Source organism: Macrotis lagotis, chromosome 4, assembly GCF_037893015.1.
Source record: "Macrotis lagotis isolate mMagLag1 chromosome 4, bilby.v1.9.chrom.fasta, whole genome shotgun sequence".
NCBI lineage: Eukaryota > Metazoa > Chordata > Mammalia > Peramelemorphia > Peramelidae > Macrotis > Macrotis lagotis.
In genome coordinates this window covers 77,307,379-77,379,467 of record NC_133661.1, presented here as the reverse complement: position 1 = coordinate 77,379,467, position 72,089 = coordinate 77,307,379, and the positions used below count along the sequence as shown (strand labels likewise).

At 40.3% G+C, this 72,089-nt stretch overlaps 1 protein-coding gene across 1 annotated transcript; it reads left to right on the top strand.

Annotated features, from left to right (window-relative positions):
- Positions 1-24,574: 24,574 nt before the first annotated feature.
- Positions 24,575-64,219, top strand: GOLGA7B (golgin A7 family member B). Its single transcript, XM_074233194.1, has 5 exons — positions 24,575-24,630; positions 60,675-60,839; positions 62,552-62,704; positions 62,868-62,969; positions 64,109-64,219. Exons 1-5 carry the CDS (start codon positions 24,625-24,627, stop codon positions 64,217-64,219), a joined length of 537 nt encoding a protein of 178 aa, XP_074089295.1. The 5' UTR covers positions 24,575-24,624.
- The last annotated feature ends 7,870 nt before the right edge of the window (positions 64,220-72,089 follow it).

Sequence of the window (72,089 nt, the reverse complement as noted above, 5' to 3'; positions counted from 1 at the left end):
TTGTGGCTAACAGTCAGATTAATATTGTACATTCACATTTGTGTTAAGCATATTTACAGATTAGTCATTTTTGTTATGAGGAATTAGGATTAAGGGAAAGAAATACATAAGAAATATTTTTTAAAAAGTGAAAATGGAGTTCATCAGATTCTGAAAGATTTTTAAAATTTTGTTTTGTTTTGTTTTGTTTTCCTCTAGTTGGGGATAGCATTATTCATAGCCATTCTAATAAGGTTGTCCTAGCTTTCTGAACTGCTGCATTCATCAGGGTTGATCATCTCACAATGCTGTTGTTAACAACAGGGTTGATCATCTCACAATGTTGTTCTCTTGGTTCTGCTTCCTTTGTTCACAATTACAGATCCTGTAATTTGTTCCATGCTTCTTTCAAGTTCAACTATTTATGGTTTCTTATAGAATAATTATATATCATAATATACATGTACCAGAACTTGTTTATCCATTCCTCAATTAATGGGCATCCCTTCAATTTTCAATTCTTTGCCATTACATAAAGAGCTGCTATGAATATTTTGGGACTTTTCCCATTTTTTATGATTTCTTCTGGATGAGTCTTTTCTTAAAAATAGGATTTGAGGATGCTGATGAGAGAAATACAGAGAATAAGATCAGGTGCTCTATCTAAGCAGCCAAAGGGGATGATGATCACAGTAGGAATCGGGACACTAGTTCTGTACTTGCCAGTGGCCAGAGTGGCATGCCAAGGATGCTTTGGCTTTTCGGCTGTTCTCATGCACAGGCATCTTCTCTTTAGCCCTACCACCCACTGGCACTTCTGCTGATCTTTGACATCTAGGCTGGAGGTGGAACCCTGGGTCCTGTGGTGCCTACCTTCCTCTCCCTGCATTAGCTGACTTCTCTGAATTAGAGCTCTGACCAGCCTAGGCCACCTGCCAGACTTGTCTGATTAGACTTCCCATTCTTGTAGATTTGGGCCATTCATGTCCTGTTGTAAGTTCTGTTAACTTACAGTAATAAACTGAACTGACTCTGGGACAAGGTGTACAGTACCATGATCAGCTCCCCTGCCCCAACCAATTATCTCTTGAGATTCCCTATTTCCTCCCTTTCTTCCATTTCCTCCATCTCTTAGGCTTAAAATCCTTCTTCCCTCTCCCTTTCCCAGGCCACAGCTAGTCAGTCATCAATCCTTGTCCATTTTTTGGTGAATTCATTTTACGACTTCCAGATGCTTCCCTCCAATCTCCTTCTTTCTACTTTCTATTTACTTATGTCCAGATCACTTTTTCCTGGATTAACTATAAGACAGCCTTCTAACTGGTCTCTCCATGGCCTTCAGGATCCTCTCTCCCCATACCATGTGTTTATAATCCATCTTCTCAGATTACTTTTCCTAAAAATATTTCTTAGCATATATCATTCTCCTCCTCAAAAGCATTCAGTGTCTGCAGGGTAAAATTTAAATCCAATGGCCTCGGTAAACTGGCCATTATCCTGTAAATCTTATCTTCTACCATTCTAGTTCAAGAAATGGTTCTACTAATTTCCCCCAAATATGACAGAGACATTCTAGCGACTGCACTTTTGCTCATGTCACTCTCCCCTACCTAGAATGCCCTTTCCAATCCTTTGTACTTGTTTAAATCTTACCATCCTTTTAGTCTTGACTCAAATACCATCTCTATTATAACAATAATATCTATTATACCTATAGTGTGCTAAAAGTTTAACAAATTGGGGCAGCTAGGTGGTGTAGTGGATAGAACACTAGTCTTGGACTCAGGAGGGCCTGAGTTCCAACCTAGCCTCAGACACTTAATAATTACTTAGCTATGTGACCTTGGGCAAGTCACTTAACCCTATTGCCTTGCAAAAACAAAGCAACAAAAAAGTTTAGCAAATCTTATCTCATTTGATCATCACAAGAATTCTGAGAAGTAGATTCTATTACTATTCTCATTTTACGGATGGGGAAACAGAGGCAAACAGAGGTTATATGATTTGCCCAGGGTCACTCAACTAGTATTTGAGGCAGAATTTGAATTCAGGTATTCTTGTTCTAGCATCAGGACTCTATCCATTTGATCACCTAGCTGTACCTATCAGCTTTCTTCAACTTTCCCAGCCCTCAGGTGCACATCTCTGACTACTGCCCTGGAGCATTATTGCCTTGGGACATCTCTTTACAATTAATTTGTGTTAGTATCTGTTATTTCTGATCTTTTTTAAATGTTTTCTTCAGGAAAACATTCTTCCATAAAAGTGACTCTGCTCTCCAAATCTATGCCAAGGGATCAGAGATTTTGTAAGATTCTTCTCCACTAGGAAGCTTAGTAGACTTGAGACTAAACTAGGGGTTTAGTGAACACAGGAGTTCATCATAAGTACATTGATGTTTGTCCTTCATTATCAAAGAAGACCATGACATCAGAGAGGTGATGTAAGTGAAATGGATTTAAGTAAAGGGGCTGTGTTAAGTCACCAGTCTCACTTTTTTCTCTGGAGCCTTTGGGTCCAGTGGCCAGATATGGATCAGAATGACTGGCGATGGACCTGGATGTGAGACAGTCAGGATTGAGTGACTTGCTCAAGGTCACACAAACTAGTAAGTGTCATATATCTGAGGTCAGATTCGAGCTCAGTTCCTCCTGATTCCAGGGTTGGTGCTCTATCCCCTGGTCCTGTCACCTAAGCATATAAGCTACAAGGTGATGAATTTTCTTTATGACCCTGGCCAAAAGTGAAATGAACAAAATATCAAATGACTCTCAGTCCTGTGTAACCACCTTCTTCTTCCACAAAAAAGATGGCAGAATGAGGGAAAGGAGAGATGGAGACTCTGTTCAGTGCCCAAGGAACTCATACTGCTGGAAGAATGGAGCCATGTATATGTTGATATTCTTGCTATCGAAGACCTAAAGAAGTAGAAAAAAATTGGAAGGATCGAGCACAGATTTTCTTCCATCCATTTAAGTTCCTTCTTCATGTCTGATCTTTACTAAGGACTGGAGATACAAAAAAAGGCAGAAGACAGTCTTGGCTTTCAGGGAGTTCATGGTGTGATGGGGCAGACAACATGCAAATAACTAAAACAAATAAGATATAGACAGGATGAGTTGGAGATGGTCTTGGTGGAAGGTGCTAAGAGTAAAAGAGGACTAAGAAGGGTTTGTGGAAGGTGGGATGTTACCTGAGACCTCAAAGGAGACTGGGAAATAGGAAGAAGAGATGAGGAGGGAAAGAGTTGCAGGAATAGGATCAGTCATTAAAACCATTAGAGGTAGAGCACAGGGTATAAGAAGATTGGAAAGGTAGGAAGGAACCAATGATGAAGGATTTTAAAAGCCAAACAAAAGATTTTATATTTGATTCTTGAGGGGTCAGTTTTTGTTACTGTTGGGGTTTTCTTTGCAGAGATATTGAAGTGGTTTATCATTCCCTTCTCCAGCTCATGTACAGATCAGGAAGTGAAGGCAAACAGAATTTGTGACTCACCCAGGATCACACAGTAAGTGTCTGAGGCTGGATTTTAACTCAGGAAGAAGAGTCTCTTGATTCCAGGCCTGATACTACCCAGTGAGCTATCTAGCTATTTGAGTCAGCCCCAGATCTGTGTTAAGGAAAGATCAGCTTGATGGTTGAGAAAGACTTCAGGCAAGGAGACCTACCAGCAGCTTCTTGCAGGAGTCCAGGTATGAGGTGATAGGGGTCTTTACCAGGCTGGTGGCCATAAGAAAGAGGAAAAGATAGCATATACATGAGATATTATAAAGGTAGAAACAATAGCAGATTGAATTTAAGAAGCCTGTGTAACATCTGGCTCAAGATGAATAAAGAGAAAAGCAAATAAGAACTTTGTGGTTGATTTTATTGTTTGACCAAAGGACCCCCCCCCCCCCATAATTTCACTAGACACTTAGGACATTGAAAGCAATGGATAGATTAAACAGACTATCATGAAGATTATGATTTTATATCAAAAGGCAAAAAAGGAGAATAATTATATGAAGAACTCGATGAGATCCTCCAAAATGAATCAAAACATATCTTGATACATGTCACTTCAGGGTAAAGGTGTGAAGGAGTGAATGGTGTGAACCATGCCAGAGAATATGTTTCAGGATCAAGAAATGATTATAGCTAAAGGTTTCTGGACTTCTAACAACCTTATACATATACTCAGTGGGGTATATGGGGTGTTCAAGGAGGGTTAGCATCTTTGGTGTGTCCGCTGCTTAGTTAGCCTTTTCAGGACTGCTAATCCTCCTGTTACCAAACTCTCATCTGTAGCTTCAAGAGACTGTAGGTGTGTAATGTCTACATCTAGGTAAAACCATCTCAGAAGAAGGTTGAGGGTAACTGACTAGCTTCATACATTTGGGTGAGTTGGTGGGCTGTCTGTCCCAAGCATGAGAAGACCCCCCCCCCAGTGAAATGGGCAGATCAGAACAAGTCCCAAAGGCAACTGAAGGAAGCATTGTAGTACCCTTAGAGTTTGATCAGATGTTGAAGACAGCAAGGCCATCTATTGCATACCAGGTCATTGACAGTTATTTTGATTTTTGTCCTGTCACTGGATTTTGATGACTCTTGTGAGGCAGAGTGAGGCAGATGGATGACTTTCTGCCCCATTTTAATCCTATGCACATGCAATCCAAGACATCAATCCATGATGCTATTGGTCGTCTTCAGAAAGGAAGGACCAACAATGACAATGACGAGAACAACAACAAATATATACCCAGTGAATATACCAATAAAAGTTGAAAAGTGCTGGATATATTGAGAATCTGATGATATCACCAAAAATGTAACAGAATCTTTCTTAACAGAAAGGAAATAACTGCATACAGATATAACCATTATTTTGGAATCAGTCAGATCATTGTATGATTAGAGCAAAAGCTGAAATCAAACCTAGATTAGAAAAGATAAAGATGGGGAATTAGGTGTAATTTTAGAAATTCTAAGAAGACCCATTTGTACATATTTCAACCTGGAAAATGGGAAATGGAAAATTAAAGACATCAATATTGACTATCTACACTTAGAAAAATTAAACAGAAATAAAATAGTGACCATAATGGGAAAGCTGCAAAACCTCCCAGACTTCATCAATCAGGAAACACTTGATTACCATGCTAAGCAAGAAGACATAGTAATCAAAGATAGTTTTAGAATCCATTTGACAAATATTAAGGAGTAGTATGGTAGAAAATCACAAATAGTAACTTTTCAATAAAACAATAAAATACAATTGAGGAAATAGGTTTAGAGATAACTTTGACATGAGATACTGATAAGCCAAATCATCTCAAAAGTTCTTTTAGATGAAATTGGAACAAGGGAAACAAATAGACACAAAATAGGTATCATCTAGTTCAAACTTTTGATACTACAAATAATAAACTGGAGGTTTGGAAAGGTAAAGTCTCTTGTCTTAGTCCTAAACATACAAGGAAGTAGTAGGAAATAGACATAAGGGGACTCTAACATCCTGTATTGATGCTTTCTCAAACACCCTAAGCTCCCAGTTCCTCAGTTTCCTCAGATCCCATATTGTGTGCCCCAAAATGCACTTCAGTCATACACAGAGAGTCTCACGCTCTGAATCTCACCATCATCACTCCACTTCCTTGATCAAACACTCTTAGCAATCCCCTCTGACTCTTATCATTCCATCTCTCCCTATGCCTCACTCTTCCTGAACCTAATCTGTGACCATGTTGTCTTTCAATCATTACCCCATTGTGACTTTGCTTTCCACTCTTTCCATCTATTCAATTCCATAACCTCCATTACTTTTGAATCCCTCTCTCTTTTGTTCCCTTTCTTCTCAACGCTTGGTAAACCCCAACATTGACTGACCCCCAACATCTGCTGCTTGTACATCTATACGCATATTGGTGAATTGAGCTGGAGGATGTCATACAATCATAACTGAATATGTTACAAATTCATATTATGTAACCTCACCTGGGAACTCATTGCAAACCTCTTATTCTTCTCTTGTTGATTCCCTGGGATAGCAGGGTAGCTCAATGGATAGAATGATGGACCCTGAGTAAGGAAGACCTGAGTTCAAATTTGACTTCAAACACTTACTAGCTGTGTGACCCTCCTTAGGTCATTAATCTCTGCTTTAATCAGCCAAAGAAGGAAGTGGCAAATCACTTCAGTATCTTTGCCAAGAAAACCCCATAGACAATACTGGTATGATATGATCCACAGGGTCATGAAGCTGTTGCATCTGAACAAATTGATCCCCCTTCTTGCTCTCCACAGAAACCGCTCCAAACTGTCTCTCCTCAAGTTTCCTGAGCCTTCTTCCCACATACTTCAACTGATGAACTCAACTCTGAGAAAAATGAGGTCATTTACAGTGGGCTCTCTATTTTCCCTTTCTTTTTTGTGTAAAACTCCCTTGATATCATCCATTTCTTCATTCTCTCCAGTTTTGGCTAATAAAGTGCACCTTCTTCTGAAGATCAACCCCTCTATGTATATCCTTAATCTCTTTCATTCCCATCTTCCCTGCAGATTGTTCCATCAGTCTTTGCCAATATTGCCGAGCTCCCTTTTTTACCCTGAAGTTCACACTGGAACATCCTTCTAGCAAGTTGTGCCTTTCTCCCATTGTTCAATTCCTTCTGGAGGAGTTTCCATTTTGGGGATAGACTCAGATCAGTTATACTTCATGTCATTGCCAGCTGTGCTTCTGTTTCTATCAGCTTTGCCATCATGCCTCTACATGACTACTTTCTCCCCACCCATTAGAATATAAGCTCCTTAATATGTTTAACATAATTATACCTGTATAACCTATATTAGATTACTTTCTGTTAGGGGGATGGGGGAGGGAAGAGAAGCAGGGAGAAAAATATGAAACTCAAAACCTTACAAAAATGATTGTTGAAAATTATCTTTGCATGGGGTTGAAAAAATAAGTTAATTTAAAAAAGTGTATACTAGATTACTACATATTCAATTATTCACAATACGTTATTTTGAATAAAATGAACTTAAGTGATGAGCAAAATAAAAAGAATATAAGCTTCTTAAGTCTAGAGACTGTTTTTCTTTTTGCTTATGGTGTCTTCAGCTTCAGCCAAGCATAGAACTTGGCACATAATAAGTACCAAATAAATTCTTGTTGCCTTGCCTTCCCTTGCTTTAGTCATCCTCCTTTCTCTAATCTTCAGTTTCTTTCTATTCCCTTCTGTTTTCAAATATGCTCGTCTTCCCATACTTAACCCCCCCCCCCAACACTTTACTAGACTTTACCATATATTCAAGTGATGTTTCCAAGGCCTGTTAAAGACCTTAGCTTATAAAGGTCAAGGTCTCTCATTGCATCCAATTATGGGCATCCATATCTGGCCACTGCTTGCAGATGATTCTAGAGGAGAAAGTCAGGCTGGTGACTTTGTACAGCCCTTCTTGACTTAAATTTAATTCACTTGTATGTCACGGCGTTACCTCCCTGAAATCAAGACCTTCTTCAAGAATGAAGTATCACCACCACCACCACCACTACCACTATTATCACAGCCACCACTACCACCAAACAACAACAAATTCTCTTCTATTTCTCAGCCAAACTCCTAGGGCAAAACCAAACAAGCTGTCACTCTACTTGTCTCTACCTCCCTCCCTTTCCCTCCTCAGCTCTTTGTGTTCCAGCTGCTGACCTCACCACCGCACTGAAACTGTTCTTTCCAAAGTTACTAGGGATCTTTTACTTGCCAATTATGAAGATCTTTTCTTAGGCTTCATCTTCTAGAACTTTTGCTACATTTGCTACTATTGACCACACTATCCTCCCAGATACTCTCTCCATATTTTTTTCTCTATCATCTGATTGCCCTTTCTTAGATTCTTTCTCAGTTCACCATTCATATGCTATCATCTAACTGTGAGTATACCTCAAGGCTCTGTCTTGGGCCTCTTTTCTTCTTTTTCTTCACTCTCTCTCTCTTACTCAACTACCACCCTGGATTTTTCATCTCAATGTAGATGACTCATAAATCTATATATCCAACCTTAGTCTGTCCTTAGACCTTCAATTTAGCCTCATCCACTGCCTATTGAACATTTTAAACTGGATGTCCTAGACACATCTCAAACTCAACATGTTCAAAGCTGAACTCATTATCTCTCTCCTCAAACCCTTCCCACTTCCATATTTCCCTATTTTTATTAAAGGAACCACCATCATTCTTCTAGTTTTCCAGGCTTGCAATTTGGGCTTTATCCTATACTCTTCAGTTCTCTCCTGCCACATAATCCAATATGTTTTTATCTTCATAATAGGTCTTGCATCCAACCCACTCTCTGCTTCCATTGTTGTTTAGTTGTATCAGTTGTGACTGACCATCCATGACCCTATGTGGGGTTATCTTGGCAAAGATACTGGAGTAGTTTGTCGTCTCCTTCTCCAGATCATTTTACAAATGAGGAACTGAGGTAAACAGGATGAAGTGACTTGTCCTGAGTGGCATAGTAAGTGTCTAAGGCAAGATTTGAACCGGGAAAGATGAATCGTCCTGACTCCAGGCTTGGTGATCTGTGCACTATGGCACCACCCAGATGCCCCATAGCCACCCTCTTAGTTTAGCCTCTCATCACCTCTGGCTTAGGTTATTGATTTTTTAATTAACTAATTTAAATAATTTTAATTAATCTCTCTCCTTTAAATCTTTTCCTCCTCTAATCCATCCTCCACACAGTTGCCAAAGTGATTTTTCTAAAGACAGATTTGACTATACTATTCCCCTACTCAATAAATGCCTTTAGCTCTCTATTATCTCCAAAATATAATATAAGCTCCTTGATTTGACTTTTAAAGTCCAGTAGTACTGGGCTCCATCCTATCTTTCTAGTTTCATTATGCTTTCTTCCTTTCCCTGTATTGTCAGACAGACTGTTCTTTCTGTTCCTTGAACACCATACTCCATCTCCCACTTCCTTGCCTTTGTCTTGACTGTGCTCTATACTTAGAGTGCTTTACCTCCTCATCTCTGCTTCATAAATCCTTTCTCTTCTTCAAGGTAAAGAAATAACCACATTTCTACACAATGACTTTCCATATCCCTCTGACTGCTGATGTCCTTCCTCCCAAACTACCTTGTATTTATTCTATTTTATATTAAAATGGGAATATATATGTAAAGTCTTATGCAAAATTTAAAAGACTAGAGAGATGTTATTTTATTATTACTACTGCTATTATTGCATGTTGTCTTCCCCATTGGGATGTAGGTTCCTCGAGAAGAGGGTTTGTTTCATTTTTTAAATATGATTTGTTTCCCTGTGCCTACTGAAGTTTCTGTAATCTAGTTGGCATTTAATAAAGGCTTGTTAATTGACAGCATTTCATCATGGGGTAGTAGAATAAACACTGAGCTGGAAGTCAGAAGACCAAATTTGAAATTTTAGCTCTGCTATCATTTGTGATCATCAGGATGTGACCTTGGACAAATCAATCAACTTTTCTGGGTTAAAGTTTCTGAATCTGTTTTTTAAAAAAGGAAATAATGGGGATTAGATTGGATGATCTTTAAGGTCTTATATCCCTTTTTACAAATGGGGAAACTGAGGTAAAGAGGTGACTTGTTCAAAGAGCTGAGAATAAATCATGTTTTTTGAGTCAAGTCTGGTGCTCTTTCTATAATACCATTTTGCGTCAGAGGAGGAAATAGAAAGCCCATTTTGGGCCCTGGGCCAAGACCTCAGATAGTGATGGGAATGGAGCTCAGGTGATAAGGGCCAGGGCTACAGTTTCGAGGTCGTAGTCTGGGAAGGAAGCCCAGTCTCCAGGGTGGTGACAACAGAAGTGGCAGCTGGGGAAGCAGGCAGCTTGGCATTTCCCTTCACTATTTATAGGCTAGTCCTGGCTGAAGTTCCTATCACTCATTTCAGCCATTTAGAATACAGAACTTTTCCCCTGTAGAATGAGCTGATCTCAGGATGAAAACTATTCACGAGTCTTAAATACAAGTACCTGGTGACTCATTTTAACACAACTTCCAAAGGCTGTTGGAAAGGCTAGATCCTGCCTGAAATTAATGGCCTCCTTTCACTCTGACCACTATTTACTACTGAGGTATTTACTTCTGATGTGGGCCAGGTCCAAGTCAAGTCAGTCTGGTACTTTTAGTTTAGAGTTGAAATAAAGTGAGACACTTGACCCATCTATCAATTAACAAAAGGAATGTTTTTCAACCATGGCACCTTGGGAAGAGATTGATTCAGTGGAGTAAAGCTTCCCTGCCCTAGTGTAGGCTAGGCTAGTGCATATGTCAAGTTTCCTTCTGGGATGGCTTTTTGACACAGTTCTGGCTGGCACCTACCCTGTCTTCTCACTGAAAAACTAAGAGAAATACAGAATTTTAGTATCAGAAGAGATTTCAATGAGCATCTAGTCTAACTCCTACTCTAAAACTTCATAATAGTGATAGGTATATTTGCACAGTTCTTTGAGCTTCTCAAAGTGCTTAAATAAAGTTATCTCATTTGGTCCTTACCACAAACTAGACAAACTGGACTACCTGCTAGCTCTTCTTGAAACTCAACCTTCTATTTCCCACTTCCTGTGCATTCTCACACAATCTCCTGTTTCCTTTGGTCTGCCCGGCTCCACCATGCCAATGTTCTTCTCTTTAATCTTGCTTTAGATCCTTATCCTCTTTATGTCTCACTTTAGTGCTGCCTCAAGTAAAGATTTCCATTTTTTGGTACATACTATATTTCCCCACATTGTTTTTTGAAAAATTTGGGGTCTAAAAACTGGGAGGATCTTATACAGTGACTGTAGATTTTTTTACTTGCATTTCTCATGTTTTTCATGCTTGTTGTCATTGTGCTCATTGTTTTGCATTTGTTACCAGTATATTAGGTTATGTTTTGCCACATTCTGCCCAGAAATGACTCAGAAAAGATTTTTAGACAGGGCTGAATTCAAGTTCAAAGTGATCCAGTTTGCAAAAGTGAATGAAAATCATGCTACTGAATGTCAGTTTGGTCCTCCTCTAACAATCCCAAACTGGTTACAGAAAGAAGAAATGCCACCGAAGAAGGTTATGAAAGCAGTTGGCCAAATGGCCTGATATGGAGAGGGAATTGAAGGGATGGATTAAAGATCAAGTGGAATTCCTGTGTCCACAAAGATGGTTCAGCAGGAGGCAAGAAGAATTGCTGACGAAAAAGAAGTGACTGATTTCAAAGGATACACAATTGGTGCTTCAGATTCATGAAACGGAATGGGCCAAGCATGCGTCCATGCACCAGACTTGCCCAGGGAGGGCTTGTGGTCAACCCCAGACCAGAGCCCTGGCAGAAGAACAGTCAGAGCCTCTTCTAAGACAGGGATTCATCATCAAACACAGATGAGGATGAGCTCCTGGATGGGAGTTTTGACAGTGATGGGGAGTTATATGAAATTTATGATGAAAAAAATTTGAGTTCAATAACTTCATGTAATACAATATTTCTTTCAAATTTCAGGCCCCAAAATTAAGGTACATCTTATACATGGGGAAATATGATACTTGTCTCAGAACATGTTAGATCTTCTCCTCTCAGTTCCAGTAGAATCTACAGGATTTAACATAGTTCATTGAATATAGAAAACATTTCATAGATGTTTGCTCAATCAAATGGGATACTCTCATTTTAACAGAATACTCTTTATAATATAATATATAACACATATATAATATATATATATATATATAATACATTTTAATGGAATATGCCATTTTAATGGAATACTCCTTTTTAATGGAATACTCTTCATTTTAAAGATGAAGAAACTATATGGCTAAGTGATGACTAAGTGATTTGCTTGAGTATCTAAGAAGAGGAAAAACTGTGATTCAAATCCAGATCTTTGGACTTCAGGTCTTCTACCCTATCCTTGCCACTAAGACAACAGCAGAAGAAGCAGCAGGTACATATTTAAACTTAACATTTCTATTCCATAACTTTGTGGGGGAACAAACAAAGGTTGCAAAATGACTCTCGGTATACATTTGGAGATTAAAGGCTTTCTCTCTTTGGAAAACTTGCTTCTGGCTGAAAGCAAGCCTGCAGTTTCATGAGCTCAGTTCCAATTCGCAGTAGACTTATTCAGTCACGCTCTGGTTTCTCTCTTCTCACTTTGTTCCTAGGTTTTAGCCAGCTCTCCCCCCATAGATTAGCTCTGTGTTCCTGTGGCATCTCACCCTGTCACCCTGCCTGCATTTCTGACCTTTCCAAGCTTGTTGAAACACTTCTCTTCTTCCCAGGTGTCTGCCACACCTCCTGATTTAGGATCAGAATTTCATTAACACCTGCTTTTTTTCTCCCTCCCCAGGAACTGGCAAGTACCAGGAGCTGTTCCCTAGAGCCGCCCTCCTTGGCTCAGGACCATCTGAGCCCTGTGGTTTGGCTGTGACTGGACCTAAGGTACCAGAGCCTGAGAAGGAAGCCACTTGTGAGACACACCAGTGATGATTTGATGTTAGGAACCTCCCTCTATCTCCCCATGGTGCTATATGTGTATTTATGGATAGTTATCCACAGTTGCCTTTAACCCTTAGGGAGATAAGAGTATTCAGTAGGGTCTTTGTCCTCACAGAACAATATAGGATCGCAATTGGGGTGTAATGGAAGAAGCACCATAATAAATGTTGGAAGGTCTGAATTCTAGGTTCTTGCTTGTCATTGTATGACTACAAGCAAGTCATTTCACTTTTCTACTCTTGAGCTAACAATCCTGATGTCTTCCCATTTGGGAAGAGAGGATCAGGTATGTAGAAGCACTTTCTTCAGGTTGAAAATGGATTAGACTTTTTCTATTTGGGCTGAATGACGGAAAATGCTTAGAAGTTACTTCTACTAAGATGGGAAGACAGACACTGCTCTATCCACTTTGCCACCCACCCTTTCTTTCCTAGAAGTTACATAGAAGCAAATTTTAGTGTGATAAGAGGAAAAACTTCTCAACAATGTCTCCTCTTCCCCAATCACTTGTTGGTTTTCAGGTAAGAAATGGATGATCCCTTCTTGGGGATGCTCAAGCATGGGCTGGATTGAATGGTTTTTGATGCTTCTTCCAACTCTGAGATGCTGAAAAGTGTTAGAAAATAATATGGTATTATTGCTATTAGGAGAAGAGAAAGGAATAAGTATTTATATAGTGCCTACTATAAGCCAGGTCCTTTGCTAAGCACTCTACAAATATTATCTCTCTTTGATCCTTATTGATTCTACTGATGAGTACGTACAAAAATTATCAGAGAAAATAAATATTGTAAGAGGCAGGAAAGATCAGTACGAGCTGGAGCAGCTTTCATGGTGCAGGTAGGAATTGCACTTGACTTTGAAGAAGAGACACCAGGAATAAGGGAAAGATTACTGGAGTGGGATTATAATTTTTTTTTTTTTTTAGGTTTTTTGCAAGGCAAATGGGGTTAAGCGGCTTGCCCAAGGCCACACAGCTAGGTAATTATTGTCTGAGACCAGATTTGAATCCGGGTACTCCTGACTCCCAGGCCGGTGCTTTATCCACTATGCCACCTAGATGCCCCTGTGGGATTATAATTTAAAGACATTTGGATTCTACCCCCACCTCTGCTAAATAGCCATGTGATGTCTGGTAAATAATTTCCTCTTTCTGGTTCTACTTCCTCATTTGCAAAGTGAGGTGGTTCATCTAGATAAATCCTAAGGTTTCTTTTGGTCCGAAATCCCATAGTCTTAAGAACTAGGTGATGAGTTGTGCCCTTGAATTATAAAGAACAACGAACCCTCTAGCTCTCAAGCATACTCACTGTCCATCAGGATTAGAACTCTATCTTAGAGATTCACACTTGGATGGAGCTGTTTCATTTCGAGGCAGGTTTCTCAGAAGCATACTTTACTATCAGGAACTCACCTGCAGTCAGTCAATACCATCTTTTAACCTGCCTTTAGTAAGCAGCAGCCACACACAGAGATGGGCTCCAATCTATTTGCCCAGAGACCACCTCTATCAGTTAACCTGGGACCATCTCAGGAAGTTGGAGACCTATTCTTAGCTCAGCTTTTCTCAACCCTGCCATGGTCTTTAATTGAACTTAACTTTCAGCTTTGACCTCACTGACCTCAGACTCTCTTTTTGAATTCAGGAAACATATCATTATATTCTCTAATTTAGAGATCAAGATATAACCTCAACCTGTATATGCAATTACTTTATAATGAGGGATTACCTGTAGGAGGAGAAGGCGTCTTCTCTGTCTTCAATGAATTCTTGCCTGTAATTTTTTTCTTTGAACAATTATTCATTATGAATTTGCAGTTGAACTTGGTAACTTGGCTGATTGCCACTGGGCTTAAAGATAATAACAACAGCTTATATTTGTATAATAAATCCTTATAGCTCTTTAAGTTTTATTCATAGGATTTATTTACTTCACAATAGAGTTTTGTGGGGGGAATCTTAAGTATCATCCTCTCCATTTTACATGTGATAAAATTGAGACTCAGATTAATAATTAATCAAATTAATAAACATTTATTATTCCCTCACTATGTGCCAGTTATTATGCCAGTCGTAGGAGGCTAGAAAGAAAGAAAAAGAACTAATTTGTATCCTCAAAGAACTTATATTCCATTGGGTGATGGGACTTGAACATGGGGGTCTTCTGACTCCAAGCTCAAAGCTCTTTTCTTTACTTAAAACTCTATGGTTTCAAAGTACTTCATATACGCTGTTTCTCTAACAGAGACATCACCACACTTGTGAATTCTGGGCTAGCATCTGGTTGAATCTTCCTTAGTGATACTGTAGCTGCCAGTCAGGGGTGTGCTGGAGCCAGCTCTAACCAGCTTTCAAAGCTGAGCATCAAATTTTCAGTAGGAATATCTACACCTCGGAAGTCGCAAATACTGGACTTGATTTATTGTTCTGTTGATTATCTAGACTTAAGAAAGTGATGAAGAAATTATTAATAATGCATATAAAACTTAAGATTGTGTCTTGTCTACTTTTCTGTTTTGGAGAGCCTGTTACTAAATATTATCAGCACACCACCTTTCACAGCTCAGGTGCTACATCTCATTTGATCTTCACAACAATTCTATTCAGGAGATAGTGTTTTATTATGCCCACCTTACAAGGAAGAATATGGAGGATCAGTGAGGTTGTGATTTGCCCAGAGTTATATTGTTGGGAACTGTGAAGAAGAGGGTTATACATTCCTAGACTTGTTTTTCTGAAAACTGGATCCAGATAGTCACTGGGATAAAATGAAAAGGGAGTTGGATATGGATACTCAGAAGTCCCATATCCCCAAACTGGCTCTGCTAGGCTCTTTAATTTCTGTGTGAATTTGGACAAGTCGCTTCCCTTTTTTGGGCCTCAGTTTCCCCATGAGTCAAAAGAATGGCTTTCTTTTTTGTCTTTTTTGCATAGGACCTGCCATATAGTAGGCATTTTTTTTAGGATTTTGCAAGGCAAATGGAGTTAAGTGGCTTGCCCAAGGCCACACAGCTAGGTAATTATTAAGTGTCTGAGACCGGATTTGAACCCAGGTACTCCTGACTCCAGGGTTGGTGCTTTATCCACTGCACCACCTAGCCACCCCTATAGTAGGCATTTAATGTAAGGTGAAGATGAACAACAAAATGCTTATTAAGTGCTCATGTTCTGGGGCAGTTAGGAGGACCTGAGTTCAGATTCGGCTTCAGACACATAATAATTGCTTAACTGTGTAACCTTGGGCAAGTCACTTAACCCCACTGCCCTAAATAAATAAAAATTTAAAGAAAAGTACTCATGTTCCAAGGATAGTCCAGATGGTCCAGCTCTAAATCTTGCCCAAGATGCTGAGGGCTTTGACTACTTTTCCCAGCTGCCACATTATAGTCGTTATTGCTTCCTGGGTACCTTTTTTCCTCACCAAAGCTCACTTTCAACACTTGCATTCCAGCTGCCTTTGTGGCCTTGGTGATCTCATCCTCTTCTCAAGTAATTAATCTGCAACATTCTCCTTTATCCTTGAGATGTTCAATAGGCCCCCACCTGGCCCTGGCCCTTCTCTAGCAGCTGACCTCCTATGACATTTTGGCTGTTCTTATCTCAGCCTAAACAGGCTCTGCAGGGACTTTCTCCTCTTCCAAGGACTCTCTTCAGCCTGGCCAGTCTTGGGGCTCCTGTGTCCTTTGTGTTAAAGAGTCTGGAGGGGAGCTGGGAATGTGACTGAGATCAGGAGGGCAGGAAATAAGTTGCAAGGGAGAACAAAATCTGAATCAGTCTATCATCAAACATTTATTTAGCTCTTTCCATAGACCAGCACTGTGCTAAGAGATGGAAATACAAGGAAAGGTGAAATAAATCTCTCCCTGAGGAGATTACTTAATTGGGGGAATAACATGTAAATAACTAGGTATATACAAGATATATAGAGAGTAATCTCAAGAGGTAGTCATTTCAGAGTGGAAGGTATTAGCAGCTGGGAGAAGGCACCAGGATTCTCTTAGAGAATCATAGAGGAACAGGCTGAGGGCTCATGCAGGTCTCCCAGATATAAGTGAGTATTCTCTCTTAGCTCTTATAGCTAACATTTTTATAGTGCTTTAAAGTTGACAAAAATCTTACATATTATCTCATTTCATCTTCAAAACAATCCTGGTGATAAGACGTGTAGGTGAAATTATTTCCCCCCATTTTATAGATGAAGGAAATGAGGCAGGTAGAAGTGAAGTGATAGAGAGACAGAGACAGACGGAGAGTCAGACAGACACACACACACACACACACACACACACACACACACACACAACACGCACACAGAAGGAGAGAGATAGAGAGTGATTGACATAGACTTGCAAGTGAATTGTATTTAAGTGAGGCAGAACTGTGCAAATTCATCATTATACTCCTCTTTGGACTTAAGTTTTATAGGAATTTGTTAAGCATTGTCCTGAGTTGCAACAAGGGTGAGGTAATATCAGCCCCAAGGTGCTGATACTTGTGGGGTATTGAGCTTCTGTAGAAACTTCTTACAGGTTCCTTTGATGTCTTATGCTGTATGACAAACCCTAATCCTGGACTCAGGCATTAGGTCCAGAGTTCCATCACCATGGTACCCTCCTCCAGGACACAAATGTACTTATTATTGGCCTTTCCACTGCAGCAAAGTCTCCCTCCCCTTCCCCTTCCCCCAAACTGTTTTTATCTTAAGTGTAAGAATTTCTAGTTGTGTATCTACAGTTTCCTTTTGTTACCTGTGTAAACACAAGAAACATGAGTGTTAATGCAGGTGACTTCTCCCTGACAGACTGTGAGCTTCATGAGAGTGGGAATAGAGTATTTTAGTTGTCTGTTTGCCCAATGTGTTGAACAGTGCATGTGTTCCAAGAATGAATCAAAGTCCTCCCCACCATGCCCACTTCTTTATAAAGGTATTTGTAGGTCCTTTCTTGATGATCAAGTTTTGTTCAAGGAAGAGAGAAATGAAGAGTGAGGCAGCTAAGAGGATAAAAAGCAAAAAAAAAAAAGAAAAGGGAATTTAGGAAGTGTTCAAGACGAACATTTCTCTTTCATAGCTTTATTGAATGGCCCTAATTCCAGGGCTTCTGCCTCCTGCAAGTAGGAGGTCCTCATTCCTGCTCATTGTCAGAGAGGCTCCTGCCAGAAGCATCATGGGGATCAGGGCGGAGGGGACAGATCATTAGCCCTGGAGAAGGTAGTGAAGAGAAATCTTGGTTGCCTCTGGAGCTGTTCCCAGGGCTCTGCTGTCTCACCCTTGTGGGGCTGGGATAAACTCGTTCAGGGATGGTAGGGGTTCTGGTGGGCTCAACAAGTGGCAGGGCTTTAAGATGTGGAATGAGATAACAGTAGCTCCTATGACTTAAATTGTTCCACTCACTGGAATAGCAGGGCCATCTAATGGTTAACTGAATTATTGATTAGCTCATCCCAGGAATGCCTAGAAGCAAAGAATCAAAGGATTCTAGAACCTCACACTGGAAAGACTAAACAACAAAAACAACAGGGAGACAGAGACCAAAAAAAATAGTCCCTACCCTCAAGGTCCTTATTTTTTTTGGGGAGGGACAGAATCTTAAGTTGTAATTTTAATATGGGGGATTCTTTTGAGGGGAGAGGTTCTGTATCCTAGGGAGAGACTTTACATTTCAATCTCAGGAGAGGCAGAGACCCTAGGACTATCCTTATGGGGGAGATCCCCAACATGAATGATGTTAGCAAAGTTCTTGGTTCATAGTAAGGGCTTAATAAATACTTAATGGCATTAGGCAAACCAATAGGGGAAGGAGAAGGGCAGGGTGGATATGGAAAGGCTGATCTGAGGTGAGGAAAAGACTTTGGAATCCCACTTCAGTCAGTATGGCTTTATACTATGACTGATCTGAGGCCATTATATTGAGAAATGGTGAGCCCTGTAGTCCAGAGTCCAGTCTGCACCCCCTCTCCCTTGCTGGAGGTAGCAGTTGGGAAGGAAGCCTCTGGCTGAGATGGCAGCCCGGAACCAGGAGAGTTACAGGGGAGACTGGATTTGTTGTTTGTTGCTGTTTGTTCTTCATTCTTGAAGAGGACCATAGGCCTCAGGAGGGTGACTGATGAAGGCTTGCAAGTGAATTGAATTTAAGTGATACAGAATTGTGCAAATTCATCAGCCTCACTCTCTCTTCCAGAGTGTGTGGAGTCCCATTGAAAGATATAGGTCAGGACCACTGGAGATGGTTGCAGTGGGGAGTCCTTGGTCTTTTTAAGCTAAGATTTTTCTCTGATCTCAATTTGTCGGAGGCAACACCCATTCAGTGATTTAAGGCTAGGTAAGAATTGAAGCAAAAGTTGGCCTAGTTGGCCTTCTCAATAGATCTGGGAGAGGAAGACTAGGGTTGAAATCAGAGGGCCAGAGAAGGAAGTGCCCCACTTCCTAGGACCTGGGAGGAAAGAGCTTGTTGCTTTTCCCTAAAAAAAGCTCTGATGACTGTTGGAGGGTTAAGGAGGATTTAGCAAGTACCAGATTAGTGTGAGAGAGAGAGAGAGAGAGAGAGAGAGAGACAGACAGACAGACAGAGACAGACAGAGACAGAGAGACGTTGCAAGCATGTGTTGGTGAAGGCAAGTGGTCTAGATAAGAATTAGTGGTCCACTTTGCCCAGATAGCAGATCTTAGGAAGACAAGTAAGAGCATCCAAGTCAGAGTCAGTCTGTGTAGGGCTTTAAATACCAGACTATCCTAGAGGCTGGATAGGGAACCCAGACTATTTTTGAGCAAGAGAGGAATATGTGCTTGTGACTGAGAATAGAGAGGCTTTCGTTCACCTTCTCCTTGGCTCATTATGGGGGTTACATATGCTCCTGCCAAGTTCATTAGCCTACACCCCCAGGTCCTATGTAAAAGGAGAAGAAAACTCTTTTTTATTTAAAATAAGGGATGGACTTTCTTTTCCCATTCCTGTCTAACTTCTTTTTCTTCCTTCTGTCCCAGAGCTAGGGTAGCTAGGGTGGGTCCTCTGGTTCTCCTTCTTCCTCCTGTAAACAGAGAAGAGAATCCTATCTCTGCCCTCCTCCCACATTGATCTGTTGGGCTGGGGTTGATTAATGAGCTGAAGCTGGAGGTCAGGGCTGAGAAGAGGTCAGGGTGGTGGGTGGCCAGGGGATGGCTGACTAAATCTAATCATTCATCATGACTTAATCATTTTGAATTTAAATACCAGTTCTGCACCTATGTACCTGTAGCTATGGAGAGCCAGGAGAGATGAGTTTCAGTTTCTGTGTTTGCCTTCTATTCTAGGTTTTCCAAAAACCCGTAGTTTTCATACCAAATGAATTGCTCCAGGTCCTCTTTCCCTTCTGCTCCTCCTCCCCCATTTCAGCTTCTTTCCCTTCTTCCTTCTCCCTCCTCCTTGCACCTGGAGAAAAGGTCAGCGTTGATCAATGCTATTGCTGGCATTTCCCTGAATCTTTGAAATGTCACCCAAGCAGCCTGCCCACAGTGGTCAGGACAAGGAGGGGGCCTTGACTGCCCAGCAGCTAGAAAGTTCCTTCCCTCTTCTTTGGCTTAATTATTCTTCTTTCTCCCTGGCCAGGTGGCCTCAGAGTTGATGAATGAAAGCCAAGCAGCAGGCCAACTACATCATGACGATTCCTGAAGGAAGGATTGGAGTGTCTCCCCGAGGCAAGACCCTCAGTGGCATCTAAACTTTTTTCTCTTTGTGACCTAGTAAAAGGAGGTGGGCAAAACAATATGAGGGGCTGTTACTAGCAAAGAAGAGGACAGAGAGATGGTGCTATAATTGGAGGCAGCAGAGTACAAATGGTTTCTGTGTCATGATGGCAGTGGGGGCAGATGGTTTGAGACAGATGTTTTCTCTGATTTCTTTTAAGCAACCAAGCTGTACCATCAATAAACTGTTCTCAAAGACCTGGTCTTCAAAGAATTTAGTGTAGTAATCAAATACAACTTACAACAAAGTCAATTTGGCATATGTCTAATGAGATACTTAATTGATATGGTGTCGCATGACAATTTGGTATAACTGGAAAGCAGAAGTGAATGCAATTAGTAATTTTTTTTCAACCATCAAATCAAGCCCTTCTGAGGTTAACTAGGGAAAACTCAAGGGGGAAGATTTCCCAGGCTCCTTCTCTGCTGGAGGTGGATATAATCCCAAGACATTGATGTAACTTTCAATTTTCATTTTGCAATTTATATTCAAATTTTATTTTGAAATTTATATAACTTTAAGGTTAATAAGAGACAATGTGGTGTATTGGCTGGAGAAGACCTGGGTTCAAGTCCTTGCTATGACACATATTGACTGTGTGACTTTGAACAAGTCTCTTACCTTCTCATGTGTCACACAGCTAGAAAGTATCAAAGATAGGATTTGAACCCAAATCTTTATGTCTAGAAGTACAGTATTTATCCACTACCACATACCACCTTACTTTCCCCTCTCCCACTGGTTTCTCTTCTGGAGGAAGCCATGGAGTTAAAATCTGACCTTAGACATCTCTTAGCTGTGTGACCCTGGGTAAGTCATTTTACCTCTGCCTGCCTCAGTTTCCTCATCAGGAAAATAACATCACTTACCTCTTAGGGGTGTAGTGAGGGCAAAGGAGATATTTGTAGAGTGCTTATCACTGAGTCTAGTAGCTGTTCCCTCTCTTCCTCTGAGGTCTGGAATGCCCCTATACAATCAGAATATCTTAGGGGACCTGTTTCACATTTAAATCAAGCCAGTCAAAATTCTGCACATTCATTCTTTTCTAACTTCTCTGAAAGTTAACATCCAAAACCATGGAGGAATTTGAGTTCCCAGAATACCAGAGCTATAGGTGCTCCTGCCTTGTAAATGGGAGGTGTGATGATCTGGATTTCCTAGGGGTTGTTCACTGATTCCTTAGAACAATCTGCTTCCTTGTATTCTTTCCTTCTCCCTGGACCCATCTTGGGCTGGGTGTGTGTGGGGGAACTGTCACACACAATTCTGTCTGAGAGAAGGTAGGTTGTTCACACAGATTAGGCTGAGTAGTATGATTTAAGAGGTTCCTTTGCCCTCAGATCTCTCCTTTGCTGTTCACTAAAATTTCATCAATTAGAGAACCATTTGGATTTATAAGCAACACAATGCTCCTAGGAGTAGTTAGGAGGAGAGGAGGGAACACAGGCCATTTATAGGGCCTCTTGAGTTGACCCTGAAGCTAACCTGGCCTTCAGGTTTATCCTTTGAGTAAAAAATGGGAGCCTAGGATAATAACAGTGGCTTGCATTTATTTATTTAAATTTATTTATTATTTTTTCCAAATACATGAAAAGATAGCTTTCAACAATTTTTTTGTAAGGTTTTTGAGTTTTACATTTTTTTCTTTTCCTCCTTTTCCTCCCCCTCCCCTTGAGAGAGAGAGAGAGAGAGAGTAATCTAATAGAGGTTATACATATATATCCATGTTAAACATGTTTCTAAATTGATCATGTTGTGAAAGAAGAATCAGAACAAAAAAGAAAAAGAATGAGAGGGGAAAATGTGAAATAAAAATTTTTTTAAAGTTGAAAATAGTAAGCTTTGGTTTGCATTCAGACTCCAAAATTCATTCTCTGAATGTGGTTGGCATTTTCCATGCCAACTCCTTTAGAATTTGATTATTGTACTGCTGAGGAGAGCAAGTCTATCATGGTAGATCATCACACAATGTTGCTGTTAATGTGTACAATGTTCTTTTGGTTCTGCTTACTTCACTCTGCAGAAGTTCATTCAAGTCTTTCTAGACTTTTCTGAAGTCTGTCTGCTCATGATTTCTTACAGAAAAAGAGTACTCCATCACATAGTAAATTTCTTCAGTCATCCCCAATTAATTTCCTATTCTTTGTCACTACAAAAAGAGCCAACTTGCATTTATTTAAAAAAAAAGTTAAAACAATTGCTGTGTGTAAGGCACTATGTTAGGAGTTGGGAAGACAAAGATTTTTAAAAACAGACCCTGTCCTTAAAGATCTTCTATTTTATCAATGGTGGTGGTGGGGATTCAACATATTTTTAACTCAGTATAGTTTGGGGTCAGGAATCCAGAAAGGCATCATGGAAGATATTGCACTTGAGCTGAGGAAAACAAAAACTCTGCAAGGTAGAGATGAGAAAGGTGAATCTTCCTAGGTTGTGCTGGTAGCCTCAGGCAAATACACAGAGATGATGGAGCTGAAGCATCAAATCCAGACCATGCCTAGTCCTCTGACTTGGAACAAAGGGTTTGTGAAAGAGAACGATATGAATTGCATCTATACAAGTGTGTGGGAGCCAGAATGTGAAGGAATTTATATTTTAACCTATAGACAAAGAGCAACCACTGATGATTTTTGAGCAAGAGAGTGAAGCAGTTTCTCCTGTATGTGCCTTAGAAAGATAATTTTGAAGATGCTTTGAGGTCTACAAAGCATTTTCCTCATGACAAATCCACAAGGGATGCAGTGGAAATATTGTTGTTCCCATTTTCTGAATGAGGAGACTTGACTGTAGTCACATAGTCAGTAGCAGAGAGTTTAACTGTTGTCATGTCCTTTTCCCTCTAGATGGAGTGCAGTTAGAGAGGACTCTCTGGTCTCTAAAGGAGCTGAAGGGTGAGGAGAAACTTTCTCAATCAATGTGATTAGGTACCTTCTCCACAGTTTAAGAGTGTCAGAGCTGCCTAGAGTACTGAGAGGGACTTGAAGGTGTCAGTAAGGAAGAATTTAGTGATACAATTTATTGTTGTTTGGTTGTGTCCAATTTTTCTTGGTCCCATTTGGATTCTTTGGGATTTTCTTGGCAAAGATACTAGAATGATTTGCCATTTCCTTCTCTAGTTCATTTTGCAGATGAGGAAATCAAAGGCAGAGTTAAGTGTCCTGCCCAAAGTCCCATAGCTATTAAGTGACTGAAACCACATTTGAACTCAGGTCTTCCTAATCCCAGGTCCAGTACTCTAATCATTGTACTGCCTAGCTACCCCTAGATAGATCCTCAGATGTTATCTCCTTCAAAAAGCCTTCCCTGATCCTGTTTCTAATCCAAATCCATTTTGTAGTTTTCTTATGTAATAAAAGAAATTTTCCCAGTTCTAAAATAAGTAGCAACTGAGTTAACTGAAGTTCCCTAAATCTGGCCTGGCCTGACCCAGTACTTGAACTCTCCTGTTAACCTCCCTGTACCCTGAACTCTCCTCTTGATCCCCAACAAAAATGAGCCTAGCTCATCTCTTCGGAACCAGCCTTTCTTGCCAGATAACTCTTTGATTCATCTGGGGAGAAACCCCTGGGCCAAACTCATTGGGTCCATTCTTCATAGCTCTTAATTTACAGAGTTGGATGAGGATCAAATGAGATAATATTTATATTATCAAAGTTCCTGGCTTATAGTAGTTCTTAAAAATATGCCCTTTGCCATTTCCTTCTTTCTTTCTTTTAGTCTGTCTCATACTCAGCCAATCCTGGCTGGAGACTTTTATTAGTTTGTAATCACTTATTTGGATAGATAGATAGTCTTCTTCCTCCTTTCCAAGGGAAAACTGAGGAAATATAAACAGCTACAGGTTTTTTTTTTAATCACATCACATGAGTTTAATCACATGAGTTAGGTTTATGGCTTGTCGGAAGGCTGTTATATCTCCAAATATCCATAAGAACAATCTTTCTTTACTGGCATTTAACAAATATTTGAGTTGAATGTGATGAGAGGATCCTGGTAAAGGAGAGAAAGGGATCTTTACATTGCCTCAAAGACAAGTCCTTTCTGATCACCAGATCCTGGCTCTAAAGGAACCAATAATAAAAACTCAGTCTATCTCTGTTAAGTTCACAGGACAAAGTGGGGTCATCCCTTCCCAAGACCAAGCAGTCAGGCAAAGCTGCTCAGGGAGGCAGACAAGTGGGATCTAGAACAAACTTGGTCCCTGGCCAGGAGGACAGGTGCATCTATTTATTATCTGTCTTTCTGGGTTTAAAGCCAGTTGTCCCCTCGTGCAAGGCAGGCCCCTATCTGAGAAAGTAATTGCATCTCCTGAAAGGGTGGGGAAGAGGGGAGAGGCTGCAAGGTTCTGGGCACCCTTTCCAGAGGAATAAAAATAGCTCTCAATTTTTGCTGGAGGTGGAGAACAACACCAACGGAATGGAGGTGGGAGCAGCCCCTCGGGGGTTCTTTGTGTTGGTCCAGGGGCTGTGCTTGGGTGGCTCTGTTTCTTCATTCATTTGCTATGGGAACATGCATGACTTTTGCCCAGACTGAGAACTCAAAGGCTGGCTGAGGGAAGGAAAGGGGGATCTGTGACTTGTTGGCTTGTGGCTGCCTGCCTTGTTTTCAGCCAGGGATTGTTTGTGAGTGGGTGGTCCTGGCTATGCCTCCCGTCTTTGCTTTGTTTGCCCAGAACTCATCTGCCTGCCTTTCTGAAGACTGCTGGGGTGGGCTCCCCCCCTTTTTAGGGGCAGGGAGCAGAGTACAGTCCATCTAGGGGGTGTGGGTGGAGCAAAGGTGGGGTGGGCTGAATACTTTGAGCCCCAAGACTGAGTCAACTTCACTCTTCACCCATTTCCCAAAGAAACTTGGGGGCTCTATTTATGGGCTCAGTGGGGGTGGGATTGCAGAGCCCAGGAAGCATTTTTAGCATCGAAGCCCAGAAACTGTCTTTGGGAATACTGGGCAGCTCAGTGGCTGAGTCATCACTGGCTCACTTTATAAATAAACTAGCAAAAGCTTGCGGGAGCTGTCCACCCTCTTCTCTCCCCCTCCGGCTCTTCGGGGACTTTGGCTCCCCCTGATGGCACTGTCCGGAGTCCTAGCCTTGACCCACTGGAGTCTAATGACTAGAACCTGCTCTAAGGGATACTTGCCAAGGAATGTTATCAATCTGACCACTCCCCACTGAAAAGTTGAGGCCTGGACTTCAGGGTTTGGGAAGGAATTCCTAGCATTCTAGGGACATTATTATGTTGACTCTCTGGCTATCTCTGGGGCGAGAGGAAAGATGAGGAGGAAAAGGTGGACTCAATGCAGCTTGGCTGTTCAGACTTCTATCCCTGCTTATTCAATTGGATGTACTAATTAGTCCAGGATCTTGAAAAGTTGAATTCTCTGAGGTTCATAAGGACATGAGATCATCTCATCCAACCTTTTCATTTTACAGATGAGGAAATATTATCATACCAAGGACAAGAATTGACCTTGTGATTTCACTGACGTAGGGAACTTGTGGATGAGAAATTCTTCAGGCACCTCAGCAAGGAGAGGATTAGGAATTTAGAACTGGAAGGAAATTTATAAAGTCTCTTATCTAATTCCTTCATTCTACAGATGAGGAAACTGAGGTACAGAGGAGAGGTGATTTTCTTAAAGTCACATAGATAGAAAGCAGAAGATTTTGCATTCAAACTTAAGTCTTAAATTGTAATTTATTGATCTTTGGCCCAACCATAGAATCAGTCTGATTTGGTTACAGAATGAATGTACCCCCACCCCATCTAACAAGAAAGACAAGGTGCTATTCATAGTGGTAGGTAAAATTCCTGAGCACTCGTTTTCTTTCCCCTAAACTCTTGTCAAACCCATCATGATCATACTGTTTAATTCAGTAAACATTTACTGACATCTGGGCTAGAATTGATGGATAAAAAGGTGAATGAGACAGGGACCTTGTCTTTAGGTGCTCACAGACTCCAAGGAAAGATAAGAATGTGTACACAAATACCTGTGATACCAAGCAGAAAGGAGTAAATGCTATGAGAGCTCCTTCTACTTATCTTTGGAACAAAAAGAGGAGATTCACATACCTTCCTGCTGCACCTAACTGGGAGAAGAGGGGCAACATTTCATTGATTCATTTCAATATTTACTGAGCTAGGAGGCAGAATGGTATGGGGTCATACCTTGGCTTGGTACCTGCCTCACACATTTATGTATGTGATTTTGAACAAGTCACTTAACCACTCCCAGTCTCAGTTTCTTTATCTGTAAACTGAGGAATTTGGGTTAAATGATCTCTAAGTTTCCTTCCAGCTCTGAGTCATAATCCTATATGAGACTTGGAACTTTAGTACTCATATCTATAAAATGGGAACAATAAGACTACACTATCTACCTCATAGGGCAACTTGTAATGAATCAAAATATTATAAGATGTGAGTTATTATTACTTATAGTATTAAAAAGTACAGTGGGCCATATAAAGCCTAAGACAATCTTCCTGGAGATTTCTATTTAATAGCATTTGGGCTGGGTTATGAAGGATGGATAGGATTTTGGCTGGTAGTCTTGCTGGAGAATGGTATTCTAGGCAGATCCAACAGCATGAATGAATACTTAGAGGTAGGAGAGACTGGGGGAGTTCTGGGAGAATAGTGAGTAGTCATCTTTGGCGGGAGCAGCAATTCAGGGAAATGCTTCTAGTGGGAGATGAGATCATTATTCCTATTTTCTTTGTCAGGGTAAGAGCAGAATGATAGCAAGAATCAGTTACTAATGTGGGAAAAGAAGTTGTGTCCTTTTGGGAGGCTGTAGAGATGTTGGGATTACTAGATTGGGAAACCAGAGGCATCTGCATGTTTTCCAGCTGGCTTTCCCATTCACTTTTCAAGGCTCAGTTCAAATGCTGTTCCCTCCCAGGTAGCCTTCCCTAATCCTCTCAGCTTAGAGTTTTATATGACCCCTTTGGCAGTCTGGTGAAGCTTATGAACATTTTCTTAGAACACTGTTTTGAAATATGTAAAATAAAATACATAGGATTACAAAGGAAATCAAATATATTGAAATAGCAATACCAAGTTTTGAGCTGGGAAAGCAATTTAGAGATCATCTCATCCAACCTTTTCATTTTATAAATGAGGAAATATTATCATAACAAAGTTATTGAAACAGCAACAAATCCAAGCCCAAGTTCATAGATTTAGGTGAAGAAATACTCAACTAGGTTTTTAAGGTCCCTTCCAGCTCTAACATTCTGTAGCTCTAACCAGTGATTCTGTCAATTGGTCCTAAGCCCTAATCCTGGGTTTGTTCAGTATTGTTGCCATTTTTCAACAGGACCCTCCTTATACCAACATCTTCTCTAGGTCTCAGTCCAAACCTCAGCAAACCAAAAAGAAGGAAGACCACTGTTCTTTATTGGGTTTCCCATACCCCATAGGAAATAAGTCAAAGAATAAAGAACAATGTTCTTATTTTCTTGGAAAGTAGGGGGTTCAGATAAGAAATAATGCTTGATTCACCTTCTTCCCTACTCCATCCATATTCAGGCACCCTTTCTTTAGAATATGTAGTCTTTTAGGAGAAATACTCTGTTCGTTCTCTCTCTCTCTCTCTCTCTCTCTCTCTCTCTCTCTCTCTCGTTTTTGCAAAGCAAATGGGGTTAAGTAACTTGCCCAAAGCCACATAGCTAGGTAATTATTAAGTGTCTGAGGTCGGATTTGAACTCAGGTACTCCTGACTCCAGGGCCAGTGGTCTATCCACTGCACCACCTAGCCACGCTGAAATACTCTGTTCTTTCAGGGACTGCAAATTGTCACAAAGCCTATCCATCCATCCATCCATCCATCCAAAAGATAGTTTCCAAGGTACCTCAGCACAGAGAGATATTGCTGAAGTGTTCAGTGAGGGATGAAGTGTTTTTTTTTAAGTTTTCAGTATTCATCTTTTTGTAAGCTTTTGAATTCCAAATTTTCTACCTTCCCTTTCTCCCTTCATCCTCCACCCCACCCCTTAGCAGCAAGTAATATGATATAGGTTGCACATGTACAATTCTGTTTAACATATTTCCATATTAGTCATGTTGTGAAAAAAGAATTAGAACTAAAGGGGAAAACTATGAGAAAGGAAGAAAAAATATAAAAAACAAGTTTTAAAAAGTGAAAACAGTATGCTTTACTCTGCATTCAAACTCCATAGTTTTTTCTGGATGTGAAATGACATTTTCTATCACAAGTCTTTTAGAATGGTCTTTGATCACTGTATTGCTGATAGGAACTGAGTTCATCATTGCTGAGTTTTCTTATTATTGTATACAATATTCTCCTGGTTCTGCTTGTTTCACTCAGCATCAGTTCATGCAAATCTTTCCAGGCTTGGGGTGAAGTAGATTTCCTCAATTCCTGCTGAAGGGAATTAGAACTCATGAGCCCATGTAGTCTCATAATTTATATTTCTCATTAGGGTCCCATTTTTACTATAAATATGATCCCCAAACCCTTGATGTGATATATCCCCCAAACCTCTTTCTCTAGGGATGGGGAAGCAGATATATATTTCAGCTGAGATATTTCAGAGGCAATGTTAAGCTAAGTCCAATCATAGGTCTCTTCAACATTAATTTCCTTAATCTTGATGCATTCTGGTGGGAGAAGGGTTAGGGTTGTATTAAGTCTCAACTTTGGACCCCATAGTGAGGACATAAGAAAAACCACACAGTCTCCTAGCCTCAACAAAGTGTCTCTCTTGTGCCTCATCTCACTGTGTCTCGTCATGGTGTCTACTGACTCTTGCCACATCCTCTTTCTCACAGCTATGCTTTCTTATACCTGGACAGATCCTGGTCTCCAAAGGCCAATTGCTTAACAAAGTTCTGAATCAGCTAGTTGATACACATTTATTAAGCTTTTACAATGTGTCAGAAACTATGCTAAGTTAATACCATAGACCTTGCCTTCAAAAAGTTCACAGTTTAATGGAGAGGCTATGTGCAAATAACTATGTACATATAAGATACACACACATATATGTATATAATGCAATGTGTATGTATACAACTATATGTATATGACGATGATGTTCTTCATTCTTTTTTCCTTGTATTTTTTATTTTGAATTTTTTTACAATTTTCCCCCTAATCTTGCTTTTCCCTCCTTCACCTCCCACAGAAGGCAGTCTGTTAATCTTTATATTGTTTCCATGGTATACACTGATCTAAGTTGAATGTGATGAGAGAGAAATCATATCCTTAAGGAAGAAAAATAAAGTATTGTGCCTGATTGTTGCACTAATGGAATGAGCAAGTCCATCAAGGTTGGTCATCACCCTCGTGTTGCTGCTAGGGTGCATAATGTTCCTCTGGTTCTGTTCATTTCACTCAGCGTTGGTCTGTGCAAATCTTTCCGGGCTTCCCTGAATTACCATCCCTCCTGGTTTCTAATAGAACAATAGTGTTTCATCACATACCTGTACCACATTTTGTTAAGCCATTCCCCAGTTGAAGGACATTTACATTAATTTTCAATTTTTTGCCACCACAAACAGAGCTGCTATGAATATTTTTGTATGAGGGATTTTTTAAATACATTACTAAAATATTCTTGTTTAAGAGTAAAACATAATACCCCCAACACCCCAAAATATAGACCCTCATGAGAAATAAAGGAAAGAGAAAAAAATGTGTTTCATTCTGTGTTCTGATACCATCAGCTCTGTCTTGGGTGGATCACATTCTTTATGATAAGTCCATCATAAAAGTTACTTCCATATTTTTTGTACTGTTGTTGTTGCTGATTGTAATTCCCTCCATCCATTTTTCCTCACTAACATATATTATATTTTCTCTCTCCTTTTACTCTATACCTCTTCTAAAATGTGCTGTAGGGTAGCTGAGCAGTGCAGAAGACTGATCACTGGCCCCAGGGCCAAGAGGCCCTGAGCCCACATACTACCCCTGGAGACTCAGCAACCACCTGGCCTTGTGGTTCTGGATAGGCCACCCAATCCCAACCCCTTGCAAAAAGTAAAAAATAAAATATGTTATGTCTGACTATTCTCTCCTATGATCTACCCTATCCTCTAACACCCACATTCCCTCCCTTCCCCCTTCCCCCTTCCCCCCTCTCCTTTTTACTTTAGATGTCTATACCCTATTGAGTGTGTATGGTGTTTCCTTTCTGAGCCATTTCTGATGAGAGTGAAGGTTCCCTCATTCTTCCTTGCCTTCCCCTCTTCCCTCTTCCATATCACTGCAAAAACTCATTGTAAAAAAATATCTTTTATATGAAATATCTTAGCCTATTCCACCTCTCCTTTCCCTTACTCCCAGTACATTTCCCTTTTAGCCATTGACTCCATTTTACAATATCTTATATCTTCAGATTCAGCTCTCTCCTGTGCTTTATCCATAAAAGCTCCTTCTACCTGCTCTATAAAATGAGAAGTTTCATATGAGTATCATCAGCATCATTTTTCTATGCAGAAATACATGCAGTTCATTATCATTAAGTCCCTCATATTTTACCCTTCTCCTCCGCTCTCTATGCTTCACCTGAGTCTTGTATTTGACAGTCAAACTTTCTGTTCAGCTCTGGTCATTTCAACAGTATTTGTTGAAATTGAAAGTTCATCTTTTCCCCTGGAAAAGGATGTTCAGTTTTGCTGGGTAGTTGATTCTTGGTTGCATTCCAAGCTCTTTTGCCTTCTGGAATATTATATTCCAAACCCTACGAGCCCTTAATGTCATTGCTGCTAAGTCCTATATGATCCTGAATGCAGCTCCATGATATTTGAATTGTGTCCTTCTGATTGCTTGTAATATTTTCTCTTTGACTTAGGAGTTCTGGAACTTGGCTATAATATTCCTGGGGGTTGGTTTTTTTTTTTGGATCTCTTTCTGGAGGAGATTGGTGGATTCTCTTAATTTCTATTTTGCCCGCTGCTTCTAGGATGTCCGGACAATTTTCCTTTAGGAATTCTTTAAAAATTAGGTCAAGGCTCTTTGCCTGTTAATGACTTTCAGGTATCCCAATAATTTTTAAATTATCTTTCCTGAATCTGTTTCCAGATCAGTTGTTTTTTCACATTTTCTTCTAATTTTCATTGTTTTGGTGTTGAAGTATTTTGTTTTGACTTCTTGTAAAGTCATCAACTTCCTTTAGCTACATTCTACATCTGAAGGATTTGTTTTCCTCAGAGAGCTTTCTTATCTCCTTTTCCATCTGGCCACTTTTGCCTTTTAAAGCATACTTCATCTCAATAACTTTTTGAACTGTTTTATCCATTTGACCTATGCTGGTTTTTAGCATGTTATTTTCTTCAGCATTCTTTGGATCTCATTGATTAAGTTGCTTATCTCTTTTTCATGTTTTTCCTGCATCTCTCTCATTTCTTTTCCTGATTTTTCTTCTATCTCCCTCACTTGATTTTCAAAATATTTTTGATCTCTGTCATGGCCTGATCCCAACTTCTGTTTTACATGGAGTCTTTAGATGCAGGAGCTTGTACTTCCTCATCTTCAAATTGAGGAGGATTCGTGGGATCATAGACAAAGATTTTCTCATTTTTTTAGGTTTTTGCAAGGCAAATGGGGTTAAGTGGCTTGCCCAAGGCCACACAGCTAGGTAATTATTAAGTGTCTGAGGCCGGATTTGAACCCAGGTACTCCTGACTCCAAGGCTGGTGCTCTATCCACTATGCAACCTAGCTGCCCCGAGTAGAGTGATTTCTGCAGTCTCCCCTGACCCCCTTACCATCTGTGGGCTGTGCTCTGGAGGTGCAGGCTGGTTTCTCCTGATTCTCACTGTAGGTTCTGCTACTCCTCACTCCACACTCATTCTGGTGTAGTAGAGTTCTTTCACAGCCCCTTCAAGCTGTTACCGGACTGGGCTAGGCTGTGCTGCATTGTGGCTGCAGCTTTTTTTCAACCCCTGGTCATGGTGAAACATACCTTTCTCATGGAACTTCTAAGTTATCTTGGACTGGGAAAATTTATTGGCTTTTGGAGACTTGGGGGGAAGGAGTTTCTGGGAAATGCTGCCTTCATGCCACCATCTTGGCTCCACCTCAATGTTCTTCATTCTTGAAGAAGATCATGAGAACAGGGAGTTGATACTATGACATGCCTGTGAATTGGATTTGGGTGAGGGGGTGCTAAGTCACCAGTCCCACTTTCTCCTCCAGAGCTATTTGGGTTTAGTGGCCAGATTTGAAGCAGGATGACTGGAGATGCCCTGGATGTGAGATAATCAGAGTTAAGAAACTTGCTCAAGGTCACACAACTAGTATGTGTCAGGTGTCTAAGGCTAGATTTGAACTCAGGTCCTCCAGGGCTGTTGGTCTATCCACTGTCATTTAACCTTGTCTGTCCCAGTTTCCTCATATATGTGAATGCACACACACACATCTATTCTATGATGGTAGTCTGGGACCTCCTTCTGCTCTGTTATACAACCTTTCCCTTGCAATAGAGTCTCTGATCTGTTCCTGGCCAGACCTTTTCCCCAGTGTCTACTAACTTCTATATTTGTCTCCCTATACTGAATTGGGCTAGAAAAATGACCCACTGAGACTTTTTCTTGACTTTCTTCATCAGGATTTTATTTGATGAGTTTTCTATGCATGTCTGGAAGAGTTTTGAGGCATGAATGAGAATGACTTCCTGTACTTCTTGTTACTCTGTCATCTTGGATTCATTTCTCATCCCCTTAGGCATCTCCAATTCAATGTTGTCAAACTGAATTGGGTCTTTTCCTTTCCCAAATCCCCAGTAATCAACAGTTCTCCTGATAGTGCACCATGAAGCTCTTCATAGAATAGAATTCATAAGACATTTGTCTAATAGATAAACCGTATAGCACCTTCTTTAATTTTATGGGGTTACAAATCTGGAAAATTGGAATAATAGGTTTCCCCCCCCCCCCAGAGACATAGTGAACATAGCAGCTCTGTTTGTGGTGGCAAAGAATTGGAAATTGAGTAAATGTCCATCATTTGGGAAATGGCTGAATAAATCGTGGTATATGTACATTATGGAACACTATTGTTCTATTAGAAACCAGGAGGGATGGGAATTCAGAGAAGCCTGGAGGGATTTGCATGAACTGATGCTGAGTGAGATGAGCAGAACCTGAAGAACATTGTACACCATAACAGCAACATGGGGTTGATGATCAGTCTTAATGGGCTTGCTCATTTCATAAGTACAACAATCAGGAACAATTTGGGGCTGTCTGCAATGGAGAATACCATCTGCATCCAGAGAAAGAAGAGTTTGAAAAAAGACCAAAGACTATTACCTTTAATTAAAAAAAAAACACGTTGCCTCATTATATAATTTTTGCTATCTCTTATATTTTTTTCTCCCTTAAGGATATGACTTTTCTCTCAAAACATTCAATTTAGATCAATGTATAGCATGGAAACAATGTAAAGATTAACAAACTGCCTTCTGTGGGGGTGGGGGAGGGAAGTGAGATTAAGGGAAAAATTGTAAAATTCAAAAATAAATAAATAAATTTAAAAAAAGAGACATAGTGAAGTTTGAAAGAGAAGTGTATTTGAGGAAAGTTCTTCCTTGAGAATGATGACTTTGGGTGAAGTTAGTTGATACAGAGGGTAGAGTACTGGTCCTGGAGTCAGTAGGATCTGAATTCAAATCTAAACCCAGACTCTTTATAGCTGTGTACCCTGGGCAAGTCACTTAACCCCAATTGCTTATAGGAAAAGAAAATGGAAGCTTAGAAGAGAGGCTGGGGCTGTATAGAATTTTGAACCATCTATATAGGGATAATCAAACCTATGAGAATTGTTGAGGTCAGCAGAAGAGCCCTGAGGCACACCACAGTGAGAGGTAAATTGTGGTCAAAGAGTCAGCAAAAGTGCTCTTTGAAAGAGTAGTCAGATCATTGGGAGAAGAACCAGGAGAAAGCAGTGCCCAGAGAAGAGAGAGTATCTGGAGGATAGGATAATCAACAATGTCAAAAGCATCAGGGGCTCAGGAGTATGAGAACAAAAAGAAAAAACCATCACATCTAGCAATGAATGTACATGCACACACACACATATATGTATGTATATATCACTGTTCACTTTAAAAAATAGTATCTTGTTTTTCCCCAATTACATGTTAAAACAATTTTAAACATTTTAAAAAAATTTTTTGAGCTCCAAATTACCCTTCCTTTTCTTCCCCAAGCTTTACAGATATAGGTAATTAATACATGTTCAATCATGTAGAATAGTAACTTTTTATTCATTTTGTATAAGAAAATTAGAATAGAAAAGAAAGTAAAAATAGTATGCTTCAATTTGTATTCAGACAACATAAGATCTTTCTCTGGAGGCGGATAGCATATTTCATCATGAATCCTTTGAGATTGTCTTGAATCATTGTATGGCTGAGAAAAGCTAAGTCATTCATAGTTCTTCATTGTATAAAATTGCTGTTATATCCTCCTGGTTCTGTTTACTTCACTTTGTATCCAGTTCATGTAAGTCTTTCCAGGATTTTTGGAAATCATCTGCTTGTCATTTCTTTTTTTTTTTTTTTTAGGTTTTTTTTTTTTTTTTTTTTTGGCAAGGCAATGGGGTTAAGTGGCTTGCCCAAGACCACACAGCTAGGTAATTATAAAGTGTCTGAGGCTGGATTTGAACTTAGGTGCTCCTGACTCCAGGGCTGGTGCTCTACCCACTTCGCTACCTAGCCACCCCTTGCTTGTCATTTCTTATAGCACAATAGTACACTGTTACAATCATATACCACAATTTGTTCAGTCATTCTCCAATTGATTTCCAGTTCTTAACCACCACAAAAAAGAGTTGCTATGAACAATTTTTATAAGTAGGTTCTTCCCCTGACCCTTTTTTTTGATCTCTTTGTGATATAGACCTAGTAGTGGTATTGTTGGATCAAAGAGTATGCACAGTTTTATAGCCCTTTGGGTTTACTTCCAAATTGCACCCCAACATTGGTCACTTTAGAGATAGCAGTTTCAGAATTCAGAAACCAGAATTCAAAGGATTTAGGAGTGAATGAGAGGAGGGGAAATGGAGGTAAGCAATATGGACCATTTCTTTAGGAATTTGATTGAGAAACAAAAGAAAGATAAAGGACAATAGCTTGAAGGAATAACAAAGGTTTTGGTTTTTTGTTTTAGGCTAGGGGAGACTTGGCACATGAGTTGGCAGTAGGAAAGACAGCAGTAGTTAAGGGAAATTGAAGTTTAGAAAGAAAAGATGAAGCAATCATTTGAAGGGTTTGGACCAAGGATACTTGTAGAGAGAGGGGTTGATCTTAGGAGGAAGGGACCTTTATTATCAGAGACTAGAAGAAAGGAAGAGAATGGGGGATGATCTCAAGGGATTTTGAGATAAAGAGAAAGGGAGAAGTAGGAGCTTAGTACAAAAGTCTTAATTTTCTCAGTAAAAAGTTGATACCCTCAGCTGAGAGGGCTGGGAGAGAAGGATAGAAAATTTTAGAATGCTTGAGGAGAAAAGGTTTGGAATAGCTTCTGTCAGAAACGATAAACAGAAACAATTAAGGGAGAATAAAAAGATTGCCTTGCTGCAGAGAGGTCCCATTTGAGGTTAGACCCAATCAATGAAGTCATGTGCCTGCCTCAAGTTTTCTTCATTGGCATTTCAGTAGGAGGGGAGAAGAAAGATCAAGGAGAAGGAAAATAATAGGAGCAATCAAGGTTAAATTTAGCAATCAATGAGCAGTAATAGGATTATGGGGTAAAGGATTTGAGGGTAGAAAATATTTTGGAGTTGAAAAGGTTTATTCTATGGTCAAGATTGGGAAGGGAAGATGTAGGCACTGAAGGTCAAGATGAGAGAGGTGAAACAGCAGGTTTCCAAGGGGTGATGCATCCTCATAGAATTCTGTTGTCTTTTCATTATTGCTTATAAGATGAAGATCATAATACCCAGAGTGCTTTGACATTCAAATGAGACAATGGAGGCAGAGCATTTTCCAAATCATAAAGTACTTCATGAATGCCAACTGTTATTATTGAGGTGTAGTCAATATCTATGCAGTTCTCTTTTGTAAATGGTACCCACTAACCCTCTTAGTCACCCAGGTTTAGTATGTCATTTTGGAGGGAACACTTGACTTGAAACTAGGAGGGCCTGGGTTCAAATCCTTTACTTTATACTTATTATGTACCTGGGGCAAGTCACTTAACCACTCTAGGCTATAATTGCCTCATCTGCAAAGATGGATTCCATGGTAGATAGAGCACGACATCTGGAGTCAGGAAGACTTGAGTTTGAATCCAGTTCAGATACTAAGTGCCTTGGAGGCGTGTAGGTAGAGAGAGCACCAGGTTGGAGTCAGGAAGATCTGAGATCAAACCCAACCTTAGATATTGACTAGATGTGTGACCTTGGGCAAATCACTTAATTTCTGTTTGTCTCAGTTTCCTTATCTGTAAAATGAAGATAATAATAGGGTTGTCATGAGGATCAAATGAAATCACAAGTGCTAAGTCGCTAGCATAGTATCTGAAACATAGTAAGGACTATATATATATATATGTATATATTATATATCTTTATATATATATTAACTATTATTATTATTATTACCACAGGGTTTTGTGAGGCTTAAATGAGATAAAATGCTTTGTAAACCTCAAAAATTCTATACAAATGACAGTTGTTTTATTATTCAAGACTTTAAAACTCATCTGGGATACCCCCAGAAACCCAATTTCTTTCCAAATTCAATCAGTCAATAGACCATCAGGATTTTCTTGCCCAAATCTTCCACATCATTGATTAATACATTCCTTTTCATTTCCACTATAGTTCAGACCCCAATTCTCCTGAACCTGAATTATTACAGTAGCCTTCTCACTCTTCAACTGCTCTCTTCCCTGACCCCAACCCTTAATCCATCCAATTTATAATTACTAGGTTAATCTTCCCAAGGCACCACATTGATCAGGAAGGTCTCTACAGCAGGTTTATCATGATGGATTAACTCTTGAATAGCTCACATTTCTGTCCTGAGGTAAAGATTTATAAGGAGCTTTTCTTGTAAGAACTTTAAAAGAGTGATAGGGTATTATTATTTCCATTTTACAAATGAGGAATCTGAGATGCAGAGAAGTTAATGACTCTCCCATGATCACATGTCTAGTCAGTAGCCGAGATGGAATTTTAATCTAGATTTTCTGACTTTTAGCTCAGTGCCTTCTTCACCAGTCAGTATTCTTTCCACTGGGGCTGTCATCACTTCATATCTGGACTACAGTGAAAACAGCCTGCCACAAGTCTCTGCTGGCTCCGGTCCATCTCCATTTAACTGTCAAAGTGATCCTTCCAAAGAGAAGACCTGATTATATTCTGCCTCCTCCCCACTCAGGAAACTCCAGTGGCTCCCTCTCACCCTCAGGATCAACTACAACATCCTCTGGTTGTAGTTCAGAACCCTTTATAAGCTGCCTCACCCCTCCTCCCATTTCCAATCTTGTCACACCCTCTGCCACTATGTATTCTGAGATTCAATGACTGACTTCCTTGCTGTTCCTCAATTAAGATACTTCACCTTTCAACTTTGAGCATTTTTACTTTCTGTCCCCTATGCTTTGAACTCTCTCCCTCCTCATCTCTGCTTCCTGGCTTCCTTCAGGTCTCAGCTAAAACTATGTCTTTACTCCTTAATCCTAGTGTCTTCTCTCTGTTGATTATCTTCAATTTATCCTGTATTTGTCTTATTTGCACATAGTTGTTTGCATGTTGTTTCCTCCATTAAGTCCTTGAGAGTGGGGACTGATTTTTGCCTTTATTTTTTAAAAATTAATTTATTTTTCCAACTACATGCAAAGATAGTTTTCAACAATAATTTTGTAATGTTTTGAGTTTTATATTTTTCTCCCTCCCTCCTCCCCCTGACAGGTTATATGTGAGTTACTATGTTAAACATATTTCCATTTTAATCATATTGTGGAAGAAGAATCAGAATAAAAAGAAAAAATCCTGAGAAGAAAAATAAACAAAACATAAAAAAATTTTAAAAATGGAAAACAGAATTAGACTCCATAGTTCCTTTTCTGGATGTAGATGGTATTTTCCATCATAATTTTTTTTTAGTTTTTGCAAGGCAACGAGGTTAAGAGGCTTACCCAAGGCCACACAGCTAGGTAATTATTAAGTGTCTGAGGCCAGAATTTGAACTCAGGTACTCCTGACTCCAAGGCCAGTGCTCTATCCACTGTGCCACCTAGTCACCCCCATCATAAATTCTTTAGAATTGTCTTTGATTATCATACAACTGAGATGAGCAAGTCCATCACAGTTGATCATCACATGATGTTGCTATTAATGTGTACAACATTGTTCAGGTTCTGCTCACTTCACTCAGCATCAGTTCATGCATGTCTTTCACCTTTTCTTATTGCTTATCATGGGTGCCTAAAAGCTAACTGACTAACCTTTTTGATGGGTAGCTAGTCCTTGGTGAAGAAGAGCTGTTTTATTAAATTTGAAAAAAATATTAAGAAACTGAGATTTTAAGTCATTTTCAATCCTATTTAGTTAAGGGAACAACTAAACCAAAGGAAATTCCCCCTCTCTTTTCACTTTTCAGGGTTCCTCTTTGGCACTTCTCATTGGCCATCAGAGCATTTCTGTTGCCCTAAATCCTCTGGGCTCTTCAGTGCTGTTCTCTCAGACATGAAATGTCTGGACAGAACATCCACTCTGGTCATCTTTTTAATCCTCCCTCTCACACATCCCCCCTGCCATGTGTCTGATTCTTCAGGGAGCTACTCTTTTTAACTGTCACTGAAAAGTCCCTAAATTCATTTGTGCGAAAATGCTAATAGCTGAGAATCTTAGTGTTATTGTCTCCCGGAGGTAACTGGCAGCTGTCTGTCCCAGAGGCATTGAAAAAGGCTTTTTATCATAAACAGCAACCACCTCAACAAAAATGAACAGTCAAACAAAAGAAGGATTAAAATCAGACAAAGAGTCCTAAGTCCAAACTATTTATATTTTGGAGAAGGAAAAAAAAGTGCAATTTGGCATAGTGGCTAACCTTAAGGTCAGGAGACCTGGGTTCAAGTTGTAGTTTGGGCATTTAATTAGCCTTGGAGATTTTGGAAAAGTCATCTAACTTTGTGGAATTTGAACAAAGACCAAAGACTATTACCTTTAATTAAAAAAAATCCATTATCTTATTATATAACTTTGTTATCTCTTATACTTTATTTTTCTTCCTTAAGGATATGATTTATTTCTCAACACATTCAACTTAGATCAATGTATACCATGGAAATAATGTAAAGACTAACAGACTACCTTCTGTAGGGGGTGGGGGAAGGGAAGCGAGATTAGGGGCAAAATTGTAAAACTCAAAATAAACAAACAAACAAACATAAATAAATAAATGAATAAAAGTCATCTAACCTCTCAGCAATTCTGTAAGAGGGGTTGCCCATTTGCATTCATGGAGAGAGTTTTGTCCCATCAATTAAAACATAGTTCACTTTAAAAATGTATTTAATTAAGAATATGTTATTATTAAATAGTATTTATGACATTAAATAAAATTAATTAACAAAATAAATTTAGTACTATAAATTAAATTTATTTTTAGAAGGAGGAAACATCATGAATTTAAACAAAATAACAAAAACGTCTTTTCTCTATATTTCTTCCCAATCTTTTTTTAATCTTAAAGAGACCTTAGAAAATTTTATGGTTATTTTTAATATGTAGCAGGTGATGTGTATTTGCTGTTTTGATTCTGCTTTTTTGGAATGGCATCATATTTTGAAGGTGAAATTTGCATGTTAAAAGGAGAAAATGTCAAAAGCTTAAAGAGAGAAGCTATGACGGTACATTTCAGACTTGCTGTGTAGGCTGGTGGAAGAAAGATTTCTGGGAGAGGGGATAGTGTGATCACTAAAGTGGAATGTACTCCCAGTCCACCTTGCCTCTTGCTTCCCTAGGAGCAGCCAGTCCTTCAGGAGCATGAAAAATTTGAAGTATCCTAATGCCCATTTCCCCCTAGTCTAGGGTTCCAGCCTCTCCAACTCTCTTTACCCCAGGAGTAACCACCCCCACTCAGTTTCAGTTCCAAATTATGCCAAAGACTGGATTAGGCTTTATATTAAGGTTATGGTCTGAAGAACTACAAAACTGAATGATCATTGTTCAAAGCTCCTACTTATTCCAGATTTGGGGCCCCTTTTGAGTTACAAGGGGCTGATTGCCAAACCATGGTGGAGGTTTGATTTTTTTAAACCATTAAAAACAAAACAAAAAAGAGAAACTAAATGCTGTGGATCTTGAAAGTTTCATTATTGAAGCTGAAAGTAAAGACCGTGAAGTCTAACCTGGTAAAGTCATCACTTCACCCTCTTCTCCCTCTCCCCTTGGAATTTGTAGGAGTATTCAACCAAAATGAGGCTAGCAATGGTGACAGTCATCTTGGAAGAACTTGAAATCAAAAATGGCAAATGAAACAGCAGCTAGAGAATTGGAACTAAGAGTTTTGGTATTTGAGACAAATTTACATTCAGCTGGGAAGAAAGGAGGAGGGGATATATAAGGTATGATTATGCCTGAAGAGAAGTTATGGGAATTTCAGAGTCTGAAGAATTGAGAAGCCCAGGTGTTGTAAAAAAAAATGGGCTGGAGTTGGATAGGAGGAAGCTATGAGCAAGGTACTAAACTTATTTTGGAGGGGAATAATTTGGAAGTCCTTTGATGATCACAACAAACAAGACTCTGGGAAGAATGGATTGAACCTTAAAGAAAGATTACTGAGTGATGGTGGCAGAAGAGTCTGAAAGTGGCAATAGAGAACATGAACTATGTCAACATCTTCTGGCTTGGGTGTCAAGGTGCGGGGGGAAGAAACAATAGCCTTGGAGAGTGTGTCAAGAGATATGTTATCTTCAGGAAAAAGCAGGGCATCTAGTTTGAAGAGGATTTTAACAATAGAGGAAAAGATCTAACAGCTGAGAGTGTAGTAGAAAGGAAGGGGAGGATAGGATAAGGATTGGGGAAGGGTGGTGGGGGATTCTGGTTTCATTGATCTTGTTCTGATGGCTGGAGTTGGATAGGAGGAAGCTATGAGCGAGGTACTAAACTTATTTTGGACAGGAATAATTTGGAAGTCCATTGATGATCACAACAAACAAGACTCTGGGAAGAATGGATTGGACCCGAATTATCAGTCCAAGTGATAGTTATGAACTAAACTTTCTTGAGGGAAGGTGACTGTGGGACTCTTAGGGAAGTAACTAGAATTTTGGGCAAAAAAGTAGGCCGATTGGCTAGATGGTGGTCATGGTAGCAAGGAAGAACACCTCCTGCTCTAGTTCAGGAAGGGAATTATCCTGGTCCCCCTCATCTTATAGATGAGAAAACTCAAGCCCAGGACAGTGGAAGGACTTTGACATAGGTCAAACAGCAAAATATTGGCAAAGCTGGGTTTGAGTCATTCAAGCTTTAGTCTAGCTTCTTCCTTCATACCTAGCTATGTACCCTAACACTCACAAAATAGAAAGGTTCCATTGGACTTGTAAAGTCACTTGGACTTGGTCTAATCCAGGCTTAAATGGCATCATCAGTGGGGGCACACATCCTGTGCCCTCTAGGAAGCCTCCCCCCAGCCTTAGAGCTTTCTCTGGTAGGAAAGGTTTCCTGCCACTAAGCCGAAAATTCCCAACCATTCATTTCATTCCATTTCACTTAATTATACCCTCTCCTGTCACCCTCAACACTTCCCCTCCTTCTCTGGGCTTCCCAACCTTTGGAGACTTGCACACAATTATCACATTCTCTTTAACTCCCCTAAGCTCTGAATGTGTACAGTTCTTTTCATCTTTTATAATTGTCCCATTTCCCTGGCTCCTGTATTGTTTCAGTTTTTCATCACTGAATTTCCTCCAATTTAAGGGTATGTTGCTGGCACTGTGGTTGCCAAGAACTTAATTCAGCAGTTAGGTAAGATCCCATTAGAGAAGGCTAGCTGGGATGGGCTACTTGCTGCTTGGTCACAGCAAAAGAACCAGCTACAATAACAGTGCCATCTGGAATGTTTCAACTCTCTTAATCCCAGGATCTCAAATGTGCCTCACAAACATTGGACTGGATCTCTCCCTCTTGAAGGCCAGAAAGGTCCTCACATAAATGCTTCAGAGCAAGTTTGCATAGGAAGCAGTGTGTTTGTATATATTTGTGTATGTATATCCCAGTGACTCTGATCCTGTCTTTTTTACCTTCTCCAGCTCTAGAAACAAGGTCCTTTACCCCCACTCTTCCTTCCAACTCACTATTTATCTCATTTCAGTTACCTTTACTCATCATTTTCAGCAAAGATATATTCTAATACATGTATAAATCTTCCTCTAACTGTTTTTACACTTTCATAACTACCAGGCCCCTGTTTCTAATTTTATAAAAGTTCTCCACTAGAATTTCCTTTTGGTCAGCCTCCATGAGATACTTTTCTTTTTGGTTTGTTTGCGTTTTTTTTTTTTGTTTGTTTCTTCACCTTAACAAATTCTGATTTCTCCACAGAAAATCATTAGCTCTTCAACTATCCTCCTCAAAGATCTTAGCTTCTACCTCTCTTCTTCATTTTCCCCTACCTAGGATCTACTCTTTGCCTGGACCTTTGATGCCTTCTCCAGATTATTGAAGCATCACCATTACTCTTTCCTCTTCTTTGCTGTGAAATCCATAACTTGTCTCTATGCCTTCCTCTCCAAATGATGATTGATATCCTCCCTTCCCCACAAAGACCCTATTTCACCTTTATGGATGACATCTGTACTTGAGTCAATTTTCCCCCTCTTTACCCATAATGATGATGATAATAGTAATAATTGAGCTGTGTATTATACTGCCCATTATCTCAATGGTTCCTCACAACAAACATTTGAAATAGGTACTATAGAATTTCATTCCCATTTTACAAATGAGAAAACTAAGATTTAGAACAGTTAACTGATTCATTTATAAACACAAAATAAATGTTGGAGATGGGCTTTGATCATCCTCAGCAGCTTTCAGTGTCTATTTGGGTGACCTATATGACACCCTTATTCCAGTTTAACCAAGAAACATTTATTAGGCCAGGTGTGTTGAATTGGGAATGGGGAACTTTTTTCCTGCCAAGGACTATTGGGATATTTATAGCATTATTTTAATGCTATATTTGGTCAAACATTTAATTGAGTCACACCTAAAATTCTCTGAAATTTATTGAATTTCAAGACCCAGCTATGGGTGCTGGGCACCAGTCTGCTGGCTTTATACAGCCTGGATTTTCCCTTACCTCTGTGCTAATGATAGAAATAAAAAGACAAAAGTGAATCACTTTCTTCCTGGATGAACCTATGTGTGAATGGGGGAGTAATAATATATATCTCTATGTCGGGCAAGATATTTAACTGTTTGCTTCAGTTTCCTCATCTGTAAAAATGAGCTGAAGCAAGAATGGCAAATTACTCCAGTATCTTGGCCAAGAAAACTCCAAATGGAGTCACAAAGAGTTGAACACAACTGAAAAATGAGTAAACTATATATCTATATATCTATATCTATATCATCTATATATCTATATCTATATCTATCTATCTATCTATCTATCTATCTATCTATCTATCTATCTATCTATCTATCTGCATGCAATGAATACATTCAGGGACCTGGAACCTGACCTACTCCTCCTACACAAGGGTCATTCAAAAAGGAAAAAGAGGTGTATGCCCTTTGATCTAGCAATAGACTACTAGACCTAAACCCCAAAGAAATCATAGAAAGAGGAAAAGGTCCAAACTGAGAAAAATAAGTCTGGCAATACAACTACTTAAAGAGTTAAAAACTAAGAAAGTGCCCATCAAGTAGGGAATGGACAAGCAAATTATGGCACATGAACATAAGAGAACATTATTATACCATAAGAAAGGAGCAGTTTGAGGAGGTTTATTAAAGACATCCTAGACATGTCTCTTGTAGCTGTTGGCAATAGCATCCTACATGAAACAGCCAGAGTCTATCCCTGACTTGGTGTAGTATTTTCTACATTTCTTTATTCTGGTAAAATGGAGAAAGGAGTGAAAAGAGATCGAAAATGATTGGAAATGTAATCAAACTATTGATGACAAGGGGAGAGCAAGCATTTGCAGTTCAGAGTATTAGGAAAAGCTTCATTTAGAGAAACGTGATTAAGCTTTCTCTTGAAGAATGTTTTTTGCAAACTTTAAAGTACCATAAAATACTAGTTATTATTATTACTATCATCATATAGCTGATATATACATTTCATATGTACTTGTCTCTCCCATTAGAATGTAAATTGCTCATTGCAAGTGGGGATTTAATCTTTGTACCTGTTTTCTCAGCCCTAGCCTCTTGCCCAGCATATAGTCAATGCTCAAGAAATCTTTGTTGATTGATTGATTGATAGAGCTCTGGGTTTGGAGCCAGGAAGTTCTGACTCCAAATCTGGCCTCAGACACTTACTAGCTCTATGATCCTGGGCAAGTCACTTAACTTCTGCCTGCCTCTTTCCTCAACTATAAAATGGGGATAATAATAGAACCCACTTTCTAGTGTCTTTGTAAGGATCAAATAAGATAAAAGTGTTTGATATATATTGGATGCTTAAAAAAATTTCTCCCCTTCTCCCCTCCTCTCCTTTACTTCCTTCCTTTCAAATCCAATATATTTCTATTATCTCATTAGAAGTTATATAGTCTTAATACTTCTGAGCCTCTATTTCTTGGTATGTAAAAAAGAATATTCGACTATGTGATTGCCAGCTCTAAATCTTAGGATACTAGGTTCTGCTTGGGGAGCTCAATGGGAGAATTTCCCAGATGGTTCTCCATATCCTGTTGGCAGCTCAATCTCCTTCCAAAGTGATAGAAGTTGAAGAGTCTTGGGCTCATTATCTCACTAATTCTTATAGCCCTCAGGGGAATTGCTAGCAGATATATGTTATTGTATTTTGTAAGATAAGGTAGGATTAGTAATGTTGGGGATTGGGAATGCCTCCAATAAACAGAAACCTTAGTTAACCTTGGTAGACATGTGACTCATGACCCACACAGGTAAAGGGCTTAAATAGAAGGAAGGAAAATAAGAAAAAAGGCTACTTAGTGGTTGTAATCTGGTCCCCTTTCCCGTACTGCCTCATGTTTGCATAGAGGGGAAAATATTGGAAGCTTATGGGAAGGGAGGGTAGGAAAAAGTTCTTTTATATTTAAATCTTTTAAAATTTTGTTTTATCAAATAACATACTTCCTCATGTTTCTCCCAATTGAAAAGAAAAAAGAAATAAAATCAAAAGACCATGTAGCAAATATGCTTAGTCAAGCAAAACAAATTTCCATATTGTCTTGACCAAAAATATTTATCTCATACAGCATCCTGAATGCATTGCCCCTTTGTCACAAGGTCATGGCTGTTAATGCACTGATCAGAGTTCTTAAGTCTTTCAAAGTTGTCTGTTTTTACACTATTGCTACCATTGTATAAATTATTTTCTTGGTTCTGTTCACTTCATACTGCACTGTTCTTTCAAACTTGCCTGCTTTCTCTGGAGTGCTCCTTTCTTACGATATAATAACATTCTCTTATGTTCATGTGCCATAATTTGCTTGTCCATTCCCTGCTTGATGGGCATTTTCTTAGTTTTTAATTCTTTAAGTAGTTGTATTGCTAGACTTATTTTTCTCAGTTTGGACCTTTTCCTCTTTCTATGATTTCTTTGGGGTTTAGGTCTAGTAGTCTATTGCTAGATCAAAGGGCATACACCTCTTTTTCCTTTCTGAATGACCTTATATTTTGCTCTTGTGTAGGAGAAGTAGGTCAGGTTTCAGGTCCCTGACATTTGTTAGCAGTTCCATCTTCTCTTTCTTATCTCTATTTCTGCCTTGGCCCAACAGGTAGGATCTGCCCTGTTTTTTTTTTCCTTAAAGGTCTGAAAAGAGTAGGAAGGAACCTTAAAATCATCTTGTTCAGCTTCCATCTTTACACAGATGAGATGACTCAGTATTGCCTCAACAAAGAGGACTTTGGATCCAAATCATCTGAGCATTATTGAGACAGAGCATAATTTCTAGTGGTCTAGAATTATGGGATATTTTTTGTGTGTGGTACTCATGGGTGCTAAGGCACTGATGATGATTTCTAGGAGTCTCCACTGCATTTACTCATTATAAATAGGTCTTTCTTTTGATTTTGGTTTTCCAGACTGATTTCTATTGTGTGGTCTCCTGTTTGAAAGGAATCATGACAGTGAGGATAAAGTGCTAGACTTAACTTCAGAAAGACATGGGGCGGGGGCCGTAACTCCCATCTCAAACTAACCAGCTGCTTGACTGTGTGGTAGTATCTGAACTACCATGAACCTCAGTCAACTTTTCAAGACTGCAACATAGTCTGGGTGGAGAAAGTTCCTATGGTGATGAAATCATGGATCCTTGTCACCAACTGCTTTGCTTACATTTCCAATCGTTTTTGATCTCTTTGTACTCCTTTCTCCATTTTACCAGAATAAAGAAATGTAGAAAATACTGCACCAAGTTAAGGATAGACTCTGGTTGTTTCATGCAGGATGCCATTGCCAACAGCTACAAGAGACATGTCTAGGATGTCCTTAATAAACATAGTCCAGCTTCAAGAGAAGACATGTATTTTACCTCTGTTTAGCTTTTAGAGTTCTTGCTATACAGCCGGGCCTCAATCTATGCTTCCAACCTCATTGGACACTACTTTGCCTTTGCGATCCAGCCAAACTGACCATCTCTTTGTTCTTCATACATAACACTCCATCTCCTGTCTCCATTTCTTTGCAGAGAACCACCTCCTGCACTGAACATTCCCTTATACCTAGAGCACATTTCATTCTTGCCTCAAATTACAGATAGAATCCTCTTCTTTAAGCTACAGCTCAGACAACAACCTGCTTATAGGGAAGCAGGTTTCAAATAGGGGTAATAATATTTGAATAATCTGTTTTTAAAGGGTTCCACAAGAATCAAAAGAGGTAGAACAAAGCATATGATCTGTAAACGGAGAGGTACTATCCAAATGGGAGTTATTATTATTGTTGTTGTTTTTATATGTAAGCTACCGGTCTTCCCGCACAGTGACTGGTCACAACAACAGGTTACACGTTGAATCTAAGTTTCCTAATTTCTTCCTGGTGTCTTCTGTGCTTTCCACTCACATAGTCCCCAGCACCACCATTATGAATGAAAGCACATATCCTGGAAACCGCCCGCCCTCAGCCAGCTCCTCCCTGCTCAGCTTCCAGCATTTATTCTTCCCCATTGTTTATAGTCCTCCATGCAGGATTCATTTCACTGGACAGTTCAGATTCATTCATTTGTTTTACCTACATCACAGCCTCTTTCTAGGTGTTTCTTTCTTGTGTTTAAGGCTCCAGAGAGTTAATCCTAGTTTACATATTCCTAAGTGATATATTTATATCATACCACCTTGGTAGCTTAGGGAAACTCTGGCAGAAGCTTGTTTTTAAAAACGAGAATATCCAGATGTGCATCCCTCCCCTCTGCCGCTGCACCCCACCCCTTCTCTCCCCCAAATTCTTTTCTGCATTCACCTTGAAAATGATCTCAGGTCAGTGTCCAATCGAATCATTTCAGGCTTGCACACTACATTTTCCCTTTTAAACACCCACACACTTGTTTATGTTCTTCTGGACCTATTCACAGACAATCTCCTGGTCACCTTTGTAGTCAGCTCATTCCCTGGAGGTTTTTTCAGCTGTTTCCATCTTCTCTTTTGACTAGGGGAGTTAATTTTCTCTTATCTCTTTCCAGAGATCATGATTTCCAATCTTTCACTGTGTGTGTTTTTCCCTGGATGCAGTCTTTTCTTTGGAGAATTTCCAATTCAGCTGCAGATTGGAGGATGATAACAGCGAATTAGTTAGTAGATCTTCTTTGATGTCATTTTGTGAGTTAACTCATTAATTTATGACAAAAACATCAAAGAGGCAGGCCTTTGCACAGGTCTGGATTTTCCCAAAGCAGTTGGGTAATATTCTTTGGTCAGATTAAATCTCAAAGTTTTTTCTGCTTCAAGCACTAAATTCTGAATTATCAAGAGTCTGAGAATATTTTATGCCAACCTGTCCCATATAGAAGATAGCACAATGTAAAATTCTCTACTGTTTTATTTTTACTCTGTCCTAAATGTTGCTTACTCTTAACAGATCCCACTTGGACAACTCTGAGTGCTGATGTCCATCAAGAATTTTCTTTGGAAGTAGAGTTTGTTAAAGACTTCAGTTTATTAAACACCTTGACCCAGCTTGAGGATGAGCTATAGTACAAGGATCATTGTACCTTCTCTGAGAATGGGAATAGATGAGTCTAATAATTTGCCCACCAGACTGTTTTGTTTCCAGCTCAAATTCATGGCACAGTTTATATGATCAAAATTAAGCAGGAAAAGGTTGGGTAAGGTTTATATACTTTACCTTCAGACACCAAGAAGTTGTTTATTTCTACCACCTTCAACTTCCTATTCACAGAATCACATCATTTTCTATTTGTTCCTAGTTACCAAGTCATTGCTCTTCTTCATAAATGGGAATATATATGTATATATATGTATAAATATGTATATATACATATATATGTATATATATATATCAATGGGAGTAAAATGAGAATTAAATGGGAGTAAAAACCTGGACTCTCCTGCCTATTCTTATGTTCCCCAAATTGCTTCCTGGGGAATTTAAGGATAAGAGACATTTGCTGTCAACTAGTTGTATGATGGTGGGGCTAGTCAATTCCTTCTTTATAGTTTAGACATGGTAATACCTTGGTCCCTTAAAGATCTAATATTCCATGATTCTTTGATGTTAGAAGTTTCTCTGAAAGACTATTGCTAGGGGTGGCTAGGTGGCACAGTGGATAAAGCACCGGCCCTGGAGTCAGGAGTACCTGGGTTCAAATCCTGTCTTAAACACTTAACTCCATTTGCCTTGCAAAAACCTTAAAAAAAAGGACTATTGCTGTCCAGTGATGGTTTCTCTATAATTTGTTAGTGTTGCTCCTATAACTAATAGGAAGTATGCAACAGGGTGGGATGAAAGACAGATTCCACTGCTGAGAGTCCAAGTGCCATTATTTGTTTACCACAAGTTTTTGAGGGTTGGCATTACCTATCTACATCTGTGTCAATAGAAGTTGGCCATCCTTGGGAAAATGTGTTATCCAAAATAGGAAATGTCTATTAGTAATGGTAGCTGGTGTTCTCAGATCAACATAAAAATTACAGTTAATCTACTTTATCCTAGGAGGCCCAGAAGGCAAGTAAAACTGGTTTGGCAACCCATCCCAGTCCTGACAAGAGATGGACTGGAGGGAGAGGCCCTCTCATTTTACAGGTGAAGAAACAATCCCAGAAAAAAAAAAACTATTCTATAGGCAGCAAATTGCAGTGTTAGTGGTCTGAATCCATAACCCATTCAGATTATGACTGAATCCAGTGCTCAGTTTATTACATAAATTTAGATATCGAGGAGAGGATTTCTAGGTATAGGTGGGATGCTTTCTGAGTTTTCTATCTTGATTCATTTCCATCAACTTTGAGATTCTGTCAGGTGAAGACTCCTAGGGAAAAGAAGCTCCACTTCTAGACTGGGAGATGGATTGAACCTGTGATTTTATCAGTGTTAGGGAACTTCCGGATGAGGGAAATCCTCTGTCTATGGAGGCCAGTATCTGCTTTGCAATCAATGGTCTTAGAAGGTTGCCTAAAGTGTTGAGAGGTTAAATAATTTGCCCAGGGACACAGAGGTAGAATTTTCCTGATTCCACAATTCCCTGCTTCCCACCATTTCCAAAGCTCCAATGGAAAACTGTTGGTAAGGGAAGAATTTCTGTTTCTAGTGCTCAAGTCACAGAAAGGAAGGAGGAAAGAAGAACAAATACTAAAGTGGAAAAGCTGAGGGGAACGCTGGGAAAGAAGATAACATGGAATAACATGGAATTGTTAACACCAGGAATCTGGTCACATTTATGAGCTGTGAGACTTCAGTTACTTTACACTCTTTTGGATCAGTAGCCCCTTCTATAGAATGGGAGCAATATTACTTACTTCATGGGATTGTTGTGAAGCTTAGAAGGTATTTTATGTGAAAACCAAACCCTACATCAGGTTATTTATAGTTAGAACATGATAATATATTCGAACGCAAGCTATTATTAAAAAGAGGGAAAAGATAGTGAAAAGGATGAAAGACAAACCCAGGCTGGGGGAGGAGAAATGTCAAGAAGCTTGAAAGGTAAAGGAAGTGGGCTGAGCCAAAGCTCCCAAGCCTCGGGCTGGGAGGTTCCAAGCTCGGCATCCTCAGCTTCTTTGCTTACAGAGCCCTCGGGGACTCCCTTCCAGGACTTCTTAGAGCCGGGGAGCCCCGAGGGGAAGCCGTAGCTAGTGGAGTGTTCCACGCTCCCGTTCTGGCTGGGGGAAGGGCCGGAGAGGCGGGGACTCCGGGCCTGGGCGGGACTGAGCCCTCTCCCCTAGGGCGGGGCTCCTTGGCAGGCTCCGGAGCCCGGGGGGCACGGCTCCCCTCCCCTGACTCCTCCGCCAGGCCCCTCCTCCTGCCTGGCAGCCTCCGCCGACGCCGGGAGCCCCCGGACTGCAGAGGCAGCCGCGCCGAGCCTGCAGCCGGGCCCGGCCTCCAGAGTCTCGTTGGGCCAGCACCGAGGACAGCGCCGCTCCTCCTCGGCCCGGAGCCCCGGGAACCACGTCGCAGCGCGCGGCGCCCCCGGCCCGCTTAGGGCCCTGGCCCCGCCGCTCCTCGCTCAGCACCGAGGACAGCGCCTGCCGCCCGACCCCTCTGCTGCCGCCGCCGCCTCCGAGCAGCCCGCCCGCGCTCTGCCTGAACATGGCCACCGAGGTGAGAGGGAGAGCCTGCGGGCCCGCCGCTGCCCGCGGCTTGGGCCGGGGACGTGGGGGCACAGGAGGGCCTCGGTGCCCGGCTCAGCCTTCCGGCCCCGCGGCGGCCCCCGAGCCCTGGGAGAGCCCCGAAGACGCCGCCGCCACTTGTTGGCAAAGGGGCAGCTGTTTTCCTGCTCTAGCAACCCGGGTTCGGCTTTCTTTCTCAGCATAGCCACACTCTCTAAACTGCCTTCCTAGTCAGGATAAATCCCTAGGAGTGTGTGTGTGTGTGTGTGTGTGTGTGTAGGGATTCCGAAGAAGGGATGAGATATACGTGTTGGGGGGTGGGGTGGGAGGCACTAGTTCCTTGGTATTGCTGTGCAGTGCCATGGGCCCAAGGCTTAGAACTGAACCCAAAGCATGCCACACCAAGGAACTCCAATCTCTGTCCCCCAGTGCTTCTGTTTCTCTCTAAGGATGTGAGAGATATCCTTAGATGAACTAAATTATTTCATTTCTTCCAATGAAGAAAGCTTTTGGTCCCAGCTACTTATCCTCCCTTCTCACCCTTACATGTGATTCTAGCAACAAACTTTTGAACCTTTTATCCAGGTAGCCTCTCTCTGAGGCTAGTCTTGGTGTCACCCCCTCCCTCCTCCCCCTTCTTAGTTTTACTGCTTGCAATGAATACTTCTGACTTTATGGGTGTCAGCCAATACCCACCCTTCTGTGAGAGAGGGAACATCTCTGAGTCAGTCCCCCTTACATATGGGAATACTTATGTGTATCTTGTACAGGTGGTCACACAGCAGGTCAATGGCATTGCCAAAAGTCACTAAAATATCCTTGTGACCTCTCTGGGAGCCAGGACTCCTGGGTTTTCTTGGCTCTGTGAATAGACTCCTTGCTTTCTTTCCCTCCTCACATTAGTTTGCCCTTCCAGAAGGGGGAAGCTTTTGAATTAATCAGTATGAAAAGCTGCTATGCATCTCTGAGGACAGCACTGAGTATTACTGTTATTATTATTCCTCTGTAGTCATCACTGCAGAACAAGGTTCAGGGGTTTGAAAGCTGTTGGCTGCAAAAGCAGAGGGCCAGCCAGGGCAAAGAGTTCAGCCTATCAGAGATAAAACCACCAGGTGCTTTTGCTAGGGGAATCCTCAGCACCAGAGAGGAGTACCTGAGCAGGAGGGCTTGAATTTCTTATTCTAAACTCTACTGAATGATATAGAGTCAAGGAGAAAGCCCAAAGACAAAATGTTTCAGGGAATAGAAAGACCTAGAGGTTTAGTAGGAAGAGGTAACTTCTGATGAGTGAGGAATCAGAGCAGGTGACTGTCATTGGGGTCTTAACACTAGACTGACCAAAGGTCCACCTACCTCAAAAATGTCTTCTCCATTTTATTTTAAGGGTTAGACTTCTACAATTCAATTCAGCAAATATTTATTGAGTTCCTTCTAAGTGGGAAATTCTGTGCTGAGGATACAGAAGCAAAAAGAAAATTTCTACCCTCAAGAAGCTTATTTTCTAGGAGAAAGGGGAAATACACATTTGAGTAATTTATTGTTTTAAATCCATATCTCCTCCATTAGAATATAAACTCATTGAGAGTAGATGTTGTTTCATTCTTTATATTTGTATCCCTGATGTATGGCACTTAGTAAACCCTTGTTGATTGATTGATTGATTGATCTCCTGGAGGCCTGGGGCTAAAACCTATGTTACTTGGAGCTTAAATAGACTAATGCTTAACCAGAGAGAATTTAATAGCACGTCCTCACACCTCCTTACAACTTGTGAGACTCTTTAACTTCCTTTTATTTTGATTTCCCCTAGAGAAAAGATTCACAAACTTTAAGAACAAAGGCCATCCAATCCCACTGTGCTTTAATTCATTTCCCCATTTTAGTTCTCCAGAACTGAATTCTTGGAGGAGAGGGTTTTTGGAGGTGAGCATACTCCTTGCTTCCACTCCCTATTTTATCCCACATTATATCCCAGGGAGCCTTGGGAGGGGGGTCTCATCTATTCAATGCCTAGAATACTTCTTTTTTGTTTAAAAATTCTATTCAGTTGGTCATTTCCTGAAGTTAATTCCTTGGGACAAGGCAAGTCTTTTAGAAATTCAGTGCTCTTATTCCTATCCCCACTCTCTGGCCAGCTGTCTTCCTTTGCAGGACCTGAGAGTCCTGGGATATGACCTGCAGCATCTATTCTCAGGCTGCCTCCCTCCTCCCAGGCACTGCAGTTCAAAAATTGGTGCCAGTAGCTCTTGTCACTGATTTTCCAGTTCTTCCTAGTAAAAAAATGTGATATTCTCCTTACTTAGCAGCCACTTGAACCAGGAGAAAGCCCTGACAGAAGGGAGAGAAAGTGGGCTTTTGAAGGACAATAGCACAAGGAAACTCTGAAGTGAATTAAATTTCATTTTAGAAAGGATCCCAGAAATATCCTTGAATAAACAATTGGAAATTGGTACCCAAGTCTCCTGCTTGGCTATTCAGTACTCTTTACTAAATCATGCTGTCGCTATAACTTAAACAATTCCAGAGTTCACTTTTATGGAAAGGGGGAGACCACATAGCTTCAGAATGAAGGTCAAATCTATCTACCTATGTCAGGATGACATGCCCTTCAGGTGATAGTTGGGGAAAGTACTTGTGGGTGTGGCCCACCACTTACTTGTGGGTGTGGTCCCCACTCTTATACCTATGTGCTGGAGTCTAACACTTTAGCTTGCACATTACCCACTCTCACAATGAAATCAGCTCTCCTTTGATCTTTCTCTCCCTATGGTGCAATGCCTTGTACTCTACAGGGCCCAGCATGCTCTATGGGGTTATCAGATAGATGACTGGTTGCCAGCACTATTAAGGTTCTCATCCTGTGACAGTAATTTGGGGTAATCATTTCCCACTTCGGTGCCTCAGTATCTCAAATTTACAAAATGGAGTTATTAATAACCTTGTGCTATTAATATCTTTTATATCATAACACTGTTTATTATAGAGTACAATTTAGTATCAAGCAGGTCTTTCTTGAACCTATTCAAAGTGGCATAATTATTGAAGTTCCAAAGAGGACCTTGACTGTAAAGTGATTCATAAATCATAGAATTAGAGCTGGAAGGAAGAGTTGATTTTTGGAAATCAGTTAGTCTACCTCCTTAATTTTTTTTGATAAAAAGTAATATGTTGTGGCAGAAGAGACTTGGGCTTTGACCCAGGAGACCTGGATTCAAATCCCATTCCTGACACTTATTAACTCTGTGACTATTGGCAAGTAAATCAACTCACTTCCCTGAGCCGCAGTTTTCTCAGCTATATAATGGTATGTCTCATATAGTGGTGGTTGGACATTGTGTGTGAAAAGGTTATATAAATGTAAGCTGAACCTTATGAGGGTCCTGAAAAGGAGCTTCTATTTTTTTTTCTTTGAGTTCAGTTGAGTGTGAGCCCATGGAGGAGCTAGTCTGCTCCTTAGCATGTGAGTTCATAAATGAATCCACATGGATGAGTCTTTAAAATAGAGAACACAGAGCACATGTAGAGTTTGTGCACACATAGTGACTTGACAGTGGACATGTCATTTACCAGGTGACTCCATTCCAATGACTCCTGACTGGTTTGAGCTTGAGTTTGGGATGGAGTAGTTTAACATTGAGGCATATCCTTTTTTAAAAAATTTCAAAATACCACCCTCCCTTATTAAAATTTGTGAGGCAGACAAATTTAGAGGTGATTATTTATACCACAATTTTTTTTATCAAGTTGCTATGATTCCTTAAATAGAAAGCTCCCCTAATGAAATTAAAATACAATTTACTTGGCAACAACAACAGAAAAATTTCACACATTTTTGGGAAAAAAATTTCATTTAAAGCAAGATACTTAGGAAAGGCTTATATCAGCAATTCATTTACCCCTCCTGAGTCAGTAGTTCTACTTAGGTTTATAGTGGTGGATCATACTTTTATTTGGATTTCACTCAATGAACTGCCTGCTGTCTTTTTCATAGTGTTGTTTAGTAGCCTTAGACATAGAAGATTTGGGTTCTAATTCTGTCTTTGCTACTTACAGGCTATGTATCCCTAGCAAGTCACTTAACTTCTCTGAGTTATACTTTCCCTATTTAAAAATAAATATATTGAGTAGAATTGTCTCTTTTAAAAAGCAAAATGATATCAATGATACAGGTGAAATGTGCAAAACATATTTCCATATTAAACATATAACAATTAAAGAAAAAATAAAGCAAAAAATATAATTCAATTTGTTCTCAGCGTTCATCAGTTCTCCCTCTGGAAGTGATAGCATTTTGTCATGAATCCTTGGAATTGTCTTGGATCATTGTATTGATCAGAGTGGCCAAGTCATTCACAATTGATCATCATTTCAACATTGCTGGAACTGTGCACAATGATCTGGCTCTTTTCACTTTATTTTGAATCAGTTCCTAAAGAACTTACCATTTCTCCCTCTTGCCTAAACCACTCCCTCATCATTTTTTATAACAACAGTACTCCATCACAATCATATACTACAACTTGCTTAGCCTTTTCCCACTTGGTAAGTATCCCCTCAATTTCTTTGCCTCCAGAAAAGGAATGATATAAAAATTTTTGTACATACAGGTTCTTTTCTTTTCCTTTAAACTTTTTGTGGTATAAACCTAGTTGTAGGGGTCAAAGGATATGCACAATTTTATTTTTTATTTTTTTGCAAGGCAATGGGGTTAAGTGACTTGCCCAAGGCCACACAGCTAGGTAATTATTGTGTCTGAGGTTGGATTTGAACCCAGGTACTCTTGACTCCGTGCCGGTGCTCTATCCACTGCGCCACCTAGCCGCCCCATATGCACAATTTTATAACCCTTTGGGTATAGTCCCAAATTGTTCTTCTGAATAATTGTACTAATTCACAGCTCTGCCAACAGTTTATTAATGTGCCTATTTTCTCTCTTCCCCTCCAGCATTTATCATTTTTGATTGATATGAGCTGGAATCTCAGTGTGTTTTACTTTGTATTTCCTAATTAATGGTAATTTAGAGCATTTTTTTTCTATGCCCATAGAGAGCTTTTCTTTTGAAAACTGCCTATTCATATACTTTGATCATCTATCAATTGGGGAATGGCTCTCATTTTTACAAATTTGTCTCAGTTTCTCATATATTGAATGAAACCTTTATTGGAGAAATGTGCCCTTAATTTTTTTTTTGATATTACTTCATTGTATATGGTATATGTTTCCCTGATTATTTCTTTTAATTAAACTATTTTTGTTGTTGCTTAGTCTCAGGCTTTGATTGCTACCCACGCTTTTTTTTTTAAATTTCAAATGAAGCACAATAAATTCTGCTCCAGTCCTTTATTTTATCATTTTGGGCATGTTTCAGTTTTAAGAATGTTTCTTGTAAATAACATACTATTGGATTCTAGTTTCTAATCCATTCTGCTATCTGCTTCTGTTTTATGGGTGAGCTCAACTCATTCACATTCTCAGTTATGATAACTAACTATATATTTTTTTCTATCTCATTTTCTTCTGTTTTTCCTTTCCTCCCTCTCTTTTGCTTCTGCCTCCCTTATTCTACCTTCATTTTTTATTATCTTTCCTCCCCCAATCTTCATTTCCTTCTCCTCCTGTTTTCCTAATGGATAGATTTCTATATACAACTGTGTAAATATATTCTTCCCTCTGAACCAATTCTGATGTGAGATTCAAACATTGCCCGCCACACACCCAAAAGTAAGCATGAAAGAGTAATCATAATAGACTCAATAAAGTTAAACTGTTTACGTTCCTATATGGGAAGATAATCCATTTAATCCCTAAGAACTTTATCATTATTATGGCAATCAAAAAGAGTCTATATGAACAAGGCATAGGTGTGAGCCAATTATAATAATGTGAGTCAATTATTAGATAATCTCAAAAAAATGAAGGGGTGAAAAAAGGGATGATCTGAGAAGAAAGGGGAGAGAGCTCTGTGTGTGAGAAAAACTTCCTCTTTCATGTTTACTTTTTTATGTTTCTCTTGAATCTTGTGCTTAAATGTCAGATGTTTCTATTCAGCTTTGGTCTTTTCATCAAGAATGCTTGAAAGCTTTCTATTTCATTAAATATCCATTTTTTTTCTCTCTGAAGGATTTCTATTCCATTAAATATCCATTTTTGTCTTTCAGTTTTGTTGGGTAGGTTATTCTTGGTTATAATTCTAATTCCTTTGTCTTCTGGAATATCATATTCCAAATCCACTGCTCCTTTAATGTGGAAACTACCAAATCTTATGTGAAGACTATGACTCAACAAAATTTAAATTGTTTGTTTCTGACAGCTTGAAGTACTTTCTCCTTGACTTGGGAGCTGTAGAATTTGACTGTAATCCCCCTGGGAGTTTTCATTTGTGGATCTTTTTCAGGAGGCAATCAGTGTATTACTTAAATTTCTATTTTATTCTCTGTCTCTAATATGTTAAGGGCATTTTCCTTGATAATTTTTTGAAATATAATGTTCCATGTTCTTCTTGTGATTATTTCAGGTAGTCTAATAATTCTTAAATTATCTCTCCTTAACAATGTAAAGACTACCAGACTGCCTTCTGTCAGGGGTGGGGGGAGGGAAGTGAGGTTGGGGGGAAAATTGTAAAATTTAAAAAATTTTAAAAATTCTCTCTCTTCAATCTAATTTTTTAGCTCAGTTGTTTTTCCAATAAGATATTTCCCATTTTCTTCTATCTCTTTATTCTTTTCACTTTGAGTGTTTTTTGATGTTTCAGGAAGTCATTAGCTTCCAGTTGCTCAATTCTGCTTTTTAAGGAAAAAAGCTACATTGAGCTTTTGTACCTCTTTTTTAAATTTGATCAATTCTGCTTTTAAAGGGTTATTTCTTTTAGTAAATTTTTGTTCTTTTTTATCATTAGGTCAATTTGTTTTTTAAGGTGTTATTTTCTTCAGTATTTTTGGTGCCTCTTTTATTAAACTGTTAATTTTTTTCATAATTCTCTTATATTATCACTTTCACTTCTTTCCCCCAGTTTTTCCTTTACCACTCATTTTTTCTTTAACTCTTCTAGGAATTCTTGTTGGGCTTGAGTCAAATTACCATTGATCTTTGAGGCTATTTTTGGGTAGCTGTTTTCACAGTTGTCTTCTTCTGAGTTTTTGTCTTAGTCTTCCTTATACTGAAATAGGTTATTATGCTCTTTTTTTAGCCATTTCCTCATTCTTCTAGCCTATTTCTTGACTTTGAACTTTGTGTTAAAGTTAAATTCTCCCCACCTAGGGGTAGAGGCATTGTCCCTAGTTTCAGGCTTTTTTGTGCTGCTGGTTTTAGAGCTAATTCTGGGAGTCTGCAAGGTTTTGGTTCTTCCACCTCTGGAGAGAAGTGTGGTCACTGTTGCTCTCATCTTTGATCTGGTCTTTATCATGTAGGGGTCCCATCTCCCTGTAGCTTCAAGTATTAAAGTTCCTCTTCACCCTGGAACTGCAACCAAGGCCATAAATACTAATGCTCCTCTCCATACTGAAATAGTAATCTAGAACTAGGAATGGATAATACAGTTCCCAAGTTGTACCAACTGTTCCCACTGGCAGCAAAATGCTTTTCTGTAATTTCTTTCTGACCAGTTATCCTGCCCTCTTACCATCTCTGGGTTGAGAACTGCTGAAGCTGCCACTGCTACCACCATAGCTACCTCCAAAGCCTGTTACAACTTCTACCTTCTAAATTGTCTCAGACTGGAAAATGTCTTAATTTGACATTTTGTTGACTTTTCTCCTCCAAAATTTGATTTGAAGAGTTATGATAGAATTGTTTGTAGGAGAATGATGGGAGAATTCAGCTAGGTTGTTGCCTGTACTCCACCAACTTGGCTCCATCCTCAAATTTAATTATTTTTCAAGGCTTTTCCAATTCAAAGTCTATGTTCTATCAAGTGAGCAGCCAGTAGTAAAAGAAGTGATGAAGGCTCTTTTTCTTTATAAAATTGAAGTTCTGAGAATTCTGGAATCCATCCATTTAAAATCCTCTGTCACAGACAAGTTGCAAATCACCTCTGCACCCCTACTTCCACCTTATACATAGTCTTCTTCAATACCAAAGGACTTTACTCTCACCCATGAAGAGCAAGAAGACATCTTAGAGACTACCTAATCCTCTTTTTAGAAGTACTTGGTTAAGGTTATATAAAACAGTTGCAGAACTGAATATTGATCCTGGGGACCTGAAATAGATCCTGTATGGTTCCCAGATTAATTGATAAAGTTATAATATTAGATCTGGGAAAGAAAATCTAACTCAACTCTTTCATTGTATAGGTAAGGAAATGAGACCTGGAGAAATTTTGTGACTTTCCCCAGAATATAGAATGACAGAGTCAATAAGCGGTCCCAGGTTTCTTGATATACAGTCCAATGTTCTTCTGGGTTTTACTGCACTAAGACTTGGTATGAACATTTGTCATATGTTTGCCTGACAACAGCATACCTTTACTGGTCTTTGTTGCCCATTCCTGTCCAGAGCTGACAGCTCTGGCAAGTCCAATCACTACTACCATGCTTGTCTTCAGTGGCATCTTTCTCTTGGCTCAGAGTGACTGGGAAAGACAGAGGGCCATCATGACACCTTTGGACTATGAAAGAAAATGCTAGCTCCTTAATTGCTAAGGTCGTACAGGGTAGGCAACTATCCTAAGAAAAATGAGGAATGCATGCTGATTGCCGACTTATTCCTGTAATCAGAGTCTAGGCCTACAGCTGGTTCTAGGACTTTTCTATTTGGTTCCGTTTTGGTCTGTGTTTTTCATTTTCCAAAGAAATTTCTAATTTTTCCCTACTGAATGTTAAAATGTTTCTCATTCTTTGATACTACTTCCTCTGAGAAGCCTTCCAAAATTCCTCTCCTCACCAAGCTATACTGGTTTCTCTCAACACTTTGGCATTCTTTTATGCACTTAGTGTGGGAGCCATTTAAAACACTAAAATCAAGCTTTGATTCCTCTTTGGGGTGTTATTATTATGCTCCATTGCAAAAGCATTCAAGACCTAGGAGGTCTTGAATGCTTTTGCAATGGAGCATAATCTTGCTAAAGTTATAGGAATTCTAGTATGGAGCTACATAGTCTGTACGCATCTGATGGCTGAAGACAAGCTTAGGAGTTTTAGTGCCAGAAGCCTGGTTAAGAGATGAAGAAGATTACAACGTTTACAAATTTAATTTACATAATTCTTTTATTAAGGGGGTGGTCAATGGATCAATCAACAAGCATTTATTAAATATCCAATAGTATGCACAGACCAAAGTGAAAACAGTCCCTACCCTCAAGGAGCTTACATTCTAATGGAGGAGAAAACCTGTACTAAAGAAATAAGTATATATGCAAGATACATACAAGGCCATAGAGGGAAGGCAGCTATAGTTTCTAGTATCGATTAGCATCCATTTTGCTCTTGAAGAGGAGTATTATGTCCTGGATACTTATGTACATGTCTCATCCCCTCTTTTAGATTGTAAACTCCTTGTGGGTAGGGACTGTGTCTTATTCCTCTTTTTCTCCCCACTCCTGCCCCCCTTGCACATAGCAGAAACCATGTTTGCTGATTGAATTCGTTGTGTCTCTGGAGGGTCACAATCTGCAGGAACTCCGGCGCAGTGCCTCACTGGCCACCAAAGTCTTTGTCCAGCGAGATTACAGCGATGGGACCATTTGCCAGTTCCAGACTAAATTCCCCCCTGAGCTGGACAGTCGGGTAAGGAATTCTTGTCTCCAGTCTTTGGTGCTTGGTTCAAGTCACACTTAAGTCACTTATGGCAAAGTGAATGAAAGTGGTGTTCACATACCCTCTTGCCCATGAACTATGGAACTCAGGTCTGTATTAGTTAGTAGTCAGGCAACAGGCATTTAGTAATTTAGTATGTTCTATATGCTGGGAACTGTGCTGTGTTGGGATTACATGGAAAGACCCTAACAGTCCCGAACCTCAAGGATCTCACATCCCAGTGAAGGAGACTGTACTCTAAACTATGTATAGTGAAATCCTAATTAGGTCAAATAATGAATCTTGCAAAATGGTTGCATTATTTAAATGGTATTATTTGAAATTATAGGTAACATGTGGTCATTGATTCCAGTTCCCTTCTAGAAAAATGAAATGAATATTTGAATAATGTGACCACATTATTAGATTAGTCATTCATATTAACTGAGACTTAGCCATATATATACAAGAATAAATAGTAGATAAGAGGTAATCTCAGATATTAAACTTAGTAATGCACCTTTGAGCATATCCATCTCCCATATAGACTGACTCTTAAACTCCAATTTCAGGGAACCAGACCAGAGCCTGCAAGGGAGCTTAATGATGACCCTACTGGGTTTGGCTTTGGGTTCTGCAACACCCAGTTTCCACTACCTTAGCTCTGGCTTTTAGACTTGAGAGAAAATAGCAACATCACACTATTTCTATTTATCAGACCAAGCAAATTTGGATGTTAGGTCACGGGGGAGACCTAAAAACTGCATACAAACACACATACACATGTATATATAAATATAGTCCAGAGTTGACTTTGTTGCTTCCTGTCCTTGACCAACCTTCTAGAAAAATGCCAGCCATTCCTTGCCCCTTGGCCAGCCAGCAGGCAAATGCATGCTTTTGGGAATCATTTAACCTGGGAGAACAGAACAGTAATAAGGGCAGAGATCACATTGAGGAAAGGATGGCACTTTCTCCCTTTTTTTCCCCACTGGGTTGTGTCTTAGGCAGAAACTGGGAATCTCACAGTTACTTACTTCCCCCTTGGAGAGCTTTGGCTTCAGGCAGACAGACATCTGTGGTCTCTGAGCTTAGTGATCAGGGAAGCCCTGGCAGCTTGTGGGGGTGGCTTGGAGGGAGCCCTGGGGAAATGTGGGTGGGGCCATTGGAAATTCTGCAGCCTAATGATTTGTGAAAACTACCTGCAAGGCAGGTCTCAGTCTGTCCCCTTGCCATCTGGTCAGACAGCATCTCAGTCATTCAAAGACTGGGAGTTTCTTACTTAGCTACCTCTAGGGAAAGAGATTTCAACCCTCCCTTGACAGGCAAATACAATGTCTCATCCCACTTGCTCGAAGCAATTTAAGATTCATGAATAAAGTCCTCATGTGTCTGTAACTGCAAAGTTTCTTGTCTGCATGTCTTCTTTCCCTATATGTGGGCCACATCCACATTACACAAAGACAAAGACATAGCCAGAGACACGCATAGACATAGATAGACAGACACACACACACACACACACACACACACACATAGAGACATAGAGACACACAGACACACACACACACACACACACACACACACACACACACACACACCTAATGAATCTTGACATACCTTTCTTCTCCTTACCAGCCTTCCATTATAGTCTTTAATGTCTAGAACCTTCAACTAGACCTTCAATCTTGTCCTTCCTCCAGATTGAACGGCAGCTGTTTGAGGAGACTGTCAAGACTCTCAACAACTTCTATGCTGAGGCTGAGAAAATTGGGGGCAGCTCCTACCTGGAGGGTTGTCTGGCCTGTGCCACGGCGTACTTTATCTTCCTCTGCATGGAGACCCATTATGAAAAGGTGGTTCCCATTCCAGGCCCAGTCAACCTCTGCCACAAATCCCTCTCATCCTTTCTCATCCCGTGTTACCTCCCTGCCACCCTCACTCTCCCGATCTCTGTTTCCCTTTTTCATTAGTGGTCCCCTTGACCAAGCCCCTTGTCCACTAAAACCCTTTCTGCAGGTCCTCAAGAAGATTTCCCGATATATCCAAGAACAGAATGAGAAGATCTTTGCTCCCCGGGGCCTCCTGCTTACTGACCCTGTGGAAAGAGGAATGAGGGTTGTATCCTTTCGGATTCTAACTACGGATCTGGGCTGGGCGGGTTGGACAGTGGGCGGGTATCCGCCTCTCTCAGTGCTGGACTGGTGGTTGGGAAAAGGAGGTTTGGATTGGGAATTAGCAAGGATGATGAATTGCTCCATAGGGAAAATTCAGCATTTTCTTGTCAAATTATGGTCTTAAAAATTGCCAAAAGCATTACGATGTTACCAGTATATTGCTTTCCCCTTAACAGGGTTAAGTGACTTGCTCAGGGTTACAAAACTAGTAAAGTATCTAGGCCATATTTGAACTCAGGTTCTCCTGACCTTCTCCACTGCACCACCTAGCTGCTCTTACCAGTATATATTAGAGGTAGGGTTATGAACGTTTATGTCTTTCTGACTTAAAGACTGGATCTCTATCACCAAGTTGCCTCTATGTATAGAACATTTTTTGTCACCTTTTCACAGCAATGATTGCACTCAAGGAAAGAGCTGGAAGCTGACTGGAATCCATGTAGTTGTGGAGCAGACCTGGTCTTGAGTGGAATGGGTCACATATTAAGATAGCCCAATCCAGAGAGAGGAATGCTAAAACTCAGTGTCATTTCACTAGGGATCAGGGGTTTGGGAGGTCTAGTCGATAGAGTTCTGCCCTATGGGGCAAGATGACCTCAGGGAGATGGTTAGTGAAAGTCATTTAATTCTCTAGACCTCAGTTTTCTCCTTTATAAAATGAAAGGTTGATGTCTTTCATAGTCCCTTTCAGTTCTATATCTTTCTATGATTCTATGAAGTTAGGGCAGCCCTTGGGAGTAAAAACCTAAGTAAGAGTCCTCAGATTGTCGATCAACTGACAGCCACTAAGTGAGGGTATAAGGAGTACCCAGGGAGTCCACACTGAGTGGTGACTTTGGGGACAGTGATATGTCACCAGTTCCTTCACCAGTATTTCCCGTGGGTGTTTTGTTTTTTTTAAGAATTCACCCATTCTACCACTTTGTGTTCCCTATCCATAGGAGGTGGGTATCATGGGGAGATGACAAAGGCACTCATGTGGGAGGTGGAAAACACCACCTAGGAACTGGGGCTCTCACAAAGCTCACTTGCCCCAGATGCCAGATGAGGACACTCGTCTTCCTTCACTTGCCTCCTCCCCAGATTGAGATCTCCATCTACGAGGACCGATGCAGCAGTGGCAGTGCTAGCAGTGGGAGCTCTGGCAGCTCCAGCAGCAGCAGTGGAGGGGGGGGTGGGGCAGGGGGCCGGTGACTGGCCGAGAGTCCCTGCAGGGACCTGTACTGCCGGGATGAGGGCCTCTCAGATCTCCGTAGGCTGCGCTACCAGAGCACCCGCTTCTGAGCCACCCTCTCTACCTGCCACTCCATTGGGGGTGGGGTCGGGAGGGAGAGGAGGTGGCTGACCCTGGAATTCATTTGTGGGCAGCTGACCTCCAGGGATCCCTGACAGGCAGGGGACTGCTCTTACTGCTCGGGAGTTGGCTCTGTCCAGATGCGCCCCTTCCTAAGCTGGACTCCTCTGATCTCCAGGGGCCACTCCGGAGTCAGGGGTACAGTTAGGGGGCTCTTTCCCTCGGAGTGTCTCTCTTATTGTTCTTCTTCCCTTCCAGCAACTGCTCTCTTAGAGACCCCCCCCCCCGAGGGGACCCTCTATATCTGAGCTGAGCAGAAGCTATAAAACCTGGACAATCCCTTACCCTGCATGATACCTTAGCTTAGAGAGCCCAAAGCACTGGATCTCTGTGCCCCAAAGTCCAACTGTTTTCCCCTGCCAAATTCAAAAGATTGGCTATGCAAATAATTGTCCTATGCTCTCTTGATTGTTCTCTGAACTCGTGTCTTCCCCATCACCTCTCTCCTACCTTGCTTTCCAATGCTATCCTGGAGCCTCACTTTATCTGTGAACCAACTTCTCATAGGAATCCGAGGAGACAGAAGTCACTGGGGGACTCTTCCAGGCCAGTCTCCAGGTGGACAGGAAGGAGAAGTCCCAGTATCTTCTCAAGGACTGCTTGTCATTCCAGGACAAAAATCTCCCTGACTTTTTGCTTTCCTCTTCTTTGCAAAATGGGTAGGAGAAGTAGTCTGGTCAGGCGCAAGGTCCAATAATAGCAACCAAAGGAAGGGAAACAACCAAAGGAAGGGGAGGGAGGCACTCCCTTATCTCCCACTGAATAACCAGAGTAACTCTATCATGGAGAATCTCCCAAGGTTAAGCCTCTTCTCTTCGAGGTCAAATAAACTACTAACTAGTTTCTCCATAATAGAGGAATTGATTGATGAGAGGGAAAGAGGTGGGAAAGACAACAAATTATGGGAACCTAAATGTGGATATAATGGGAATATTTGGGTAACTGACCCCTACAGAAGTGAGGGGTCCTTTGGTCTGTGTTCAATAATGTAACTCTAACATCAGAGGTAGAGAGAAGTAGGTAGGGATGGGTGTGAAGGAAGAGGAGGCAATGGCCAAGTCCTCTCACAAAGCTCCAACTCCCTCTCTTCTCTAGCTGGACTCCCTATTACTATTGCCCCACCCCTTTATTTCTTTCCCTTTGCAGCTCTGTATTACTGAGCAGGGTTGAATGTTTTTGTCCCCCCAAATGGACTGGGGTGTGTGTGTGTGTGTGTGTGTGTGTGTGTGTGTGTGTGTGTTTGTGTGTCTCAGAGAGAGACAGAAGGAGGGAGGGAGGGAAGAGAGGGGGGGAGAGGGAGAGAGAGACAGAGAGACAGAGAGAGAGACAGAGAGAGACAGAGAGAGACAGAGACAAAGACAGAGAGAGACAGAGAGAGAGAGGGAGAGAGAGAGAGAGACAGAGAGAGACAGAGAGAGACAGAGACAAAGACCGAGAGAGAGAGAGAGAGAGAGAGAGAGAGAGAAGGAAGGAAGGAAGAGGAGGAGGAGGAGGAGGAGAAAGATGGGACAGAGGGGCTGCTTGGGACTTTTGTTCCTTCCTCCACCTGACCTCCTGGTGCTTTGCTTGTGTCTAGATGTCTCTTCTTTGATAGAGAAAGACAGAGACACAGAGAGAACAGTTTAGTCTTAGTTTCCCAAGTCAGTGACTTTTCCCTGTATCCCCCTCCCTCATATTCTTGTGTAAGTAAATAGCTGTGGGGCTGGGGCCTTCCCTTTTAGTTAGGGGCTACCATGCCAGGTGCTATTATGTTCTTCACGATTCACTTCCTATTCCTGAGGTTTCTTTCCTCCCAGACTCTATTCTCTATTCTGTAAATAGGAAGCCAGGTTCCGGGAGGGCAACTTCAAACTATAGGGGTAATGCTCCTGGAAGGTTATACTATTTAGACACTCACCATACAAGTTATGACCCTCCCTATCTCTTGTGACATGATTCCTCATGATGGCTCTTGAGTTGGGGGAGTCTCTCTACATGGTATGGCATCAGTGTCCATCCCAGCCACTTTCTTCTGGAAAACCATTGCATCTGAAGACAGTGGCTGGCTAATTGAGACTTCTCCTGACTTTCCCATGAGGGGAATTCCCAGCTATGCTGCTGCAAGTGCCACTTGGCTAGAGAAAGTCAACTCCAATCTGCAGTTGCTGTAACAACAGAAACCAGGGAGCATTTCCCCCAGAGCTGAGAGACAGACTAGCAAGGAACAAGGAACTCTACATTTCCCCCCTCTCCCTAATCCCATAGTGGGAGATGCAGAGAAGCAAGTCAAAAAGAGCCAGCAGGGAGTTCTCCAAAGCTGGAAAGAAGGATGGATTTTGTTTCTGCCAACAGAGGAACACCATGTACAGACACTTTTTCCCCAGCCAATAGACCAATCCAGGCTGCCATGGCTTGAGATAGCCAGGACTGGGTGACTGTGGCTTATTCCTCATCTAAGCCACAGGGATAATAAGAGCAAGTCTAGCCATTTCTGGCCCATCTTGTTTCTTAATGTATTTTCTGGTTTTGTGCAGGTGTTCCTTATTTAAAACCAATGTATCTCCACTTACCTTCTGGATATCCATGCATGAAGAACAGAAAAGCCTTTTGTTTTAACCAATAAAAGGACCTGCTTGACCTTGGATTTTGTGTCACTTTTTCCCCAAGGGTAGCCAGAAGGGTTGAGCCTTCTGACATTCTTGATAGGTCCCTTCCTCTTACATCATTTCCATGAGATGGAGTTGAATAATCATGGAGTTCAGAATGAATGTCCTGTCATTTTGTATGCTGTAAAATACTATAGCTATATACAGATGAATTATTATTACTTTAACCATAGCATACTCCATCAGGGCAGAGCCAAGATTAAAACTCAACATTCTCGATTTGCCAGAGAGACAACTGGGAAATCTCAGTTGAAGTAAAACTATCATCTTCTATATTCTCTCTCTCTCTCTCCCCTTCTCTGTCTCTCCTATCTCTTTCCTCTCTACATTTCCCCCTTTCCTTCTCCCTCCCTCTCATTTCCACCTTCTGTCTTCCTCTTTCCCCTTTTCTTTCTTGCCCCACGGCTCTCTATCCTTCGTTCCCTGATTGCTTTTGTGCTCTGTTCATGTCCCCAAATTGGTTGCTCTATTTAGACCTGGCTTCTGCCTTGTTCTTGTGTATAGAAAGCTAATGAAGTAATGACTTCATTCAAAAGATATTTACTGAGTAGTTATTATGTGCAGGGTGCTCTGTTTATGACTAATGTGTTAATTATTCAAATGAATCTGTGACCTCATTGATGTGGCTGCCCCCCTCCCCCCACAATACAGATTCTGAATCTTGGGTGACTCCTTCTCAACCAGTTGCAGTCCATTCTTACTTTCCCCTGACATCTAGAAGATACCAGAGGATATCAGCTCTTTGACTTTTCATTTGTTATCCTTTGTTCTTTGCTATATGACCAGTCTATAGTCTTCCTAGCCTACATTTCCCTACTGCATCTTTTATTCCTTTTCTTTAAAGTTGCTTTTATTATTACTATTACATTATTATATTGCTTAGGTCCACCATATTCTTCTCCATTGTCTTCTGTTTAATAACCATTATTGTTACATTAAGAATGACAATATCTAACATTTATATAATACTTAAGCAGCTTTAGGAGGTAGGTAGATATTATTATTCCCATTTTACAGATGAAGAAATAGGCTGAGAGTGCTTAAGTAACTTTTCCATAGTTACATAGCAAGGAAATAATGGGACTCATCATTTTAGAGTTTGAAATCATCTAGCACAGCTTCCCCATTTTAAAGATTAGGAAATAGACTCAGAGTGGTTAATTGATTTTTTTTCAAGGTCAAATAGCGAGTGACAGAACTAGGATTTGAATCCTGATCCTCAGACTTCAAATTCAGCACTTTCTATTGAGATGATGATATTTATTGTGTCTGGAGAGCAGTATGCAGAGATACTGACAGGTTATAATGGGTCAAATTTAATAGGATAACTTTTAATAGAGATAAATTTAAAGTCTTACACTTAACTTGAATAAACAATGCATAAGTAAAGGGTGGAGGAAGCATGGCTAGACACTGGCTCATATGACAAAACTGTGAAGCGACTTAACCCAACATCCCATGGTAATTAAGGAGCTATTCTTTTGATGTGGAGTCTGGCTTTCTTCCCATGACACTATATGTCTCTTTTTCATCATCTAATGATCAACAAGGCAGAGTCCTTGCCATTCAGGACTTTATAATCCACCTTTTCAATTAGGATGGGACCCTGATTGTCCTAGGGAAGAAACTGGTTCACCCCAATGTCCCAGAAAAAGTTCTTTTCATATCAAAGTTACACATGTCAGCACATGAGGATTAAGAAGTGCCGAATAGGGTACAATGACTTAGCAGAGGCAAAGTTTACATTTGGTGATTATTCCTGGATGCAATGTTTCCTGGTATAAAGATCTGCTGACTTTCCAGGGAGTAGGTGAGCCCTAGGAAGGAAGACTGAAAGGAGGAAATCAAGGAAAGAAGTACAGAAGGGAGGAACTCAGAATTTAGTGTGCCAAACACTTTATAAACATCTCATTTGCTTTTCCTCAAAAAAACCCAATAGGTGCAAAGGATGGAATTTTGGGCTTGGAGCCAGGAAGTTCAAATGTGAGCAAACACTAGCTCTGTGACTCTGGACAAATAATTTAAGCTCTATTTGTCTCAATTTCCTCATCTTTAAAATGAAAATATCTGCCTCCCAGAGTTGTTTTGAGGATAAAAGGAAATATTTGTAAAGCCCATCACACAGAGACTGGCACATTGTAGGCATGATAGAAATGTTTACTATTATTCTTACTATCTTCATTTTACAATAGAAGAAACTGAGACAAAAGAGGTTAAGTGATTTCCAAGGGTTCAGAACTAATGTCTGAGACTACATTTGAATTTGCGTTTTCCTAATTCCAGATTGAATGTTCTGTCCACTGAGCCGTGCAGCTGCCTAGGATCTCCTCTTTGACTTCGGTAGATAATGGAAATAGCACTGTACAGTTCTTTGGAAGTCCAGCTTGGTCATTTAATACTTTGGACAAGTTAGTTTACCTTTTTACTGCTCAGTTTCTTTGCTTCTCAAGAGATGGGGTTGGGCTAGATCTTGATAGTGTTTTCTGGCTCTGGATCTTGTGAATTCATCATTTTTGGAGATTATTCTTTGGTAGTCTCCTGCAGAGGAGTCATATCCATTAGCCATATCTGGCTAAAGCTGAATATGTCTGACAATGACTCCTGGATTTGTATGAACTCCTAAAGGACAGTAGGGTATCTGCTGAATGGTCTTTGGGGAAGCCTGTGCTTTTGACACTTCTCTGCACAGGCAGGCAAAGAGGGGAGGAATTGATTCTGTCTACTTGATGGATGTTTTCCAGTCTTCATGGGCTCAGGCTCAGGCCTGGGTAAATTAAACCAAGGATTGCCAATCTCTCTACACAAGTTTGTTTTTAATTTGGTGCAGGCAGTATGTGCAGAAGGATGCAGAAACCATGGACTTTGCCTTGTTGGCTAGGTCCCAGGGCTTTGTTCTGTCCCCAGGTTAGACTTGTTATATTTGGGTTTTTCTTTTTTAGGGCCACAAATCATAGTGTGGATGGGGCAGAGTCAAAAGATGAAACAGAGGCAAATTCTAGGTTTTGATGATTATGGTTAGAGGAAAATCTCCCAGAATAAAAATATCTGTTGAGAGGTTCTATCCAGAGAGCAGATGAACCTAGGACTTCACATTATACCTTCAGTTCCAGCAATTTGACGTAATAGAAAATAGCACCAGATTTGGTTAACATAACATACCACCTCCCAAACTCAGCCTAGATCTGTTACAGATATATCTAACTGGCCACAATGGGAACTGGAAAGGGGGTGTGGATAGCTTGGTGCAAAGCATTTTCACAAATGCTTAGGTTTAATGGTAGCCTTCTCTAGGGTAAGGGTGGGGAAGAAAAAAACAGAAATTTTCATGATAGCTTTACCATATATTTAAAAGAAATAGCAAGTGGCAACATAATAAATTTGCATTTTTATGTGCAATCTTCTTTAAATTATACTATAAAATGGAAATGCTAGTTTTATTCCATAAATTAATAATAAATTTGTTTTTAAAGAGAAAGATCTGTTAGAAGACTAAGGCAGTAATCCAGACATTAGATGATGAGAACTTGGACAAAAATATGGTGGTATTCTTTTTCCCCCTTTGTTCTTGAAGAGAAGCGATGTTATGACACAAATGAGCTGAATTTAAGTCGGAAATGGGAGGGGGAGGGAGCAGGAGCCATGCAAACTCACCACAGCTTCACTTTTTCCTCCAGAGTCATCTGGTTTCCAGGGGCCAGATATGGAATTGGAGATGGCCCTGGATGAAGTGGGATGCCTTAACCTTTTTAAGCTAACAATTTTAACAGGTCTCAGTCAACTGAGACCACATCCATTCAGTGATTAAGGATAGTAAGAAAGAAATGAGGCAAAGAATGACCTCAATCTGAGGGGGGAAGACCCTTTGAGTTTCTGGCCAAAACATAAATGATGATTTTTTTACATTCACTCTGAACCAGTCAGGACCCAAATGATGTCCAAATGGGGCTTGGTTTGGGACCCATTATTGGCCAATCCATGAAAGCTAAAGTGAACTGAGGTTTGTTCTTCTTTCTCCAACCTCAATCTACTAATTGGCTGTTTCAATTCTGCTCTATCTTCAGTTCTTAAATACTTTGCCCCCTTGTCATTGTCACTCTTCCTTTGCCAAACCTCAAGCCTGGATTATTCCCACAGCCCACTATTTCTAGTCCTACCCATGAGTTATTGATTGAAAGTGGAGGAAGGGGGCGACTAGGTGGTGTAGTGGATAAAGCACCGGCCCTGGAGTCAGGAGTACCTGGGTTCAAATCCGGTCTCAGACACTTAATAATGACCTAGCTGTGTGACCTTAGGCAAGCCGCTTAACCCCGTTTGCCTTACAAAAAAAAAAATAAAATAAAAAATAAAAAAAAAGAAAGTGGAGGAAGTATTGTAATTGTGCTGACTGTGTGCATTCCAATTTGTTATTCAACTTTAGCTGGACCTTTACTGCAGCAAAGTGATCCTTTTTACATCCTTGCCTATCTCAGACCCCATAGAAGCTCTTTTTTCTTTAAGATTCCAACACTTCCCCTCCAACCTCTCATCTGAGGACTCTTGCCTCTTCAAAATTGAGGACATTCAACATGGACTCCTTCCGTTTTCATTTCCCATTCTTTTTTTTCTTTCCTCTAATTTCTGGCATGGAAGTGGCCCTTCTGACTTGGCAAGATTGGCCCCCATATGTGCATTTGATCCTATGCCCTCCTGTTTCTTCCAGAAGATTGCATCCACACTCATTCCCCCTTTTCTTAAATCTTCAACCTGTCCATATAAAATGGTTTCTTCCTTACTGCCTTTAAACACACCACAATCTCTTTATCTTTAAAAAGTTTTTACAAGATCTCACCATCCTTTCAAGTTTTTATTCTGTACTCCCCTCCTTTTCTCATTTAAACTCCTTGAAAAAGCTGTCTGCATGCCCTGCCTCCACTTTCTTTCCTTTCTTGTTCCTCAATCCTTTAATATCTGATTTTTCTCTAACTGAAACTGTTCTTTCTAAAGTTAGCAGTGATCTTGCATTTCGAAATCTGATGGTCATTTCTCAGTTCTAACTCTTCTTGATATACAAACTTCATTTGATACT

Excerpts from the sequence above, each read along its gene's own strand:
- GOLGA7B (XM_074233194.1), top strand. Across the intron at positions 62,705-62,867 it reads TGGAGACCCATTATGAAAAG|GTCCTCAAGAAGATTTCCCG; the intron begins GTGGTTCCCATT and ends CCCTTTCTGCAG. Across the intron at positions 62,970-64,108 it reads TGGAAAGAGGAATGAGGGTT|ATTGAGATCTCCATCTACGA; the intron begins GTATCCTTTCGG and ends CCTCCTCCCCAG.